This window comes from Pongo pygmaeus, chromosome 8, assembly GCF_028885625.2.
Source record: "Pongo pygmaeus isolate AG05252 chromosome 8, NHGRI_mPonPyg2-v2.0_pri, whole genome shotgun sequence".
NCBI classification, from domain to species: domain Eukaryota; kingdom Metazoa; phylum Chordata; class Mammalia; order Primates; family Hominidae; genus Pongo; species Pongo pygmaeus.
In genome coordinates this window covers 3,842,091-3,914,179 of record NC_072381.2, presented here as the reverse complement: position 1 = coordinate 3,914,179, position 72,089 = coordinate 3,842,091, and the positions used below count along the sequence as shown (strand labels likewise).

Below are 72,089 nucleotides of genomic sequence, written 5' to 3'. Positions count from 1 at the left end.
AGGGGGCGCTTGAGGAGCAGCCCTTCTCTGCACCAGGAGCTCATGGCCAAGTTCGTCTGAGACCACTCCTCCCAGGACTGCTCCCAGCCCATGGCTGAGTGGGCAGGGGTGCTAAGGCAGGCTTTCTCCCAGGATACCTGTGACATGGCTGAAGGATGGCTTCAGCTCACACACATCCCACCGCCTTATCCAACGTTCCTAAGAACCGCATTGAAGTCTCACATGATTTCTGCCTCCCTATCTCCCTCCTTGCTTTCCTTCCTTGTTCCCCTTCCCCTTCCCCCCTTTCCTCTCTCCTTCACTCTGAGTCACACCTGTCTTGCCACCTGCCTCTGCCCAGCCTCTCAGACTCCCTCCCTATGTCCTTCTCGGGTGTTTCCCCTTAATGCATGTCTTGGAGTCAGCTTTGTTGGGAACCCAGGCTAACACAGATATGCTCCACCAAACCGAGGGAGTTAACCGAGAAAAAGGACAGCTTGAATCCAGAAAATAGAGGCAAAACACAAAAGCAAGAAAAGGGTCTCTTCATGATGATGGTAAAATAAAATTCCAGAAAGAAGTTCTTCAGGAAGCCTGGAAAGTCACCCATGCAGAATGGTGCCAGCCGGTGAGGGGATCTGCTGGAACAGCGTCTCTGGGAAGAGGGCGCAGGAAGGACCATTAACAAGTATGAACATTTTGGGAGGAGACTCATCAACCAGAGGAGAGTTTGGGGATGAATTGGGATAAATACTTAAAAATCTAAGGAAAGTAGAAACAAACATGTAATTATTAACTGTAGAGAAAATGGTGAGCAGAACAGGAAGATCCCACTGAAGGTGTCGTTTCAGAGGGGAACAATTCCTCCTCTCCCAATGCGGGACTTCAGTAGATGATGCCTAGAACTGGAAACTCAAAAGATAGTAACGCCTGGGTGGCTTTTCAAGCTGTGTTAGAAATACCAGAAAAAAGATCGGGCGCAGTGGCTCATGCCTGTAATCCCAGCACTTTGGGAGGCTGAGGCGGGCGGATGTCCTGAGGCCAGAAGTTCAAGACCAGCTTGGCCAATGTGGTGAAACCCCATCTCTACTAAAAAACAATGCAAAAATTAGCCCATCATGGTGGTGCATGCCTGTAATTCCAGCTACTTAGGAGGCTGAGGCTAGAGAATTGTTTGAACCTGGGAGGCAGAGGTTGCTGTGAGCTGAGATCATGCCACTGCACTCCAGCCTGGGTGACAGAGCGAGACTCTGTTGAGACAGAGAGAGACAGACAGAGAGAGACAGAGAGAGACCAAGAGAGCTGTTAAGATTTGAAAATAGTTGCCCCTAGAAGGAGGAACTATTAGAGCAAGGCTAGAAGTGACCCTTTTTTCTTAATAGGCCAGGTAAAACAACTTTTTTCTTTTAAACTACATGCATGTAGGACTTTTATTAATACAATTAATTTTAAAAAGACCAAATAAAATCGAGTGAGTCTACATTATCTTAGAATGTCTTGCTTCAAATCCCATTTTCTTAACTAGATCCAGGATCACTAATTCTCTGAACTTCAATATCCTTATCTTTGAAGGGATCATAGCAGTGCCTGCTTCATGGAATTGCTGTAAGGATTTATTGAGAAAACATTGCTCAGCACGAGACATAGCATACACGAGAGATTATCTATCAATCCGAGAGCGCTGTTTCGTCTCCTGGTTCTGTTGATATTTGAGTTCCTATTTTGAAACAGCTCACAGAACTGTGTAGCACTCTATGATCAGAGCCTGACATGCAGTAAACATTGTGTATGCGCCATCATTTTTAGTTCTATTTTATTTATTTTATTTTATTTTATTTTATTTTTGAGATGGAGTCTCGCTCTGTCACCCAGACTGGAGTGCAGCGGCACGATCTCGGCTCAGTGCAAGCTCTGCCTCCCAGGTTCAAACGATTCTCCTGCCTCAGCCTCCCAAGTAGCTGGATCACAGGCGCCCACCACCATGCCCAGCTCACAGGCATGAGCTACAGCACCTGGCCTGCCATCATTTTATTATTTTGCTTTAGAACTGTAGGGTATATGTCTATTATTATTATTATTAATGGAGACAGGGTCTTGCTCTATCACCCAGGCTGGAGTGCAGTGGTGCAATCTTGGCTCACTGCACCTCTGCCTCACAGGTTCAAGCAATTCTTGTGCCTCAGCCTCCCAAGTAGCTGGGATTACAGGTGTCCACCATCACACCAGGCTAATTTTTTGTACTTTTAGTAGAGATGGGGTTTCACCATGTTGACCAGACTGGTCTTAAACTCCTGACCTCAAGTGATCCACCCACTTTGGCCTCCCAAAGTGCTGGGATTATGGGCGTGAGCCACTGTGCCCTGCCACTATGTCTTTAATCATTAAAAGAGCTTTCTGTTAATATATTGATCTAGGCTGGGAGCATTGGCTCACGCCTGTAATCCCAGCACTTTGGGAGGCTGAGACAGGTGGATCACCTGAGGTCAGGAGTTCGAGACAAGCCTGACCAACATGGAGAAACTCCATCTCTACTAAAAATACAAAATTAGCCGGCTGTGGTGGTGCATGCCTGTAATCCCAGCTACTCTGGAGGCTGAAGCAGGAGAATCGCTTGAACATGGGAGGCAGAGGTTGCGGTGAGCTGAGATCATACCATTGTACTCCAGCCTGGGCAACAAGAGCAAAACTCCATCTCTCTCTCTCTCTCTCTCTCTATATATATATATATATTTATATATATATATAAAAAAATTATAAGGTTGGTGCAAGAGTAATTACTGTTTTTGCCATTACTTTTAATGTTACTTTTAATCTGTTTGGTGTCACTTTTAATGGCACCAACTTAATATAATTTCCCTACCATACTATCAAATACTAGAATGTATTCCTTCTATCTCCCTGTACTTTTGTGTCCATTAACCAACATCTCCCCATCCTCCTTTCCCTGCTTCCCTTCCCAGCCTCTGCTAACCACCATTCTACTTTCTGCCTCTACGAGGTCCACTTTTTGAGCCCCCACAGATGAGTGAGAACATGCAATATCTACCTTTCTGTGTCTGGCTTAACTCACCAAATATCATGACCTCCAGTCCTATCCATACCCCTGCGAATGGCAGGATTTTGTTCTTTTTTGTGGCTGAATGATACTCCATTGTAGAATGTAATTTTTTCTTTCTTTTCTTTTCTTTTGTTTTTTTTTTTTTTGAGACCAAGTCTCACTCTGTTGCCCAGGCTAGAGTGCAGTGGCATGATCTCGATGTACTGCAACCTCCACCTCCCGAGTTCAGGCAATTCCCCTGCCTCAGCCTCCCTAGAAGCTGGGATTACAGACATGCCACCACACCTGGCTAATTTTTGTATATTTAGTAGAAACAGATGGAGTTTTGCCATGTTGGCCAGGCTGATCTCCAACTCCTGTCCTTAAGAGATGCTCCTGCCTTGGCCTCCCAAAGTGCTGGGATTATAGGTGTGAGCCCTTGCACCTGGCCGAGAATGTAATTTTCTTAAAGGAAAGCCCCAGAGACATGGCTCTAAACAGATTGTAGGTGCTAAGAAGGTAAGTGCTGACTTTTTCTCTAATTGACAAGCCCTTTTCCTGGGTCTAAATCGTGCAATGGGAAATAGCAATGACGGCAATAGTCTTTTTGAGCGCTTGCTCCATCCCAGGGATCTCACAGTCTTGCAGTTCCTCCTAGCAGCAACATGGAAAAGTGGGTAGGTGTTTCCGTTTTCTCCTGCTGCCCCAACGTTAGCAGCTTAAACCAACAATGCCTGGTTATTTTCCACACACCTGTGAGTTTTCTGCTTAGACCTGTGTGTGAAGCCTGAGCTCACACTGCAGCTGCAGTCAGTGTCCTGGCTGGCAGGACGACGGGCTCACTTGCACAGGGTACATCGGGCATAGTGAATGCTATTCCTCTTTTTGCAAGGCCTTTCTCTCCAAGCTTCTTTGCAGAATGGAGGCTCGCAGCTGTGTCCCAAGCGGCCAAGCTCTGGGGCCTTGTGCTCCCTCCCTTGAAGAATGCTGGCATCCTGCTGGCTGCGTTGTGTTTGCATCACGTGTTCTGAAGTCCCACTGGCCAAGTCCAGATTCAATGTGGATGAGAAATACACAGCAAACAAGAGTTGAGCAGGGCTATTCCTGGAGTGTCTTCATCTATTGGGGCTTCTATAACAGAATACTTCAGACTATTAGGCAATTTATGAACAACAGAAATGCATTGCTCTCCTGGAGGCTGGACAGATCAAAGAGGCAGCAGATTTTCGAGCAAGTCAGGGCCTATTTCTCATAGATGGTACCTTCTCTGTATCTTCTCATGGTGGGAGAGGAAAACACCCTCCCTCAAGCCCTTTTATCGAGGCACTAACCCCATTCATGGGCACTTCACCTTCACGACTTCATCACTTCCCAAAAACCCCACTCTTAATCTTCATGGGAGTTAGCTTCCAAAATATGAATTTTGGAGAGAAACATACCTTCAGATCATAGCACATAGTAATCTAACAAAGTGCAACCTTATATTTACAAATAAGGAGACTGTGGCTCATAGACATTAAGAACCTTGCCTGGCTGGGCATGGTGGCTCACACCTGGCAATTTGGGAGGCCAAGGTGGGAAGATTGCTTGAGCCCTGGAGTTCAAGACCAGCAGGAGCAACATAGTGAGTCCCTGTCTCTACAAAAAATAAAAAAAAATAGGCTGGGCATGGTGGCACATCCCTGAAACCTCAGCACTTCGGGAGGCCAAGGCAGGTGGATCAGGTGCTTGAAATGGCCCCTTCTTCAGCAGCTCAGGCTGCTGAAACAGAACACCGCAGCCTGGGTGCTTCGACAAAAAGAAAAATGCATTTCCTCTCAGCTCTGGAGACGGAAAGTCCAAGATTGAGGTGCCAGCAGGGTTGATGTCTGACAAGGCCTCTCCTCTTAAGTTCAAAGGGCCACCTTCTCGGTGTCCTCACGTGGCCTTCCCTTTGTGGGCATGAGAGAGAAAGAGATCTCTGATCTTCTTCCTGTTCTTGTAAGGACACCCGTCCTATTGGATTAGGGGCCCAACTTTATGACATCATTTAATCTGAATGACCTCCTTAAATGCCCTATCTCCAAATAAAGTCACATTTGGGGTTAGGACTTCAATATATGGATTTGAGGGGACGTGATTCAGTCCATAGCAGGCTGCATTGTCTAGAGGAAGCTTGGCAAGAGCTGGGCCGGTATCACTCGGGCTGTGTGAGGTCCAGGCCCTCGGAGGCCACTGCTCACGTCCAAGCATGAGCCTTGCAGGAGACCCTCAGAGGCTGACTTCCAGCTGCAGCACCCCTAAAATGTGTTCCCATGCACTCCATGCCTTTGCTTTGCATTCAAACAACTAAAAACAGCAAAAATAAATAAATAAACAAATAGGGGCTAAAATCTTCAAGACTTCACACACACGCACACACACACACACACACACACAATTTCAGAACACTGCTTGTTAGTCAAGAGCTACTAGAAATGACTTCTCCGTTATTGTTACTTATTTTAAAATTACTCTACATAAGGGGTCTCCTATATAGCTCGCATATACATTAAACTGAAATGGTTTCTTCCCCTCAGCTCCGCACTAAAATCCAAGCTCAAGAGAGCGGAGATTTTGTTTGTTTACTCATGTTGTAATCCCGGTACATAGAACATATTGCTCTGCACACAGTAGGCGCTCACTAACTGCTCTTTGGATGGAGAATGAATGAGGGCAGAAACGTGCATGTGTCTAAGTACTTTCTGATTCTTTGTCTCTTAGAGAGATCATATTTTGCTCTTGTATTGAAAATGACTTTGCATGTTTAATTAAAATGATGTGTTCAGGCAGACACATGCTCATGTTGCTTGGCAATGAAACACCGGTGCCTAAATGTGTTCCTAGACATTTGTTGAATAAAACGATAGGTGAAAGAGTCAATGAGGTTGGAATAGACTAAGATGAGTGGGAAGACTTTCCCTAAGTGACATTTTTGAAGCAGCATTTGAAGACTGACCGGGTCATTGTGTGCAGAAGTCTTGAGCACCAGAGAAGGGAGAGCATGGCTGGAGGGAGGAAAGGTTGGAGGCAGAGCCCAGACCAGCCTGAGACAGGGAGGGCAGAAGCAGGGCAGCGCCTGGGAACACCCAACAGAAGGGACATATCGGGGCATCACTGAGAGGGCGAAGGGGAAAGTCTTCTCGGTTTTTGAAAAGAAGAAGGTATTTAGGTCCAGAGGAAAAGAACAAACTTTTTTTTATTTTTTAGACGAGGTCTCGCTCTGTTACCCAGGCTGGAGTGCAGTGGTGCCATCATAGCTCACTGCAGCCTTGACCTCCTGGGGGCAAGAGATCCTCCCACCTCAACCTCCCCAGTAGCTGGGGCCACAGGTGAGCACCACTGTACCTAGCTAACTTTTTTAAAATTTTAATTTTGTGGAGACGGGGTCTTGCTACGTGGCCCATAGGCTGGTTGCAAACTCCTGGCCTCAAGTGACCCTCTTACCGTGACCTTCCCAAGTGCTAGGATTACAGGCGTGAGCTACCTCACCAGGCTGAGAACAAGCTCTTGAACCTCAAGTGTGAGCTCAAGGGAAAGTGAGTACCATCAATATGTTAACCAAAGGATGAGGCCTTGTTTGGGCAGTTACAGCTCACCTGCCTACCTCCATCCTCTCGCCTGGGGAAGCTGTGCTGGCCTCATGATGGTGTTTGTCAGATCACATTGAGATTTTTCTATTCTGAGCACGGCAGTGAATGTCTATGGTTAAGGCATGGATTGCAAATCCAAGTGCTATGGACTAAATGTCTGTCCCCAACCGCCCTGGGCCGAAGGCATATGCCGAAGCCCTAACTCCTGAGGTGATGTATTAGGAGGTTCAGCCTTTGGGAGGGGGCAGGTTTAGATGAGGTCAGGAAAATGGCGGCCTTGAGATGGGATTCTAAAAGAGCCGCAGGAGGCTTTGCTTCCTCTCTCTGTGCCACGTGAGAACACAGTGGGAAAGCAGCCATCCCCAAGCCAGGAGCAGAATCCTCACCCAAAACCCACCACACTGGTACCCTGTTCTCAGATTTCCAGTTCCAGAAGTGGGAGAAACAACTGTCTGTTGTTTAAGCTACCTGACTCAGGTATTTTGTTATAATAGCCCAAACCGATTAAGACACTAAGACCCAGGAGACTGGGTTCTGACTTGATAGTCTCCAGCTGTGTGAATCTGGTCAAATCACCCTAGTTCACCAGCTCATATTTCTTTTCTCATCTGTTAAAGAATAGACTCTCTTTATCAGAAGGTTGCTACGAGAACTCAAGGCAATGATGCTAGAAGTTGTGTAGCACACTGCTCAGCACGTCATAAATGGCAGCTGTAGTTATCAGCCTCTCCGACTTTAAATTTAGGTGGCTCTGGAGATAAAGAAGCCTCAGCATCAGCACCATACAGATCATCTGAGTCCTAGACCCCAACCAGCCTTGGAGGCCACATGGTACGGAACAGCAGCCAGACACCAAGGTACTTGGCATCAAGACAATACTCCTGATCTCCATCATGAACCAATCTATGCCTTATGGGCAAGCTCCCATGAACCTGAGGAGGAACCACGGATGTGACCTGGCTCGTGCACCTTGTCCATCCCCTGCCCGAGAGGCCTCTTCTGAGTGCCCGGGTGAGGCTGCACAAGCCTCTGGGGTACTTCCTTCACGTTCCCTTCCCTTTTCAATATCTACAGGCATTTATGCGCCAGCCATCTGTAATCCCAATGCTTTGGGTGGCTGAGGCAGGAGGATCACTTGAGGCTAGGAGTTTGAGACCACCCTGGGCAACATAGTGAGACCTTGTCTCTACTAACAATAAAAACAAAAAAATGTAGCTGGGAGTGGTGGTGTGAACCTTTAGTCCAGCTACTTGGGAGGCTAAGACAAGAGAATCGCTTAAGCCTGGGAGGTCGATGCTGCAGTAAGCCATGATCCACCACTGCACTCCAACCTAGGTGACAGAGTGAGATCCTATCTATCTCAAAACAAAGCCAAAAAGCCTTTATATATCTCTTGGTTTTCAAATGAACGCTTATATAAAAGCCTGCTGTATAAAGCAGATCTAAGTAGACCTGCCCAGTTTATGCACAGATCAGTGAGGGACAGAGCGGGGAACCGGGTGGCTGGGAGGAAAACATAGGCACGTGCACCTTCAGTCCTAGCTGCTGTCCCGGCTGGTGAAGGATAAGGCGAGGCTGAGACTCTCAGACTCCGAATACGAACAGTACCATCGGGTCTCTGATTTGTTAGGGTGAAAAGGGAGAAATACAATGTGACCAATCTATTCTGGGCCCACAATGTATTAGCAGTTACCCGCCAGCCACCACCCTGCAACACAGTATTCAGATTAAATTTCCCTGGGAGAATAGACTGCAAAGCACGGAAAGCACCTTTTACAAAATTAGAGACCTGTGGATTTCCAGAAGCTAAAAATGACAACGGGCTTTTATTAGGAACCCAACAGGGGGCCATAACCACTCCTAAAAAACCTTATTAGTTGCAGCCCACATAGGCATTCTGCAAGGAGATCTCCATCTCCAGGGCATATTCCTTTCCCAGGAGTGGAGTGGACGGTGCTAGGACCCAACAGCACACATTTGCAAAGTGTTTGGCCAATGTTCTGGAACGCAGCCTGTGGCTGTTCAATAAAACTTTCCTCAGAGCAAACAAGCAGGTTCTAGAGGTAATCACACATAGTCTCTTCTTCCCATTAGCAACCCCAAACAAGCAAGTAGCCTTATCCAAATAGTAGAGAAGCCTAGGTTATTTTTAAAGGTGCTCAGTTGAATGTGTTTCAAAGTTGTGATTTCCTAACAACAAAAAGCGTGGTACCACTGTGGAAATGACAGGAGAATTCTGAAGCAGGCGGAGCAAGGAGAGAGAGAGGCAACCTAGGGCAAGGCTCACATTACAGATGAAGGCAAAGAAGGAAGCCCTATGTAGACGAGGCTCTTTCTGTCTTTGGAAAGTCTGATGAAAATCGGGTCTAGAAAACCAGCCATGACTTTGGAGATGAGCAGAGGAATGCATTAGGCGGCTTCTCTCTCAACATATTTGGCTTCCTGTATGTTTAAAAATAAATGTCTCCCGAACTGCTTCGAGGAGTGCATCCACGAAAGCAGCCTAGCTGCAAAGCCCAGGAGGTCGCAGCAAGTCAGGGAGGTGGAGGCCTCTTGGTTTTCTGTCATATTTCTCTGGAGACTTCAGGTGCTCCAGGAGGGCACCACCTGCTGAGTCGGTTCAAGTCAACACGACCCAGCTGGAAACCCTGCAGCCTGGACAATTGGGCCGCAGTGTGGCGGGAACACTGCACCCCCTCTGAGCTCCCGCCACCCAGCCTTCTCAAGCCACACTGCCACCCTCCTGCAGATGTGGGTAAAGAGGGGCACGAGGCTGTCCTACAGAGATGCTGAGGGTGACAGCTGCAGAATCACCAAACCTTGCTGGCTGAAAACAAACGTGAATTTCACATCTTAATAAAACAGAAATTTTAATCTTCTGAACACCTGATGATAGAAGTCGAGCTATTTCTTCTGAATCACGTCTGAAATCAGCAGTTCTCACATATTTCAAGATAAAACCGGACCGGGCTTTAAATGTATGATATTATTTCATAATAAAATTTACTTTTTAATATACCTAATAACTGAAAACCTGATGCTACACTTCGCCATGCTTTAAAGAGACTCACGTAATGACCTGAAGGAAAATTTCCCTGGGAGATCATCATTTCTTGGACAACTCCTTTCATCTGTAAAGGAGGAAATGAGTCAGCTTTACTAAGCGTTATCTCATGATTGGTGTTTTGTTATTCAGTAGGCAGAGAACACATTCTGTTACCTATAAAGCCTGTTATTACCAAGGGTACAGGTCACTACTGAAACCTCCTCTTCAAACAACTACAGGTTCTGTTGTCAAAGATCTTAACAGGCTCTGATTGGAAAAGCGCCTGGCTGGTCACAGGACTGCATGACTCACCGCTCTGTTCAGCACTAGCTAAACACAAAGCTAAAAGAACAGAATCAGCTTCATGATGTCATTTCTTCTCTATGTGTCTTTAACATCGCTGAGATATGTTAGAGGTTGTTGAGTAATACACGAAGCTTTCAAATAAGAAGAATGTGTCTGAGATACTTAGAGTAAGAACACATTTCAGGGTTATGTTTGAATACAAACATAATACATGCTCCAGGAATTCAGGATTTGTGTTATTTGTTGATACAAAGTGTTCCGCAAGGTTTTAGAGCATATACACTAATCACCTAGGTTGGTTAAAGTTTAACTCAACTGAAATATTTTGGACTTAAAGAACCATTTAAGACTATCAAGTTCTCAGAACTGATTGAAAAGAAAGAGCTCTCATCTACAGTTACCTGAAACATACCAAAAATTTCCTTGCAAAGATCGTAAATGTTTCAGAATCAAGGAGAAATATAAATACTGTTTCTATATAGGTGGTGGGATACATTAGTACCTTTCTCTCTTCTTTCTATTCTTTATATATATTTAAGGAGCAGCCACTGCTTTTCTAGTTTAAAAAAAAGAAAAAAAAAGTTTTTCATTTTTCTTAATTAGCTCTTTATGGTGAAAAACTCAAAAGCCAAAATGACGGTCTGAGTAAGTTGACAGCCACCTTAAATCTGTGTTGACACCTTTCTTTGTAATGTCAGCAAAATTGTGTGACTGAAGATGAGATCACTGTTTACCTAGCTCCGCTATTGGTCTGAAACGAGCCAGTGTGAAAGAAATTCCCATATTTATCTGTTGGTGTAACCCTTGCAGCAATCTCTCCTAAGAAGTTGAATCACTCATTTTGGTAAGACCCAGCCAAAGATGAAGAAAGTATATTTAATCCAGCTGATGAGACAACTTACTTGGGCCAGATTTAGTTGGAAAGTTGCATGCTGGAGCAGGGCAGGGAGTGTTTCATTTGGGAAATGTTTGGTATCATGTGAAAAAGTTATGTTTCTTTCGAATTGAGCAAATCACTATTTAACTTCCTTTTTCCAACCTTGCCTGTTTGCTTCTGGGAGGCCTTAAGAAAATATAGAAGATGTGTCAGACTCAAAAGAGGAAGTTAAGAGTCTGAAATGAGATGCCACATTCCCCTTCCTTACTCCCAACTAATATAGCTTGTTTGTTAAGAAACTTGCTCTATACACATTGTCCAACTTGTTCTGTGAAAGTTGTAGCGTTCAAATAATGGGTAATTTGTCACTAAGTTGTACTTTCATGGAAATATCACTTGAGCAATAACTTTCTAATTTTTTTTTTTTTTGGAGACAGGATCTCACTCTGTCGCCCGGACTGGAGTACAGCGGCACTATCTTGGCTTACTGCAGCCTTGACCTTCTGGGTTCTGGCAATACTCCCACCTCAGCCTCCCTAGGAGCTGGGGCTACAGGCACATGCCATCATGCTCAGCTAATTTTTGTAGAGATGGGGTCTCACCATGTTTCCAGGCCTGATCTGGAACTTCTGAGCTCAAGTGATCCACCCGCCCTGGCCTCCCAAAGTGCTGGTATTAGAGGCATGAGCCACCACGCCCCGCCAAGCAAGAACTTTTGCCCTCTCAGTCCTCCACGATCAGACAGAGTTCTGAGTCACTTTTATGCCCTATTCACACAACTTCATGCCGACTGTTTTTCCTTGGGATACAGCCTCTGCTCCATGCCCTGACTCAATGCCAGCTCCTAACTTGCAGTTGTGTTCCTTGCTGTGACATCCTATATGCTGAATGTCCATGGAGAAGTGTGGCTCACTTTACCCCGACTAATTTCTAAAAAATAAGTCATCACAACCAAAGATGGGCATCATGTTAAAAGACAGCTTTCAACACAATCCATGTAGCCCTGAGGGTAATACAAGGTACACCAGGTACCAGGTATACCAGGTGTTTCCCATGTGTGCTTCCAGACAGATTCCAACAGTCAGTCATGACCAGACAAATATGTTTCCAATAAGGACATAGGCTTCGGATCACTCTGACAAGCAAGGAAAGTTGTACCACAGCATGTTTATATAAACTGATCTTGGACTTGGGACAGTTTAAAAGAGATGAAAACAACAGAGTATCTTCATTTTTTCTTGCAACTCATTCAAAATGTATGTATTTTGCAAATTTTTTTTTTATTTTTTTGAGACGGAGTCTCACTCTGTCGCCCAGTTTGGAGTGCAGTGACCTTATCTCGGCTCACTGCAAGCTCCGCCTCCCGGTTGACGTCATTCTCCTGCCTCAGCCTCCCGAGTAGCTGGGACTACAGGCACCTGCCACCACGCCCGGCTAATTTTTTTGTATTTTTAGTAGAGTTGGGGTTTCACCATGTTAGCCAGGATGGTCTGCAAAATTATTTTTATGTAGACTTTTATATAGGCTACAAAAGGCCTCTGCAGGATTAGAGGCATTCCTCCTCTCTAGCTGCCCAGTCAGTCTTGGTCACCGCAGCCCCTCTCTCTGCTGCCCGCCACTTCACCCCATCAATGGCGAGTCCCTTTCTTACTCCTCCAAGGTCCACTGTGTGCACAAAGCATCTTCCCATATTCAGATCTGTTTCCAGTCAAACAGGTGACAAATTCATTCCAATGAAATTATCTGTGACCGTTCACCTCTCCCACATGCACCAACATCTTAAGCCAGAGAAGCAATACTTGTTTGACTTGAGTGAGTAATAAATGATCATTATAAATGGAAGAGAGAGGGTCTTCCCACAGCCCTAGAAGTTTAAACACAGAATTTTCCGGCTGCTTCTGCCACTTGAATGCCACATATATATATTTTTCTGAATAAAAACCAGGCCAATTATTTTTTCAGATGAGTAATTTTACCTATATATGAAATGCCTTACAAATGTGTAACATTTGAATTGCAGGTACTATACATTCAATTTTCTTTCGTCAAGTGGTGTAAACTCACTAAAAATCAGTATTCTCATAGAAAACACGAAAGTCCTAGTAGGCATCCCAATCAGTAAAAGGGATGGCCACGAAAAGGGGATGTGGCCATAAAATCAGCTTTATTGTCCGTCAGTGAAGCTATGCTGCAAACCACCGTCACTGACGTACGCTCCCCTGTTTCAAAGCAAACTTCAATCTCCTCCATAACCATGCCCAGAAAAAACTTTTCTGTAATGAATGGTATACTTTTGTAATTTAATACAATTATATTTACATATTTTAAAATATTCAATATCTCATTTTTTGTTGATATTTTATGTCACATTCTCAAAGCATTTGGCACACCTACTATAAGAATGAGTGCAAATATTTTTTTAAAAAAGGAAGGAAAGGAGGGAGGAAGGAAGGGAAGGGAAGGGGAAGGGGAAGAGGAAGGGGAGGAGGAGGGGGAGGGGAAGGGAGGGGGAGAAGGAAGGCAACAATCTTCCAAAGAAGTAAAAAGAGATATTAACCCCTACTGGTAATGCTAGTTGACACATTCTCCAAAAACTGAATTAGCATAAAAGTCACTGCCAAAAAAGCTACTGATATGATTCAGTTCATTTTTACTTATTAGAAAATGGGTTGAATCAGAGTGAAATCACCTCAAATGTCCATGGCAACTCTGAGTCAGGCTGCTTCATGCTTTTATCATTGTCTCATTTAGTATGAAACAGAGAACAGTTATATATATCTATACATGTGTATAGATATATAAACTATATATAGCTACATATAGAGTTATATATATATAGTGTATGTGTGTATATATAGAGAGAAAGAAGTAGGCTTTTTATAAACTATCTTAAGCTAAAAATAGAAGTATAACACTATTCTATGTTTGAAGAAAGACCATTCTGTCATGCCGTGACACTAGTTAAATATTGTGCAATTATTTTTTCAGTGAATTTGAGACATCTGATGATTATGGATCTCCTTCCAAATATCTCAACATCAACATCCAACAAAGCTGCTGAGAGGCAGTGATCCAACTTCAGAGCCTCGTAGGAGGCTGACTTCTATCTGGTCATCCCATTCTTAAATCACAGCAGTGGATTCTGGACAAGACTGTAGGTTTCTTGTCTTTTGAAGCACATGGATCCCATATATCAAAGGCCCGTAAGTTTTCTATCAGTTACAGCCCAGGCTGAAATAATAAGCAAATTAAGGAACAATTAGTGTCTTCAGGTGTCTACACAGTAGTATATGTGTGTAATTTCATATTCCAAGGACACGATCAGAATCTGTGAATCACTCAGGAGTTACAAAAAGTCAAATCACAAAAGGTATGCTTTGCTCTGCGTTGCTTGCTTACGAAATCATAGTTTCTTAGAAGGATTAAAAATATTGATATTAACCCACACAGTATGTGAGGTAGACTTATCAGAGCACCAATGACATCTATGAAACAGACACACTTATCACAGGCATAAGACTGCCTTTAAACATTATTAGCTGATGTTGAAGATAACACTCTCACTGTGTCCCATTTCTAATTTATTTTTTGAAAAGGAAAATGTATTTGATATTTAATCATTCCTAATGACTACATCTGGTTAGGTTACCATCACATTGCTGAAGAATTTTAATATTTGCTGGTGTCTTAAAACAATTTAATATTCCATACTTAAGGTGTAGCTCTAAACTTCAGATTCTTTGTTGTCTGAGGAATTAACTCTTAAAAAGAAGAAAATAGGCCAGGTGCAGTGGCTCATGCCTCTATCCCAGCACTTTGGGAGGCCAAAGTAGGCAGATCATGAGGTCATAAGATCGAGACCATCCTGGCCAACATGGTGAAACCCCATCTCTAGTAAAAACACACATACACAAAATAACCGGGTATGGTGGCGTGTGCCTGTAATATCAGCTACTCGGGAGGCTGAGTCACGAGAATCGCTTGAACCCAGGAGGCGGAGGTTGCAGTGAGGCAAAATCACACCACTGCACTCCAACCTCCAACAGAGTGAGACTCTGTCTCAAAAAAAAAAAAAAAAAGAAGAAAATAAAGTTATAGTCTATTTGTGCAGCCCACTCAATCTAAGATGCAAATTTATGGTGAGATAAATATTCTTAAGCAAATTATAACACAATATTTAAATATACTTAATAATTAAGAGCTGGGATAAAATGATAAAGGGAAGAATCTGCTTCGATGTATTCTGTCCATGCATACAAGTTCTTTGGAAAATCGGTGTTTCTGATATAGGAGATAATAATTCTCCTCTGTGTGGATTTCCAGAAAGGATAAGCCCCAGTTCTTTCAAGTTATGTCATACTTGTTTGATCCAAATTAGGTTAAAAATCTTCTTTTGATAGAAAAAGTTAGATAAGTAGGTAAAGCATATCCCTTAAGCATTATTTGATGAGGAAATGGACTGAAAAGGATAAACACTAGCCACATAGCATTTACTGAATCCAAAAGCCACATCAATTAGCACAGGCTCATAGCACCAAAAAAATCATGTAACCTGGAGAGAAGAAGACATTTCGATAATGATGAAAATATGATTTAAAAATTTCTAGATGACTAACGTTTATAAGAACAACTGGAATCTCCATTGAAATATTACCAAAGGCAGATTGACAGGGATAAAAACTTGCATAATGATCATACACAGTGCTCAAGGCATCATCCCAAATACACTTCTTTCAGGGTTTAAGAGTTTCTAATTTCCAGTGAACAATGGCATTGATAATCCAACCCTTTGTCCACTAGCAATTACAGTCATTGGTTATGTGGCACATGTAAAATAAACTCAACAACCCCAGCAACTCAGCATCCATGGCTAGCTCAACAGGAGAACAAATGAATAGCCTAGAGAGCTGACTATTCTTCTGAGTGTTTCATTAACTCAGATATGTCTTAGGAGATAAAAGAAGAAAGAAAAGTCTACAACTAAGTAACTCTCAAAGGACTGATCAGTCAATAAAGTGCTTTAAAATTTCTGAGTAAAGCAGTTATTACACTATTACAATCTTAATAAATCTGCCTAATGTACTGAGTAATTCTGCCTTAAAAAGTCACCAAAGAAGCAATAAGAAAATGAATTATCTTTAAAATGCCATCAAACATATTTTCCGACATCCAGGAAGATCATGCAGCTTCAATCCAGTGGCCATTTTGGTTGAAAATATTGACAAATAATTCTGCATGAAAGCCACTCTAATGAGATAATGTTTGCAAACAAAAATTAAAATGCGGCTTCTGTATCATCTGTCACCCAGGCTGGAGTGCAGTGGTGCGATCTGAGCTCAATACAGCCTCAACTTCCCAGACTTATGTGATGCTTCCTCCTTAGCCTCCTGAGTAGCTGAGACCACAGGCTCAAACCACCACATCCAACTAAAAAGTAATTGTGGTTTTTGCCATTGAAAGTAATGGTGAGAACCACAGTTACGTTTGCACCAACCTACTAATTATTTTCTGTTTGTTTGTTTCCTTTTGTTTTGCTTTGTAGAGACAGGTTTTGCCATGTTGCCCAGGCTGGTCTCAAACTCCTGGGCTCAAGTGATCCATTTGCCGCAGCCTCCCAAAATGCTGGGATAACAGGCACGAGCCACTATGCCTGGCAGGTAATTTTAATCCTATCCAACTCTTAAATAACATATTATTATTATTATTATATATTCTTATTTAATTTAATTTAATTAATACAGTATTTTTTATATCATGATTACTGTACACACATACAAGTATAGATGTGTATATAAAGATAGAGACAAAGATAATTTTCAGAGTATAGACTTCCTGCAGACAAGCATCCTTTCTGGCTTACTCAACACTCTGTTCCCAACACCTAGAAAATGCCTGGCACGTGGGCAGTCCTTGAAAGTATTTGGGGTGAATAAGATATATTTAGGACTTGTGTCTATTTGAACAGTCCTAAAAGTAGAATTAAAGTTGTGTTGTAATCTCACTACTGCAGAACCTAGGAACCAATGTCTAATGTAACCCTGGAAGATCCACCATACCCTCTAGATCCCCATGGGTGAAAGCTTCATAAATTCTGCATGGGTTCTGTGGTTGGGGAGTGTTTAATTGAGGCTGTCTTTGGACAGTACAATTGATTGTGTGTCTTCATGTCTTTGTACCAAATTGCATTGCCATGGGGTCAATCTCTGTGGATTAGTGCCTGACTGGCGAGGAAGATGACTGAGAACAAATCTCCTTCCTCAGCCAAGGGAGCTTCCACAGGGAGCAGTTGGAGGCTGTGCCAATAATGATTGGGAAAAGAGGGTATTTTAAATTGGAGAATCAGTCGACAAGGGACACATTGTGAATTTGAGACTAAATTCCCAAGGACTGTGATTAAAGAGCTTTGTCCATATTTTATGGAAAAATAGAATACTTCAATTTTTTTTTCAAAGATCAACAGTATTTTCCATAGCAACTATTTGCACTTTTGATTAAGAATTATATATTTATCAGTCTTTTGCAGGCACACTAAGCATCGTGAATATAATCACCGCCAAGACACAGTTCCTACTTCATGGACTTTCTATGAGTGCAGGGCCTACAAACAATGGCCTTAGGACAATTCTAGCCTGCTGCCTGTTTTTGTGTGACTGTGATCAAAGAATGAGTTAAAAAAATCAAAAGAGGGATGCTATTTTATGGCATAAACTTACATAAAATTCAAATTTCTGTCTGCAGAAATAAGGTTTTGTTGAAAAATATCCCCATTTGGTTTACATATTGCCCATGGAACTTTCTGCTATAAAGGCAAGGTTGAGTACTTTCAATAGAGACTTTATGGTCCACAAAGCCAAAAATATTTACTATCTAGCACTTTACAGAAGAAGCATGGTGACCCCTGGAAAGGTTGAAGAGATAGTTACGTAAGTGATAAGTACAGTTGATAACTCTTCACTGTTTGTTACAGCAGCAAAGACCAGCTAGTAAGAATTCTACAAAATTTTACTTCAGCCTCACATAACTAAAAGATTATGGCATGCCTGTATATTTTCAGAAAATACCTGACTTTTACTAATTCAAACAGATGGTTTTCACTTTTCCTAAATAGCAAGGAGCCATCCCTCAAATCACATGATTGACTATAGATCCATCTCTATTAGGTCATCTTTGAGGTGACCCAATAGTGTTCTTCGTTTATGTTACCCAGTGGTTTGATGATTGACCAGCAAATATGCAAATGGAATCCACAAATAGATATATTAAAACTAAAATAAATATCATCATGGCTACATACCGTTGCATACAATTGACTGTAACAACATAGATATTAAATGATAAAAACATATAGAGTTCATTAAGAAGAATAAATTACTGATTATAGGGCCAGGCATGGTGGCTCACATCTGTAATCCCAGCACTTTAGGAGGCCAAGGCAGGTGGATCACCTGAGGTCAGGAGTTCGAGACCAGCCTGGTCAACATGGTGAAACCCCATCTCTATTAAAAATGTAAAAAATTATCCAGGAGAGGTGGCGAATGCCTGTAATCCCAGCTTTTCAGGAGGCTGAGGCAGAAGAATCACCTGAACCCGGGAGGCAGAGGTTGCAGTGAACCAAGATCATGCCACTGTACACCAGCCTAGGCAACAAGAGCAAAACTCCGTCTTTAAAAAATAAATATATAAATATAAAAAGAAATGACTTATTATAAGATGAAACAAACTTTGAATGTTGATCTAGGTAGGAGGGTTCAGAGGTTAGGGTTAGGCCAGCCAGAGCTGAGATCTCATGCTGTTATTTAGCATCTGTGTGACTTTGGATATGTTACTTAGCCATTGGCCTTTCATTTTTATGTCAGCAAACTGGGAATAACATTTTTTTAACCATCAAGTTTATTGTAGGAACCATATACAAAAATCAACTCAAAATGGATTAAAGACTCAAGTTCCAAAATTTTGAAATGACTAGATGAAAACATAGAGGAAATGCTTAAGAACATAGCTCTGGACAAAACATTTATAGCTAAGATCTCAAAAGCACAGACAACAAAAGCAAAAATAGACAAATGGGATTATATCAAAGTAAAAGGTCTGCAGAGCAAAGGAAACAATCAACAGAATAGAGAGACGACCTGCAGAATGGGAGAAAGTGTTTGAAAACCATTCATCTGACAAGGGATGAAATAGTCAAAAAACAAATGGTCCCATTAAAAAATCGGCAAATAAGCTAAATCCTTCAGAAGAAGACATACAAATGGCCAATAGACACATGAAAAAATGCTCAACATCACTGATCGTTAGAGAAATGCAATTCAAAACTGCAATGAGATATTGTCTTACCTCATTTAGAATGGCCGCTATTGAAAAGACAAAAAATATTAATAGCAAGTTGGCAAGAATGTGGAGTAAGGAGAACTCTTATACATGCATAAGAATGTAAATTAGTACAGCCATTATGGGAAACAGTATGGAGTCTCCTCAAAAAAAACTAAAAATAGAACTACCAGAGGATCCAGCAATTCCATTATTGAGTATATATTCAAAGGAAAGATGATTAGTGTGTGGAAATGCTATTTGCACTTTCATGACGATTGCAGCACTATTTACAGTAGCCAAGATATGGAACCAGCCTAAGTGGGTGGATAAAGAAAATGTGACATATTTACACAATGGACTCGTATTTAGCCATAAATGGGAATTAAATCCTGTCATTTGCGGCAACATGGATGAGCCAGGAGGACATGAAGTAAAATAAAGTAGGCACAGAAAGAGAAATACTACATGTTCTCACTCAGATGTGGGAGCCAGAAAAGTCATCTCATAGAAGTAGAGAGTAGAATAGTGGTTCCAAGAGGCTGGGAAGAATGCGGGGAGGGGGATAATGAGAGGTTGGTTAACGGACACAAAATTATACCTAGATTGGAGGAGTAAGTTCCAATGTTCTACAGTACTGTAAGGTGACTATAATGAACAACAATTTATCGTTTTGTTTGTTTGTTTTTGGTTTTGAGATGGAGTCTCGCTCTGTCGCCCAGGCTGGAGTGCAGTGGCACGATCTCGGCTCACTGCAAACTTCACTTCCCGGGTTCAAGTGATTTTCATGCCACAGCCTCCCAGGTAGCTGGGACTACAGACATGCACCACCACACCTGGCTAATCTTTGCATTTTTAGTAGAGGCAGGGTTTCACCATGTTGCCCAGGCTGGTCTTGAACTTCTGACCTCAGGTGATCCACCCACCTCGGCCTCCCAAATTGCTGGGATTACATGCTTGAGCCACTGCACCTGGCCTGTATATTTTGAAACAGCTAAAAAAGTAAATTTTGAATGTTCCCAACACAAAGAAATGATCAATGTTTGAGGTGATGGATATGCTAATTACCCTGAATTGATCATTATATATCGTATACGCGTATCGAGCTATCACACTGTACTTCATGAATCTGTACAATTATTATAGGTCAATTAAAAATAATAAAAATGTTAAAAAAAGAAAAGAAAAATGACTAAAAATAACTTCCATAAAACCTTTATTACCATGCTTAGCCCAGTGCAGGTCCCTGATAAATAGTCACAGTGATGGTGATGATGATGGTGAGTATGGTTGGCTCTATAAAATAATTCATGATAAAAGCTTGGGCATAAAAGGAGACAAGGAAAAAAAGAGAAGATAGCAAAGACTTTCCAAATGTGAAAATAACTATACCATGAAATATTTTTCATTGGAAGCAAAGAAGGGCTGTGCACTTAGGAAAAGAACCAGAAGACCTGCTGGAGAGCTTTAATGTCTAATTTTGGTAACTTTTATGGATAATCAAAAAACATCCCGACATTGCTATAGAAAGCACAATAAAAAACATTATTTTTCTCTGAAACTATCATACAACTCTAAGAAATCAATAGAAAAATTAGTAAGTCCTTCATTAACATTAAAAACTGAAAATTCTTTAGTTTTTCAGTCTGATAAAAACACTTTTGCTTGAGTCTAAGAAAAACTCTTGAAACTCTGTAATGAACTTGATCTCCCCACTTCTCCCTTTGATCCCTGTGCGTGAATTACAGCATTGATTTTTAGTTTTTTTGTCTCATGTTCCTGTATATTTAGCTCCATTCTATAAATTATTGTTAAATTAGATTTTTCTAAAACTCTATCTCATTATTATTAAATTGATATTATTTATTAATGATCAATAATTATTAATAGAATTAATAATAATTTTAAAATTATTGTTACTATTCTTGAGATGGAGTCTCACTCTGTCCCCCAGGCTGGAGTGCAGTGGCGTGATCTTGGCTTACTGCCGCCTCCACCTCCCAGGCTCAAATCACTCTCCTTCCTCAGCCTCCCGAGTAGCTAGGACTATAGGCGTGCACCACCATGTCCAGCCAATTTTTGTATTTTTAGTAGAGACAGTTTCACCATGTTGGACAGGCTAGTCTCAAACTCCTGACCCCAAGTGATCCACCTGCCTCGGCCTCCCAAAGTGCTGGGATTACAGGAGTGAGGCACCTCGCCTGACCTAAAACTCCATCTTATTGTGCAACTCTGCCATTCCAGAATTCCCACAGGCTTTTATGTTGGTTGCTACACTCAGTTAACTTCTTTATCACTTTCTATTGTAACTTAACTTACAATCTTTTCCATTATTCAGCTGTTGCTCCTAATAAACCTCTTTTATGTTAACTGTTTTTTCTACACATGATTATCACTCCCAGAACCGTGTTTTCTCTGCCATGTTCCTCTGGGTGGGCTCCAGCCCCACCCTTTTCTTCTCTACACTGGCATTTCCTGAGCCATGTCTTCCACAACACAACTCCTCCAATGTTGGTGCTTTTAGTATTCATTTTTCTCAGTCATTTCCCATCCTAGTGACACAGTTTCAACTAGGAATGATCTCAATAGAAAGTTATATCTTGCTATCTAGTGAGTATGAAAAGGGTGACTCAGTACAATTTACTCTGCATCATCAAAATTAGTTCTGGCAAACCACCTCCAACACTTTTCTTCAACAATGCCTTTAAAAAGTCCCACATTTAGTTGACAAAATAATAAATGTTGTGTCTGGTTCATCTTGGAGGGCTCTATGAGGCAGGTGTGTTGCCAACAATTTGACATTTTCTGGGTGCATGATTCAGGGATCTTGTTCTCATTTTTAGGAAAGCAGGAGAGAACTGGCAATACCTATTCTGAAAAATCTCCATATGAAGATTATTATAGATACACCTCCTAGCTTCACTGTTGGGGCCACGGCCACCCATTTTTGTTTGCTTGTTTGCAGTGGTTCTCCATTGGAACATTAAATAGCCTTCCAATCAGGCAATATTCTAGTCAGTTTCTTCATCTTCATAGGGAAACATAAATCTTGCCTTCTGTTTTGATTAACATAAAAGTAAATACAGTTCTTATTAGCAAAAGAGAATTTGTGCATGCTAATATTGCCAGATGATATAATCACTAGTTCTCTGCTGGTTGTTATTAAAAGGCAGATGCATTGGGAATTCTGGGAAGATATGGGGTAATTCTATCCCTCCAGATATTCTAAGCCATACTTTGAATACAGACGATCAGAAAGCTGTACATTTGAGCCATATTATTTTTCATTTGTTAACTAAATTATGCTTGATTTTATTTATTTGCCTACATCGGTGCACAAGAAACAGGCCATTGTTCATTAACAAGAGAATGGAAAATAAAATGTGCCATATTGGAACACCAAAATACCATACAGCAGTAATAATGAATGAACTACCACAGTCAGCAACATAGGTAAATATGAAAATCTTAATGTTGAAAAGAGAATTAACACAAGAGTACAAATAGACCAATTTCATTTATATGAAGTTCTAAACTTATAAAAGTAGATAATATATTGTTAAAAAATGCCTGTGAAATAGATAAAAATATTTTATAAGTAAAGCAAGTAATAAGCACAAAATTTTAGCAAGTATAAAGGTGCATGCTATCAGGGAAGGGAAAACTAAAGACTTCAAAATATTGGCAAAGTTCTAATTTTTATGATGCACAACGATATCGTTGATCAGTGTCTTTGTGGCTCTCATATGTGTGTATATATGTATATTATAAAATGTGTATATATATATGTGTGTGTGTAGTATAATAAACAAGAAAACCAAGACGTCTCATGCAATCTGCTCTGACGTCACCCATGGGGGTGTTTGGGGGCACTGTGCTGTTATCCCACATCTGCTGTCGGAGGCCCGTTGACATGCTACTCACAGGTCTTAGAGTCAAGAAAAGTTAGTGGCACTACTGAGCAACAGGTTTGTTTTGAACTCTTGAACTCTTACAATTACATTTATTTCTTCTTTGTTCTAGTCAAAAAAGGAAGTTCAGAATCAAATCTATGGTTCCTCATAATTAACTGAACAGGATTGTATTGTGTGGACTTGCCACACCGACCTAAGTGTGGTTGAGTAAACAAGAGCAACCCTTTGCCTTGCCTTTCGTGACAAGTCCAGGGTGTTTGGCCCTGTGGAATATTCAGGCTATTGTTTTATAATGTCAAAATTTTTTTGTAGAGACAGGGTCTCCCTAAAGCTGGTCTCAAACTCCCGGCTTCAAGCGATCCTCCCTTTTTGGCCTCCCAAAGCCCTGGGATTATGGGTGTGAGCCACTTGAACTTGAATGTGCCGGGCCATTGAACTTGAATGACCTTCATCCTCTCCTCTTTCCCAGAGAAAGAGCCTCTTCCCACTTTTTTTCTAAGGCAGGTTGTGTTAGGTTCTTTGGAAGTTCTGGGTTTGTCATTAGACACATGGGGGAAGAGGCTACAGATGGAGTCTACGTCTCACCCTGGCTGTGACCTTGCCTGAATCACCCAGCCTTGCTGCTGGGCATCAGTTTCCTCAACTGTAAAACAGGAGGGTTTCAGAGCCTCTTGCTCATACAGCTACGAAGATTTAAGTGAGGTGTGTCAGGTAAAGCACTCAGGACAGCGCCTGACCAGACTCTTCTGGTCTCCTGATGGCCCCGTTGCTTCTTGTGTGCATAAAGCAGTCAGTGCCCCAGTTCCTTAACACCCATTAAGCTGCTATCGCTGCAGCATTTCAGCTATTTCCATCTTTGTTGCACTTTTCTAAAACACAAGTTGGGTTACACTGCATCTTTGTGTATAATACTGCAAACGCTGCCCATCCTCAAGATCTAACCCAGTCCTTCCTGACCGTTGGTCAGCCACGTCCTGCCTCTCTAGTGTTAGTGTGGGCTGTCTTCCTTAGGCTGGTCTTGGGTTTGAGCCTATCAATAAAACACACAGAGCCCTGAGGGTGCCAAGCCTCTTCAGCCTCCCTCAGGACAGCTGCGCATTCCGCCTTCAGCAGCCTCGGCTACCCCCACCCACCCCCCAACCCCAGCAACACACTGTGAGCTCCTGCAGCCCACAGCCTCAGGACAGTGTTTCTATTCCATCCCCCCTCGTGTTATGTTGCACCAACTCTTCATATTTTATCTCTCCTGGACTAATCCTGCTTTGTTTGTATGTCAAGTGGCCAGGCCAGGCTCAGCCTGCACATCCATGCTGAATGAAGAAATACACTGAAAGGCACAAGATAGTTATACAAAATGTACATATTTGCAGCACTTTAATTCTCTCAGTCCATTAGGGTAAATGCTGACAAAATTATAATAATGCCATTTAAGCATTTTGAATACACTAGAAGCACAATGTATTCTTATTAGACTAATGTCACCATTATACTTCATCTAATGGGCATTATCTGCCCTTTCACTTCTCTGAGCCACCTAATAGGCAGCTTGGAGGATTTGTGATGCATTGCATTTAGAAGAAATAATGTTTAAAGTGGGGTGAAATGGCTCTGACCCAAGGGGACTAATTAATCATTCTAGAAAATCGTGTCATCTCGGAACTGGACCCTGAGTTTCTTTAGCCCAGCTTAAACCAAGAGAATGAATAGCTTTGGGGGCTCCCAAAATTATTTGTATGATTCTGCTGTCTGGGAGTTAGAAGCTAGATGAAAATTCCCAGAGAATCACTTAGGTTTGAGAAGTGTCAAGAAATTACTGCAGAGCACTATTAAACTAATATGAACGATTGAAACCACACACAGATGTCAGAAAGACATCATCAGTCACATACACATGAAACAGATATGTTACATAAACATCTTCAAAGGATGTGATTTAAATTTAATTTTTAAACCATTCTGAATAATTGTGAGATGGTGAGTTGCTTTTTTTAATTGAGGGGGATGAAAAATCAATACAAGTACAGCAATTACTATATGCCAGACATCGTTCTAATTGTTCTGAGTATATTAACTGATTCTATCCTTACAAGAAATCTAGACGTTTTTGTTTTTTTTTTAATTTGGGGAGATGAAAAACCAATACAAATACAGTAATTACTATACACCAGATATTGTTCTAATTGTTTCCAATATATTAACTGATTCCTTACAAGAAATACAGGAGGTAGGTGCCATATCTTGCATAAGTAAACTGAGGCACAGGGAACTGAAGTATGAACTGGTGAAGCGGAGATCCGAACCAAGCCCTTGACAGTCTTTCCCTTCTCCAAGGAAGTGTCGCCCTCAACAAATAACTAGAAATAGTTGGGTTGGCAACTCAGTGCTTCCATCAACTCCATGTGGCTGAAACGCAGTTGGCAAATTATCAAAAAAGGTAGAGAAATGTTCAATTACATGTGAGATTTGTGCATATGTGTGTGTCTTGTGAGCGTATTATTTTGCTGGGAGAAGAAAAGAGCACTAAATTACTTAGCTTGACAGTTAAAAATACAAATAATATTAACCAATAACATATGAGTGTGTATGTAAGATGGCTCTCAAATGAAAGCTTTATTTCAGTGTGAATATAAGTGTTATAGAAGTGTTGCATTATGAATGCCTTATTTCGTCAGGGTGAGACTGAGTTCTTTTAGAGTGGGATTTTCCCCTGGGTAATTGTAAACCACTAGTCCCAATTGTGAGCATGGTGAACTTGACAAGATGTGTGGTTCCAATTTTCAATTTAACACAGTTGGATCAAATCCAGGAAATGTAGAAATGCTATTTTCCATGAAGCTAAGATTGAAGACATTCCTACCCATGCAGTTTTAAAACAAAGTGAAAAGTATCAGACAGTTTCACGTTTACTCTAGCTCTAGATATGAATGCTTTACAATACAAGAGAGCTAGAGATACAAATGCATATGAACATAAGTACCTTTAAAATTAAGTATGAGTTTTCCAGAAAGTATTTAGGTATAGCAGGAATACAAGAAAAAAACTGAGGCCACACTATAATCTATACAAATTGGGGAGAAAAAAGGCAGTGCCATGCTGTTGTCGACTTGTATTGATGAGAGAGTAGCTGGCATGTTGGAATTCTGTGGCACAGATTTAAACATCTATGAGTCCCATAACTTTTAAAGATATATGGGGTCTGCCATATACACTGAACCAACCAGGATGCCCTAAGAGAGCATCAGTAGCAAGTCCAGCCACTGCTGTGTTGTTAGCAACAGTATCCATGCTTCGAGGGGAATACTAAGCTGCAAAGCAGGAACTTCCATGGGGAAGTCCTGGGAAACAAGCAGAGTGGGGCCTCTGTGTTTTCCTGCTTTTAATAGAGTAGCTTATCTCTGCCCCATTGTCCTCAGCCTATAATTTGTAAACTTGCTTTTGCTGATTGTCGTTGGCTATAAAATAGACTCCTGCTGGAAACGGTCGATAGAACTTCTGCCTGCCTTTGACAAGCAGCTAACTAATTAAGTGACTAGTTTCTTTTTAATTAAAAATCATAATTCAACAACTAAACAATCTCAAAAAATGACTTGAAAATTCAGAAAGTAGTTTGATTTTTTTAAAAACCTGTATATATTTTATGTACTGGAGGAAGGAGGAGGGAATTGTTTATTTAAATTTTGTTTTTCTAAGAAGGAAGTCACAGTAAAGTCGGTATAGTTTTCAAATCCCTCATAGAGGAAAAACTTAAACAAATGGTTTAACACTACTCAATCGGTCAGTCTATTTACATAGCTATTAACAGTTATCAGCAGACTTAATACATTTTTAAGATATTTAATAAACAATTGAAAATTATTAATTTGAGCAAGTTTAAAAATCAGTTTCACAGATGTATAACTGATGTTAGAATAACTAAGATTCAATTATATGTGTATAGAATACAATTTTCTTAAGTATATAAAACATTTATAAGAGGAATATATATAAGACATTTTATGCCCATATCATGGGCAATTTTCAGTTCAATATAACAGATATTTAAGATAGATTTAGCTCAAAGTTTTATTAATTAGAATAAAAAAGTTAAAATGTGTTTAATACTAAATGACATCATTAATTCAACCAATTTAGTACATATTGCTGAAAACCGTTGACTAAATATACTAATTGTTTTGTGATTCTGTAAACTTCACTGAGGCCTCTTAAAGTTTTGACCTTCTTCATTTTCTTCAAAGACTATAAATCACGATATTTTTTAGTAATTTTTAAATTTTTACTTAATCTTTTTAATTTTAAATTTAATCCAATAGCAAGAATGTTTTCTGAGGGTGCAAATGAAAAAGAACTGTGTGATATGCACGTTTACTGAAACAAAGATGAATAAACCCAATGGCTTCCCTACACAAGATAATAATCTAGCCTGCAGAAATTGGCAACCTAATATAAAATAGAGCTGATGATAATTTCACAATAGGGATTTCAATGTTTTGTGAATATCTATCTATAATTCTAAACATTTTTTGACCACGGTCAAAGGGACAATAAGACCTGGTTTTAGAAGTGGTTCTTACACATAATGAAAACTTGTTTGATATCCATTGAAGGAGCATTTATTAACCGCCTCTGGATGAGGTGGAGACTGGCCCTGGGATGTAGATATGACGGTGACAAGTGTGGTCCTATCACATGAAGGACAGTCATACAGAGGAAGGGTGAGATCCAGTGCCAGCATCTCAACACCACATGTAACACTTCCTCCTCTGCTCCAAACCAAGAAACAACCGTCCAGCTTCCTTCTCAGGAATCTCATCCACGTGTCTCAGACAGAGGGATCAGGTGTTGCTGAGGAGGAGGGATACACAGAATTCAAACACAGATGCATTTAATCCTTCTCAAAGCCTTTCCTATGAGTACCTATGGTATGACGGCTGGTTGTCCTCAAGAGCTACTCTAGAAACCATCTTTGGATCTCAGAAACTACCAGGGATCCAGCCGGCCCCATTCTCCCCTGCTACCCTCCTGCAGGTATACATCCTTGGATCAGACACTTAGTTTTCTCTGGACTGAGGGTGATGTAATACTTACCTCATTTCATTAAACTGATGACTTACTGATACAGCATCAAAAACACAAGCCACTACGTCAACCCTTCTTAGTCCTGGGAGGAGAGCCGTGCATTGTACGTGGGTTAGCTCCTTTTGTCCTCAGAATAATCTATGAAGTAGATAGTAGCATCATCCTCATTTTAGGTTGGCAGCTGGAGTTCACATGGCTTAAATAAATACTGTGCCCCAGACTGCACCGTGCGTGAGTGAGCAAGTGGAACCCCACCAGGGCAGCCTCTCTCCAGGTCTTGGAGTGTCGTCACTGTCACTCCCATTCAGAGGCTACAGGACAAGCCCTGGCAGCATCCTTGGGGCATAACAGCTGCTAAGAAGAATCCTTGTAATCCCATCCTCTGAATGAGGGATTACTGGAGCGGTTCAGGATGAGCAGGAGGCCTTCCGAACTGGTGTTGGTCTGAGCCAGGGAGCCTTGGGAGCACTTTAGGTAAACTCTGGAATATCATTTTTTTTTTGTTTGGTTGGTTTTTCTTTTTTTCTCTTTTCCTTTTCTTTCTTTTTTTTTTTTTTTTTTTTTGAGACATGGTCTTGCTGTGTTCCCATGGCTGGAGTTCAGTGGTGCAATCACAGCTCATTGCAACCTCAACCTCCAGGGCTCAAGTGATCCTCCAGCCTCAGCCTCCCAAGTGGCTGGGACTAGGGGTGGATGCCACGATGCCTGGCAAACTTTTAAATTTTTTTGTAGAGACAAGGTCACACTATGTTTCCCAGGCTGGTCTCAAACTCCTAGGCTCAAGCAATCCTTCCACCTCAGCCTCCCAAAATGCTGGGATTACAGGTGTGAGCCACCACACCCGGTTACTTCAAAATATTTGACAGCTCCTGTGCCCATGACATCTTAGGGCACCACCCCCCTGACAGACTCCCTGATACAGGCATGAGATGTCTAAGGGTTTATTTTCCACCTGCCAGCTGTGTGATAGTCTAGCTTTCCAGGAACGCGGCCTCCCGTCGGGATGTTGTGTGTCTTTTAAAAACTGTTCCATTCATGTCAGCTCTGGTTGTCTACAGACCTTTATTTTTCTGCCTCTATAAAGATTCTGTCTTTCCCAGTGGGATTCTCAGAAAATGTCTTCTCTCTTTTTCAAGACTAGCCAGACACTGTCTTCAGAAAAAAATCTCCTTTCAATTGATTTCAAATAATGCTTTATACTTTGATAAGCATCTTTAAAAGAAAGACATAAACTTGCCTCCAGGCTCTGCAGTATTAGCCAGTGTTTAGAGAATAAAGATACTGACAGACAGAGTTTTGTATTTCAGTGATGGTCTATTACATTTCCTTAAACATCATCTTCATCCATTTGATGAATGATAAGATATTTTCATCTCTTTCATTTCATAAGCTATTACCATTGAATAAAGTTAAAGCATTGAACAAAAAGACAGGATAAATGTCTGTGGTCTTCATCCTGAAGAAAGTGATTAACCAGAGGACACTTTTAAATTTAAATCTCTGTCTCTTCATTCGTAAAATGGAAGTTATAGTACATGAACTTCTTCACAGAGTAATTGTATGGAAAACGATTAGTTCACATAAAAGTTATGAAAATGGAGACACTATCACCAAACTGTTATATATGAAACTCCTTTCTTTCTCTTTTCTGTTTCTGTTTTATTTTTGCTGTTTTTGAGATAGGGTCTCACTCTGTTGCCCAGGCTGGAGTGCAGTGGCGTGATCTCAGCTCACTGCAAACTCTGTCTCCTGGGCTCAAACGCTCCTACCTCAGCCTCCTGAGTAGCTGAGACTGCAGGTATACATCATCTTGTCCAGCTAATTTTTTGTAAAGACAGGGATTCACATATTGCTAGGGCTGGTTTTGAACTGCTGGACTCAAGCGATCCACCCGCCTCAGCCTCTTAAGTGTTAGGATTAGAGGCATGAGCCACCACCCCTGGCTGTTCCTTAATTTTTGAGGAAATTGGCTGTCTGGTCATTTTACTGTAATTACAAATTCATTCTCATACTTCCATTGCCTTATACCTTTGCTGAGCAGACATTTAGTAAGTGCTTACTAAACAAAACGAAGCTGTTTTATTTCTATGGTATGTCATGACTTTTCAAATGCACCCAAGCAACCTAAAACTGCTCTGACTACAATTTTTCCCAAAGCATACATTTAATTCAGGTTAAATTGGATATAAGAACAAATATGAGACTTAATTTTTACCATCCAGAATTCTTCATGCTGTTACATAAGTTCATGGCAGTATCATTAAGGCACCAACAAGAGGGGTGCAAATTACAGATTCTAAAAGTCATCACAATGATATGATTGCCTGTGTCCCTATTATGTCATTCATCCAGAGAAGTGACTCTTTTGTAGCCTGTGTAATTTCTCCAAGTAGAAACAATACATTGAAGATATCGTGTTAATGTAATGCTCAGTGCTGTTTAGAAAATGTTGATGCAGATGTTCTTCCAACAGAAAATGGGAAACTCTCTCTCTTCTGTCCAAGCCTGATGCCAAATGAAGGCATGTTCCCTGCCTTCATTTTCTGTGTTTCCATGTTCCAGCTAAATCATGGCAGTTGAATGCAACAGAAGTAAAATTGATTTAACTTCTGAAAGAAAGCTAATCTCAAACAAAATAACCACTTTTGCAATATACAGCTGATCTTTCCAAATATTAAATAAATGGGAAAAAATAAAGCTGTACATTTCGGAATGTTGTTTTTTCCCCTTTCATCTCCTATTACAAAAGCCCAGGAGTGGTATTAAAATCAGTTGGCATTCTGTGTATGGAATGCTATAAATAGCTAATCTGCAAATCCCTATTTAGGATACAAATCAAATCTCTACAGATACTATTTGAAATAGGAATTGCTTATAATTTTTGGTGGCATTTTGCAGAAAACCCTCTCCTTTTCTGGGGAAGGGGTTACTTCTGTGTAGAAGTTCAAACATTTCTCCATCATTTCGAAAACAGATTAAAATCTAATCTCCCTAATGGAAAAAAATGGATGTCCTGATTTGCATGCTCCACCCTGTCTGTTTTTGTCTCACAAACTGTTATCAGACTCTTTAAAATTTCACTGCAGGACTCTTCTGAGCTCAGTGCAAAGCATGGCATTTCAGAAGAATGTATTGTTTACTTTTTGAGTGTGCTGGGGCCTGTTGTCTGGAACCCTTTCTTAATTGGCTCTGATGCTTGAGTCAATAATAGAAAAGCAAACAATGGGCATATTAATATTTTTAAATAGATGATATTAGAATCCTAATCTAGATGACAGGTATTTAGAGGTGCAGACAGCCAGTCTGAATGCCTTCATACAACTGGTTTAAAAAAAAAAGAAGCCTCTTTTATCAAATCAGTTTTAGCATTTTCTGCAGCTCTGTTCCCTGCTGGTATGTAGCATATGACATGATTACTGTGTTCTAGGCATTGTGCTAGAATTCCCACGTGTTGTTTCTGCCTCCTAATATTATCCACATGTTGCTGAGAAGGTACAGTACATGCCCATGGTCAGGAGGTGTGGGGAGCCTCAGAGGTGGGACGCAAACCAGGTCCAAATTCAACGTCCTTTTAGGTGAGATCATGACATCACTTCCTACTCTTCCATGGGAGCTGCTTCCAGGGTATAAGAGGTGTTTTTTTATTTTTATTTTTATTTTTATTTTTATTTTTTTGGAGACAGAGTCTTGCTCTGTCACCCAGTTTGGAGTGCAGTGGCATGATCTCTGCTCACTGCAATCTCCACCTCCCAGGTTCAAGCAATTCTCCTGCCTCAGCCTCCCGAGTAGCTGGGACTACAGGCATGCCCCACCATGCCTGGCTAATTTTTGTGTTTTTAGTAGAGATGAGGTCTTGCCACGTTGGCCAGGCTGGTCTTGAACTCCTGACCTCAGGTGATCTGCCAGCCTTGGCCTCCCAAAGTGCTGGGAGCCACCCGGTGTGAGTCACCGTGCCCAGCCAAGAGGTGTTATTTTTTTAAACAGTTCTATATGGTCAATTAATATGGGAAATACTAACTAAAATAATGTTTAGCAGACTTTCGTGAATTCTTAGAGCCCTAAAATATGCCAGGAGCATTTTGAGTTTCTGAGAGAGGGATGAGCTAGGTTCATTTTCTCCACCCCTGCCTCCCCCACCACACCCTCTGCAGAGGGCACTCAACTTTGACAATGGCCTTAGAAGGATATTCTCCCCAGAAGTGCAAGGGCTTCGATACGCAGCCCCCAAGGCACAGGAAAACACGGCCCAGTGGGCCACATAACTCCAGCACCAAACTCCTGTACTTGGTTCATAGGACAAGCATGAATTCATGGGCTCTTTCACATCAACACCAACTTGAGCCCCTTTTGTGCCTGGTCCTGCTTTAGGCATTGGGAACCCAGAGAGAAATCACAAGGTCCTCAGCCTGGGGCGGCACATTCCCCTCCTGGGCAGTTTTCACGTCCATATTAGGGATGAACGTGGAGTTCTGTGGTGGCACAAAGGAAGGTCGGGCACCCTGCCTGGGAGGATGGAAGCAAAGTCGGTCCCCCCATGCTCAAGCACCAGGTAGCAAGAGAATCTTTGAGCTACAAGCTCAGGAAGAGCCTCTCCTTGGAGACTGAGGCATCCTAAGCATTGTCAGGAAACAGCCTCCTCAGCCCAGCTCTCAGTCCACAGGAACACAGGCACAGAGACCCCAGACAGTGCCCAGGAAGTGCAGAGGGAGTGAGTGCAACAGGACAGGCCTTCCAGAAGCTTCCACATGTGCCTGGTCCTATCAAACACCAAGTTCAGGCACTGAAAGACACCCTCATGGGAAGCTCTTGTACTTTCTTGTTTTGTTTTTTGAGAAGAGAATACGGTTTTGTTTGTATAGGTCTTTTCTATTGAAGTTCCCAGCCAAATGCAGTAGAATTTAACTACTTTCTAAATATGATACTTAGGGGCTAGGAATATATAGAGGTGGGTGTCTCCTTCATATCTAAGTCATTTTGACATTCTTTCAAAATACATTCATGTTCCTTAGGCCTACAGTGTGAGTATTAAAAAGCCAACCCCCCTTTAAAAATCTCTATACATTTATTTTTTTGTATTTTATATTAATAGAAACTAAACTAAGATTTGATGTCTGGTTTTGCATATATAATCTTTTCTTCATCATAACACCATTGTGCTTTTTGACAACAGTCTTCAGAGTTTTATTATTTTTGTTAACAGCTTAAAAGACAAATACTGACGTCCTTGAGCTTTTCTTAATTTCAGTTTCAATTCTGATTGTAGTTTAAAGGGAAACAAAGAATTGCCCATAAACACTTCATGTGACTAAATGAAAGGTCAAAAGACTCACTAGTAATTTTTCAGAAAAGAGGGGGTGGGTGGTGAGAAGTTTCCTTACATACCAAGTTTCTTCAGCGATGTCTGTTATTTTAACATCAAGTTCTGGCATGAACAGCATTCTACAGATCTTTGCCTAGTCGTTGTTTTATAAGTTCCTTTAAAACAGGTTTTTGTTAATGTTTATGAATTCATTCACTACATTATACACAAAGTGATGTAGCTTTATGTCAAAGCAATCCCTCTCTCTGTATTTCCAGATGAGGACAGCTTCACTTGTCTGCTACAATGGACGTCAGAATCATTCCAAGAACTCAGAGAGCTCGTGCCCCACAGCAGGATGTTTGCATGTTTCCAGGGAAAATGCCTCCTTCTTCTACCTCCTCCCTCACCCCATGCACACACACAGTGACCCACCCAGTCACACACACACACAGAGACACAGGTACACACACAGAGTCTCACACAGACACATACCTACACATACAGGCACAAATATACACAGATACACATATGACCATGCACATGTATACAGACACACATGCACACACAGACACACAGACACATATGTGCACACACAGATACATAGTCACATAGATACACATATACACACCCTTATACATACACATGGACACACGTCTATACACCTACACACTCCCAAAGACACTCACACATACACACATGCACAGCCATACACACAGACACATGCACACATATATACATAAACATACACACAGAGACACACAGCAGTACATATACACACATACACACCCAGCACACACAAACACACATGTACTGTACACACAGACATGAATACACACATGCACATGAGCACATACATATCCCCAGAAGGATACGTGAACACAGGCACAGGCGCATGTGCACACAGACACACACAGTGTCACGCACACCTAAATACACACATGGAGACAGAGAAGCACACAGACACTCTCGGAGACCACAGACACACACACGTACATACAGAAACACACACATACGTACATACAGGAACACACACACGCATACATACAGGAACACACACACGCGTACATACGGGAACACACACATGCGTACATACAGGAACACACACACAGAGGTTTCTTTTGGGGGTTGGAGGTGGGGTGTTAAGTTCACCCTGCTCAACCCTCCAACCAGTGCTTCTCCCGATTACTCTTTCAGGGATCGCCACCAGATGTTACAGTCCAGTGGCTCTGAAACAAGGTCCCTGTTGCTGGAATTTCCCAACAGAAGATAAGCCTGGTCAGGAATGAAGAGCAAGGAATTCAAGAATCAGATGAAGAGTGTTCGTTGAGCCAGCATAACTCCAGATTCTCCCCTCTCTCAGACTCACCTTTCCTAAGGCAGGGAATCCTGTCATAATTATAGAAGCAGCTCTGTCGTAAGCAAATAACAGCAAAGATGAGGCCTGAAGGCAAGTTAGCGTAAGTTAACATGTGTCCATACGGCAGCACCTGCGGCCCTGACGCCTGCCTCTATGTGGACAGGCACGCAGACTCGGGCTTGAATTCCTGTGCCACCAGTCACTTCCCTGTGTCCCCAGGGAAGCCATTTGCCTTTCTGAGCCTGAGTTTGTTTCTTGATTCATAAAAGGGAGATGAGAGTGCCATGTAGCTACATCGCCTGAGTAGGTCAGCTCCTTCCCCTTCACCCCGGAAGAATGCTTCCAGGCCCCTTCCCTCTGCCCCCCGAGAATGCTTCCAGGCCCCTTCCCTCTGCCCCCCGAGAATGCTTCCAGTCCCCTTCTCTCTGCTCCCCGAGAATGTTTCCAGTTGTGTGGGTGCTGCTTCTTCTCAGGGCTGGCCCACTTTCCAGCCCACTGTCTTCTGGCCATCTCTTCTGTGACAGATTTCTCCCTTTTTTAGTGCAACCTCGTCCATGGAGGCCACAAAGTGAGTTTGTGTGTGTGTGTGTGTGTGTGTGTGTGTGTGTGTGTTGGGAGGAGTGAAGTGGGGAGGAGCCTCACATCGCTTGGAAATTAGCAAGCCCATCATCATGTTTCCTAAGGAACGGATAGAGTTTTCTCTAACAGAAAGCCTCACTCCCCCAGCAGTCAACTCACACCATGGCCAGCTTCAACATATTTTTAAAATAAAATATCCTCTTATGACATATGATGGCTGACAAACTCACCTTTCTCTCCTCCCTATTACTATCTCTTCCTATTTTTTAAGAAGGCGGCAGTGAGCTTGAAGTGTTCTTAAATCAATCGCGCAGGGCCCTGGTGGTACCGGAGGTGTTGTCACGACACCTAACAGTTTTAGTCTGATTTTTAACAGATTCTTGGACACTGGAGGTCCAGGGAAATGTTATCTGGAGGCAGGTCTGGGGTGAAGGCATGACCCTGGAGCCAATCTGCAGGATGGCTTGAAACCGTGAGCCTGTCTCACGTGGCTGGGACCCCATCGCAGAAAGCACTCACTACCCTCCCAAAGATTCTAGTTTCACAAGAACTCCCACTGAAAAATATCCACAAAAGTACCTCCTACCACCAAACTGCCGGGATGCCAGCAAAAGGCTCCATATTGTCCCCATCCGGGTCCACAGCCTGCGTCTCAGCTGTGAGACTGGAAGAAGCTGGGGTTGATAAGCAGCCCTGTGGGAACCAGCTATAAACGCACACATGGAGACAGAGGAGCACACAGGAAAATGGAAGAACTTCACGGCCAGTTTATTTGTAACTAGAGCCAAAGCCTTGAGCCAGCCATGCCAGTCAAGGGTCAGCTGAAGTCGGCCTCACTGCGCAGCAAGAGCTGTGGCCGCCACATCATGGAGGAGTGGGAGGGCACGGGATGAAGAAGGGGAAGATGAGAATCAGAGCCAAATCCCTGTGGCTCCCCCAGGCTGTGAGGGCGCATCCCTGTGGGTCAGTTCCAGGCCCGAGCATTCCCATGTGTGGGAACCACATGTTTATTAAAACGTCAAGTCACCCAGAACACGTGTGTTTCTGTGCTTAGGTAGCACATTATAGACCGTGTGTTATGAGCCACACGTGGACTCCAGACTCATCGCCAAAGTGGTCTTAAGCACCAGGGTGGTGTCTGGCAAAGGTTTGGGAGTTTAGCCTTCTCTGAAACTCCTAATAGCACAAAGCCATTTACACAGGCTGATCGGGTTCAGGGGTGGTGACTTGGTATAATTTTCCTATCATTGCATGATTCTATTTTATGCCTTTATGTTTTTTAACAGCCCCCGTTTCCCCACCTTACGGAGTTTCTTGATCCCATTCCAGAAGGCGCTGTGGTTTGTACCTTTTCTACCATATCCACTCTGCATTCTTCAAACACTTCATTTAAGGCAAATTGATTCTCCCACTGCCGCCTCAGGTTAAGTCTGCTGAAGTCAAATTGCTCAGTCCAAATTCCAAGGTTTCTCCTAATCCTTTGCCACACGCCCTGCAACTTTATCTCTCCCTGCGGCCAGAGGCTTCCTCATGACCTCACGGCTGGGGCATCTGCTCCTGGGCTTTGCTCAAATCCTTCCAGACATGGGGCAACTGTGCAAGCAGGGAGTGGCCCTGTTTAGAGGGCGTCAGAATCAAATTTGCTTTCTCTGGTGATTATCTGTCGGGTAGAGATCGAACATCAGCATGGTAATAGAATCCAGCCATAAAGGCATAAAATAATACAGCCTATTTAAATTATTTTATAGCTGGCCAATATCAATGTTACACACATATGCCAGTCATCAACTTTTTTTTAAACTAAAGCTTTTTACCTTAAATAAGCCTCATCCTCCATTTCCACTAGATTCTTGTCGTGCAGATAAGAATAAAATACTCAGCTTGTACCTAAACAGAAGTCATAAACGAAAATAACTGATGTTTTAACCAAACTGTCTTCTGAAAGATTGGAAATGTCTAGTGAAAATATTACTGGGGGAGAAGAATGAGGTCTGTGGAACTGCATTTCAAACTCTTTCTTAAAATATTTTCAGCCTAGGTGAACAATGACAGTTTCTGCAAGTGTCCAGAATTGTAAAATTTACAAAAAAACAAAAACCTAAATATAAAAACTTGCAAATATCTAAATACAAAAATATCTAAATATAAAAAAGGATGGCCATTTTGGATATTGTTCTTATATAAAATATTTAAATAATACAAAATTATAACCTGGATCCCAGGACCACAGGATAGATCTGTAGTTAATAAAGACTGCTGTGTGAGACATCGTTAGGCATACAGTTTAGAAAGTTCCTCCTTCGATATACAAAAGCAACAATGGAATCATCTTTTCTTCTATTCATACACAGCGACAAATAGAATCTGTTTTTAAAAATATTTGTTCTATGCACCACTTAGAGAAGGAGAATTAGCAGATCTAATTGATCCAACTTCAAATTCTGCACTTCACCAGCCAAGTAGCCCCAAGGAAGTCACTGAATTTCCCAGACTCACTGTATTCTCTGCTGTCTCACAGGTAAACTGCCTGCTTAGACATCCACACTGCTCTTGGAAGTCTTAGTGAGACAAAGAGGTTGAGAGCACCTTGAAAACATCACCCAGGAAACATAAGGACCCTGTCGCATCCCACATTCATTCCTAAAAGTCTTCATGTCTAACCTAGAAAAATGAAATCAATGTTGGAAAGATGAACCAAAGCTCTGTGCTTTGAGATTTCAATTGATGTTAAGACTTTCTTAATATACGTTGGTATTAAGAAGAACTCAAGTGGGTCACAGACAGAAGATTAATCTTTATGGCTGTTAGGAGCCTCCATTGGGATCTAATTTTGCCTCCAATTACATGGCAGTGTTTTATCAACAGAACACCTTTCTCTTCATCTAGACTGTTTCTCTTTGAAGATCATGGGGCTGTGACTTTAGCTTGATCTACAGGTTTGGCCAACTATCTAATCAGTGAGTCTGATAATGCTTACATCATCACTTTGATAAAGAGGAGAAAAGAATAGCTGAATTTCCCAGAAACCAAGTCTGATTAAAATAAAAATGTGTTACATTCCTCCTCTTTAAACAAAGGTCCAAGCAAAAGAAATGGTGTTGATACCAAGAGGAGTAACGCCATGTCTGGCTGCAGGAAAAAAATCCATATATGATGTTGTGATTCCTACAACATGGTATGATTCTTTATTGAAATGTCAGTGTTTTTCTGTTAAAGTCTCAGTAATGGCACGATGAAGGGTCTTGTAATTTTTAATTCACACCAAACATTGTGTTTATTTTAATTGGCCAAATGTAGATCAAGAAACAGAACTGCTAGTCAAATGGGAGATGAAGAAGTAATTCCAATTATGTCATGCCAGGCATGTGGATACACACAGAAGGGGTTCAGATGCCTACACATCAAAAGTGGTGATAACTTGATGTGTTCAGAGAAAGATGGCTTTTTTTTTTTTTTTTTTTTTTGGTGGGGTGGGGAGGAAAAGATGCCCATATATGTTCATGTAATTTTAGCAGTTTACATCTCCACCTTCTCTGACTGCAAATCCCAGAAAGAGGGAGTCAGAGAGGCCGGTCTCTGAAGCTGACAATTAAATGACGTCCAGGTATTCTTCAGGAAGAGATATCATCCTTGGATACTCTCCATGGAATTCATGAAAAATAACGCAAATTTGTATAAAATACAAAAGATACTGAAGGCATCGCAAAATCGCAGAGCTGATCATCTTCCTAAATATACGGGGTTATATCATGCTTTGAAAAGGAAGGCCCTGCAGTAGGTTATCTGCATGTCAGCACGCATTCTCCTGTCCTGTTACTAAATCTACCTCTGACTGCGTGTCTCCTGACTTGGGGTGTGCATGGACACTAACTTGTGACCCATCAAGAAGGAAGCTACTTACACAACCATTATGTTCACATCTGTCTAGCACAGGATTTGAATGTCACGTTGACGTCTACCTAAAGAATGGCCGTGAGAAAAAAATCTTCATCTTATTGATTTAATATATACTATAAATTTTTAATAAATTTCCCCATAGTGGCATTTAAGAGAATACATTTCAAAGGGAATTATTACACCATTTCATGGGAAAGGGATTCTCGTGTTGACCCCAGATCTATGGAGAACATGAACTCAAGTCAGCTTCCCACTGGGCTCTGTCCACGGTTAACCAGAATCAATTCCTTAGCTTGGAATTCGCTTTGTTATGGTTGTCTGGTTATCTGGTCTTTATCTTTAAAAGATCTTTTCCGCCATAAGATAAGTTTGCAGGCATGGAGTCTGGATTTGTGGTTATTGTGAGTGGGAATGCTAAAGGCCAACATCTATGAATAATATAAATTGAAATGGCCAATACTGGAAATCTGTGTTTCCAGAGATAAAGGTTATTAGAATTTATATGCCTAGCACACAAGGAGAGAAAGTAACTTTTTCATTTTGCTGAGAAACTAGAAGGTTTCAAAATAAGTGAAGTTTGTACTCAGTCATGGATTAATTCAGGGAGCGCAAACACAATCTACCGGGCACTCGTCTACACAGAGAGGAGACAGAGGTCGCCACAAGACCCCTGAAGGCACTGATCGATGACTTCCCATGATATCCCCCCATCTCTGACTGCATCAGAATGGATCTTGCACATGTGCATTTTCTTTTTCTTTTCTTCTTCTTCTTCTGTTTTTTTTTTTTTTTTTTTTTTTTTGGACAGAGTCTCCCTCTGTCACCCAGACTGGAATGCAGTGGTGCCATCTGGTTCACTGCAACCTCCACCTCCCGGGTTCAAGTGATTCTCTTGCCTCAGCCTCCCAAGTAGCCAGGATTGCAGGCATGCGCCACCATGCCCGACTAATTTTTGTATTTTTTAGTAGAGATGGGCTTTCTCCATGTTGGCCAGGATGGTCTCGAACCCCACCCCTCACGCCATCCACCCACCTCAGCCTCCCAGAGTGCTGAGATTACAGGCGTGAGCCACTGTGCCTGGCCAGATTTGCATTTTCAAAAGATGGGTTTGAACGATCTGAACCTTGGCAGCAGAAGTGAGATTGGGTTATGTGAGGCAGGACCTTCCATCTCCCTATCCAACACTCCTGGAGGATATGAAATTTCTCCCCGTAAACAGCCTCACTTGGGAAGCCTTCATAGCTACCCACGGCCTCCACGATTAGACCCCAGCTCTTCCACGGGACAGAACCCATGCCTTTAACATCTGCCTCCCTTTAGCTGAACTGGCCTGAGCATAGCCGGTTGAGAGCAAGAAGCGCCGCCGCAGAGAGGAGAGCACGTGCTGAGCACTCAGCACCGCCCAGCCACGCTGCACCTGCGCGTCCGGGGCATCTTCGCCTTTCGTCAGTCACCACCGTGCGCACATCAAGCCGGTATCATTTTTGCGATCAGTGCCGTGGAAGCGTAATTTGTGTACTCTCAAGTGCACTCACCTTCAGGGCACAGTGTAAGGAATTTTTTCTTTCTTTTTCTTTTTTTGTTTCTTTCTTTCTTTTTTTTCTTTTTCTTTTTTTTTTTTTTTAGACGGAGTTTTGCTCTTGTCGCCCAGGCTGCAGTGCAATGGTGGGATCCCGGCTCACGGCAACCTCCGCCTCTCGAGTTCAAGTGATTCCCGGGCCTCAGCCTGCCAAGTAGCTGGGATTACAGGCGCCTGCCACCATGCCTGGCTAATTTTGTATTTTTAGTAGACACAGGGTTTCATCATGTTGGTGAGGCTGGTCTCGAACTCCTGATCTCAGGTGATCAACTCACCTCGGCCTCCCAAAGTCAGTGTGATGAATTTTAAGAAATGCATACCCCTACCCCTGAATAGCCATCCCCAAATCTGCAACCAACACTTCTGCTAACACAGAGCCTCTGCCTGCAGACTCCCTTCCTGCTCTGCCTCCAGCAAGCCTTGATGGGGTTTCTATCTCAAAAGATGAGTTTGGCCTGCTCTGGCTGTTCACGCAGTGAAATCGGACCCCACCTCTCTTTGGTGTCTGGCTTTTTCTGCTCAGCATGAGACCAAGATTCAAGAGCCACTGGTATGCACTGGATCATTTTCCCACCAGATATTGCTGTTTTATCAAGTAGATACTGAACATTTTAATTACATTGAAATTCCATTCATGACTTAAGAAAACAAAACTATTTAACACAGTAGACACTGGGAGGGAACTTCCGGTTTAACTTACTAAATGGGTAATCATCTAGCAATCATTTTGCAAATGATGAAATATTAGAAATATAACATTTAACAGCAGAAATAACCATCTAAATCTTAACCATATAATATTTGCTGAAAGACTGAAGTTTCAGATCACACACAACTCTGCCCCCTTCTTATTCAGCGCAAAGAAAACCTAAGGTTAAAACATATAAAACATACCCTTTTTTTTTTTTAGAAATACAAGTATGTGGAATGAAATGACCTCTAACTCACAGGAAGTAAATAATGATGGCGGCCTTCTTCACGTCCTGACCGAGGGTGGAAGGAGGTTTGTGGGCCCACAGCAGGAAAGGTGCTGCTTTTATTTCCATTTGCTAGGAGAGACTGGAGCCTCACTCAAGAAAATAACCTGATTACAGTAGCAGAGCATCATGGTCAAATAAACGTCAGCAATAAAATACATTCTAATCTGGAAGCCCAGTGTACGCATATGTGTGTTTACGTACACACACACACAGGCCTGCATGTACACACACGCACACACCTGGGTGGAATAAAGCCAGGCTCCTCTCAACGAATTTACTAGTAACTATTCTGCTAGGAGACCTCCTTCATCAGCACTAGCTGGGATCCTGGATGGGGCATGTCACAGAAATCGTGGTCTCTGCCCATGAAGGCAGAGGACAGCAGGATCCCAGACCCCATGGGATCTGAGGAAGGGCCCTGCCTCCCTCTGGATGACTTCTCAGGCTCAGGCGCTGATCTCTCCTGGGGCTAGCATTGCTTTCTGCCCTTACATTCAGCATCTTCCAATATAAACTTGTCAGCGAGTTTGCTTGCTTGTTTTAACATGATTTGAGCAGGTTTTGTTTTGTTTTGTTTTGCCACCAAATATCCCAGACCAAACCACATGCTCAGTTGGTAAAATGGAATTTTTCAGCTAAAAAGCTATGTCAAGGTATAACTAGAACTCTGTCTGGCGTTTTTCTGCAAGGGAAGACTGTGTGGAAGCACTGTTGTTCTCATTGCGGTCACACTCTTTCCCCGACAGAAAGGTGCTGATGCTGTGGGGTTGGAGCTCTAGTTGAAGGTGTGGCCTCTGATGCCAGGCTGTCACCATCTGGAAGGCTTTTTTGAGTAATCCAGGAAGAATGCAGCTTTGCAGAGATTTTGTGGAAATTAACAAAGATCAGTGGCCCCCGCTCTAAAGATTAAAGGAGCATTCAAGTGTGCTTACATCATAAACTCACTTATTTAACTCCTATCACCTCTGAAAGCTCGAAATCATTTTTGTCCAACTCTCTACTTCTCCCATTGTGGGTTGGACCACTGGTCACCATGGTGTTGTCCTTACAGATTTTGCTCTTGCTGAGCCACGTTTTGAAGGTGACATCAGATAATGATCATTGTAATTGGAGCTGGGATCATCTCAGTGCAAAGATGGTTCTTAAACACACACGATGACAGAGATAAATGGTGTTCACCAATGGAGGTAGTTGTGATTAATAGTACTTCTTCGTGCACTGTCAACAAAGCTGCAAGTTCGATAGATTCCAGTCAATTAGGAAGTAATAGTGATAGATCCAGGCAGCCTTCCAATAAGCGTGCGGGCAGCGTGTTCACCAGTATGGAGTGAATTGAAGTGTTTGCCTTAAGTCTGATTGAAATCTTTCTTTGAACCCTTCCATTGGGCCTCCATGCGGTAGGCCTGCCAGAGACAACCAGCCCAGCCAGACCCTGTGACACTCCACAGATGTAGCTTCAAAATATGCAGTCAATATTGCTAAGGGGTCGTAATGAGCTCTAGACTATGTTTATCCTGGAGATAAATGTGCTGGAAAGCCCACTTCACTCCAAAAGGAGCATAGGCGCTCCCTGTGAAGATGTTAGGAAGCCATGATGTGAGATAAGGATGTGCAGGTATTCTAGAATGTTCCTAGGTGGGGCTATTTGGAATGAGATGGGGTATACCCCTGAGAGCACGAAAGTGTGATCCAAATTGATGGTTGATGGTTATTTTCCTAACCATTGTAATTTCCATTAATCTTCATTCTCTTGCTGAGCAGTGGAGTCTGTTGCTATTTTTTATTTTTTGAGATGGAGTCTTCCTCTGTTACCCAGGCTGGAGTGCAGTGGTGCGATCTTGGCTCACTGCAATCTGCACCTCCAGATTCACGTCATTCTCCTGCCTCAGCCTCCTGAGTAGCTGGGATTACAGACATGTGCCACCATGCCTGGCTAATTTTTGTACTTTTACTAGAGACGGGGTTTTACCATGTTGGCCAGGCTGGTCTCGAACTCCTGACCTCAGGTGACCCACCAGCCTCGGTCTCCCAAAGTGCTGGGATTACAGGCGTGAGCCACTGTGCCTGGCTGGAATCTGTTATTTTACAGTATGTTTACAGATGTCCCCAAATTTCTGTGGGGAGCTGTGACTTTCTATGTCTAGAAACTTTGTGACCACAGGCACGTGGGGATGGCGTATGATGGAATCCCTGAGTGTATTTTTCAGCATCAAGGTCTTCATGGATTACGGTGGAATCACACTGCTGGCTGTTTCTCCTCCTTGTCCTGTGGTGGAGGAGAGGTCTTCAGAAAGAGAAACAATGTCACAGAGGCCTGGACAGCTTGAGGATCTAATGATTAGAAACCTTAGAGTGGGAATGAACCTGTGCTTAATACAAAGAAAGAAGAAGAAAGAAGAAGAAGAAGAAGAAGAAGAAGGAGAGGAAGGAGAGGAAGGAGAGGAAGGAGAAGAAGAAGAAAGAAGAGGAAGAAGAAGAGGAAGAGGAAGAGAAGAGGAAGAGGAAGGGGAAGAAGAAGAAATGAATGAACACATTTTTTTTTTTTGAGACCGAGTCTTGCTCTGTCGCCCAAGCTGGAGTGCAGTGGCATGATCTCGGCTCACTGCAACCTCCACCTCCCAGGTTCAAGCAATTCTCCTGCCTCAGCCTCCCGAGTAGCTGGGACTATGGGCGCATGCTGCAGTGCCCGGCTAGTTTTTTGTATTTTAGTAGAGATGGGGTTTCACCATGTTGGCTAGCTAGGTCTCGAACTCTTGAGCTCAGGCAATCCGCCTGCCTCGGCCTCCCAAAATGCTAGGATTACAGGCGTGAGCCACCGCGGCCAGCCTGAATGAACACTCTCTATGTGTCAGAAGTCCACCCACCCCATTTCCCCTGATGTGATTAGTCCTCTTCACATTCCTGTATCAAATTTTCTCATGTAACCCATAATTATATAAGAGAATTGCTTGAACCCAGGAGTTAGAGGTTGCAGTGACCAGAGATCATGCCACTGCACTCCAGCCTGGGTGACAGAGTGAGACTCCATCTCAAAAAACAAAACAAAACAAAACAAAAAGCCAACAACAGCAAAGAAGATGTCAGGAAAGACAAGGAACAGGCGAACAGCTGCCTTATGTTTCAATCTTTCCTTAAAACTCAAGTCTATAGAGGGGATGGGGTGAAGCTGGATCTCTGTGCACTGTTGGTGGAAATGTAACACAGTAGAGCCACTGTAGAAAACAACGTGGAGTTCCCTGAAAATATTAAAAATAGATTTATCATATGATGCAGCAATTCCACTTCTGGGTGTACATCCAAAAAAATCGAAAGTAGGGTCTTGAAGAGATATTGGTGCACATAAGTCTACAGCAGAATTGTTCACAATAGCAGAGAGGTAGAAGCAAGCCAAATGCCCTTCAAGAGATGAATGGGTAAACAACATGTGGTACATACACACAGTGGAATATTACTTATCCATGAAAACAGGAAATGAAATTCTGACATATGCAATAATATGGATGAATGTTGGGAACATTCCACTAAGTAAAATAAACCCATCACAAGACGACAAACGCTGTATGATTCTGCTTATATGAGGTACCTAGAATGGTCAAGACATAGAGACAGAAAGCAGGATGGTGGTTGTCAGGGGAGAGGAAATGGGGAGTTACTGTTTAATGGGTATGGAATTTCAGTTTTACAAGGTGAAAAGAGTTATGCAGAGGGAGGGTGGTGGTGGTTACACAACACTGTGAATGTATTAAATACCCCTGAACTGTACACTTAAAAGCGATAAGACAGTACATTTTGTGTTAGGTGTTATGTTACCACAATAAAAGATAATAATTTTTATTTTAAAAAAAAAAGCTTTAAAAAAAACCCCCAGAAACTCAAGTCAAAAACTGGACAAGTAACTGAGACTTCAGGAATAAAATACTTGTGGATGTATGTGTAAAAAGGAGTGAGGCCAGTAAATTCTACTTCAATGTTCATCTCCCAGTAGAAAAGTGACTCTAGGGCTGTCACTGAAATGTTCTCTAAAGCTAATCCATGAGAAAAGTAATTTATGTTTACCGTCAAAAGCCTCCTACATAAAACTGAATTGTAATTAGCAAATATTGACCCCCCCCAACCCGACACGTGTGTCATATCAAGACACAGCACCTGCCAGTCCAACAGCCCCAAGTGGACAATTTCCATGGCTCATAACAACAGGCTCTGATTATTTCAGTTCCGGTATGCAGTGCTTACAGACAGTTTCTGTACAGCAAGCATTTGACAAAAGCTTAAGTCAAAAGTGTGCAAGGAATTCTGCTGAGTAGAAGTGGAAGTTGGTTCATAGACAAGAGAGACCAGGCATCATGGAGCACTAGGCAGGTCATTGCACTTTTTGAGCTTCAGTGTCTGTTCATTGGAAACAGAATAATCTGTACAATCCTGAGTTGGAATGAGAATCATAGAGATAACATAGTTTTCGAGTTCTTTGTAATCAATGAAGTGATATCAATGCCTCATTATTCTGTGAGCAGAATTTCTATGGGCAGGTTGACATAAGAACACATCTCCACACACTAATGTCAAGTTGGTCACTTAAAAAAACATGTAGTTTAATTGGGAAAGTGCATAACATAATATTCTTCACAACTGCTTAAAAAGTACCAAATTATTTGATAATTCTCCCACTGGGATGTAGGGGTCTATGATTTTTTTTTTTTTTTTTTTTTTTTTGCTTTGACCCTGGCTGAATGTGTGACTCCTTCAACCAACAGATTATGTTGGATGTGACACTATAGGACTTCCAATATGAGGTCAGAAAAAGCTGTGCAGCCCTTATCCTGTACATGATATGCTTGAGATGTTTGCTCTGGCAAAAGCTAGCAGCATGTAATAAGTCCAATGACCTTGAGACCACCTTTCTGGGAGGTTGCTGTAGGTGTTCCAGTCAACAGCCCCAGCTGAGCTCCAGCCAACAGGCTGCATCAGATGCCCAGCCTGTGTCTGAGCCACAGTCCAGCCTTCAGATGACAACAGCCCTGGCTGATACCTCACCGCAATTGCACGACAGACCACAGCTAAGAACCGTGCACTTGAGTCTTTCCCATGGTTCTGACCCACAAAATCATAAGAAAAAATAGAATTGTTGCTTTAAGTTACTTAATTTAAGGGATAACGTGTCATATGGTGTCTTTGGTCTGCTATAACAAAATATCATAAACCAGGTAGCTGATAGGCAGCAGAAACTTATTTATCTCAGTTCCAGAGGCTAAGGAGTCCAAGATGAAGACACTGGCAGGTTCTGTGTGGTGAGGGCTGAATTTCTGGCTCATAGATGGATGGCTCCTTCTCACTCTGTCCTTATATGGTGGAAGGGGTGAGGATATCCCCCTGACCAGTGTTTTAGGAGGGCACTTATTCCATTCATGAGCACTCCACCCGCAGGTCCTGCTCACCTTCCAAAGGCCCCACCTCCTAATACGATCACCTTGGGGGTTAGGATTTCAACATAAGAATTTTGAAGGGGACGTAGACACTCAGGCCATAACTCAAAGCAATAGTGACTAGCAGGGGTTAGCATCATAAACATAAAAAAACATGAGAGTGCAGCAAACATCTTTCCTTAACTTAGGTTCTTCCAGATGCCAGTGGGAAAAGGGTACAGATAACATCCAGCCTCTTGGGATTCCTTTTAAAGAAAATGTGGAAATATGGAAGAAAAAAAGTAAAGGTAACAGATTCAGTGCTATTCCTAGAACATGCTGCTATAAACCCGGCTTTAATTCCACACCCACATGTCTTAGAGCATCACCTTGGATGATGATGCTCTAAAAAAAAATAGAATTTTATATATATATATATATATATATATATATATATATATATCCTATGGATTGAACTACTTCTGGATCACCTTGGAGATCACCTGTCAAGGTGATCTGTTGTGGAGTTGGGTTTTCCTTCTTGTCCCTCTGTTAGTTTTGGGTTGCACCCTGATGAAGGTGGAATAACACTAAGTCCTTTAAACTGTCTGAGTGTGTAGGAGCAGATGCCATGTCACTTACACAGGTGTGCCTTTCACCATGCATCTCGCACTGCACTGACGTGAAGAAGCAAGAATTCAAAAAACAGAGTAGTTGGTTTCAGGGAGTTGAGATTACACCACTGCACTCCAGCCTGGGCAACAGAAATAGTCTCCATCTCAAAAAATAAAAAATAAAATAAATAAAAAAAAAAACACAGACTAGTAGATTCTTTTCAAATAGCTTTTTTTTTTTTTTTTTGCTCTGTGTATTTGCACAGCCAAAAAAAGAAAGCAAAAGAAACACTTCTATTCACTCGTTGCACGTGTGACTATCTTGCAGCAATAGAAAAGACCTATAAGGGACTTCTCAGAGCACATCCTAGTATGCTAAAATATTCTACACCAAAAACCACATCAAAAAATATCCTATGGGCTGGGCGCAGTGACTCACACCTGTAATCTCAGCACTTTGGGAGGCAGAGGCTGGTGGATCTCTTGAGGTCAGAAGTTTGAGACCAGCCTGGCCAACATGGTGAAACCCCATCTCTACTAAAAATACAAAAATTATCCAGGCATGGTGGCAGATGCCTATAATCCCAGCTAGCTACTTGGGAGGCTGAGGGAGGAGAATCACTTCAATCTGGGAGGTGGAGGTTGCAGTGAGCTGAGATAGCTCTGCTGCACTCCAGCCTGGGCAACAGAGTGAGACTCCGTCTCAAAAATAAATAAATAAATAAAAAATAAATAAAATAAATAAATAAATAATAAATAAATAGACTATATTTATCCTATGGATTGAACTACTTCTGGATCATCCAAGAGTGTTTGCATTCAGGATCCTCGAATGTTCTGTGCATGAAAAATGAATCTAGTCATTATGTTTTAAGTGCTTCGGTGAATCTGGCCAACGAGACAAAGTCAAGTGGCCAGAGCTTGTGTCATTTAAGAAAAAGCAGGTGATCAAGGCTCCCCTTCAGGGAGTGCCCCATATGTCCTGGCAGGGCTGGATGGGAGGGGAGGAAACCATCAGCGACAGAGACGACGAGCTATGGAAATCAGGCCGCTGGCCTTGGGAGTCAGCTCCCTTGAGCTTGAATTCTGATTTTGGACTTTACCAGCTGTGTGATTTGGGGAAGATTTCCTAACTTCTCTAAGTGTTGGTTTCCCTCACATATAAATCAGAAATAATAACAGATTCAAGAGGAACATATTTTAATTTCAACAGCAGCAATTTCTCTCCAACCTCATGAGTCACCAGAGGACTTGTGTGGCTTGATCATTGTAGTGTGCGTTCTTGTAGTGGCTTAAGCCTTAGAACAAACACTCCTCAAATGCAGCAGATTTGTAAAATCAACGCCCTGTGTCCACTCCAAAATGCAGTTGATGTGAGTGCAAACTGATGTCACTTTAAGCAAATTTGAGAAAATATATAGAAAGCCTTAAAAACGTATGTGTCCTGTCTTCCAGCACTTCTAATCCCAGCCTTCCCCATCAGCAACGGGGATAGTCACTGTAAGCCGAGTATGCATTCATACATTGTTTTCATACAATTATGTAGACCTTACAATTAAAGAAATAGATATTAATTCATTGATATAGATAATATACAGGCTACATTCTTAGAAGAATTAAAACAGTATGGTAGACACTATTCCACCTTGATAAATTAAAGATGTGTGTGACTGTGAAAATAGACAGCTAGATGCCCCGTGAGCACCCCAGGTGCCCCAGCAGGGACTGGAGGGGAGGAAAACATCAGAGATAGAGATGACGAGCTATGGAAACCAGGTCCCTGGACTTGGGATTCAACTCCCTGAAGCTTGAATTCTGATTTTGGAATTTACCAGCTGTGTGATTTGGGGAAGATTTCCTAAGTTCTCTACATGTTGGTTTCCCTCACATATAAATCTGAAATAATAACAGATTAGAGAGGAAGATATTTTAATTTCAATAGCAGCGATTCAACCTCATTTCTCTCCAACCTTCAGTGTTAATAATGAAGGTATGAGGCATGAGTAAATAAACTGGACACAAAACCACTGATCTAGAAGCCTCTGTTGAAAACTCTCCTGATAGTGACCTACACAACGGCCATGTGATGACACAAGAGAACCAGAGTGTTAACAAGCAGAACTCAGAACCCAGTGTCCTTTGGGATCTAGGGTTATGCTGTTACCTTAACCTGCAATTTCCCTTAGAAGAGGAGTCAATGTACCTTCATTTGTATTAATAGAATTTTTCAAGATACTTTGCACATTGTAAATACTTATGTATTTATTACATAAAAAAAAAAATCAGTTGCCTGCATTTTGAAGTTGCTTCAGAATTGTTCATGTCCTTTCTTGGTCTCCTTCACTTTCCACCACTGGTACTTACTCAAAAATGCTCCGTACATATTTCTGATACATCAATATGATTGACTTTTTCTTTCCTCTCCAGCTAGGAAGAAACTGATAGGCTTATACAGGCTGAATATCGCTTATCTGAAACGCTGGGGACCAAAGGGTTTCGAATTTCAGGTTTTATTGAATTTTGGAATACGTGCATTATAAAAAGGCCACGTGAGCATCCCAAGCCTGAAAATCCACAGCCTGAAATAGAGAATGGACACCTGCAAGCTGCGTGCTCTGAGTGCTCACAGTGGTCATTGCATCCACAGGTTCTGCAGATAACGTCGTCTATTAGGGAAAAGCATAATGTTTGTCCCCCCTGCCCCCGCCCCCCACCCCCCAGGAGCCTCTGCTTCACAGGAGTTAGTTCTGGCTCTCATCCCCTCGGCCAGGTGCTTTTCCCAGTGACCAGTTACGTTCAGGTTGTGAGTAGAAGTTAATTTGTAGGATCTCCTCTTTGTTTAGCTGTATTTTCTAATTTTTCTATGCCAAATAAATATCACTATCTAGCTTTTTTTAAATTGGGCCCTGAAATGCTCTTGTGTTACTTGTCAACCCCCATCAGCACTGCCTTACTATCCCACAGAATCAGAGTCGTGATGTTAAGTTTGGGGTTGAGAGAGCTTGGCTAGGTGCCCCTATGTAATCGCAGCCATCTGTTGCTACTGTGGGACCTGTCTGGCAAGTTGGTTGCTGTCTGTTAACGTGACCTGAACAGCACAGAATCGCGAGCTGGATGGAAATCACCAATGGGCGGCTGGAAGCAAAGAGAAAAGCAAGTCAGGAACGTACAGGACATGTCCATTTCTTATCGACCAGGAGCATGGGCTGATTTGTATCTAAAGTAAGTGGCTCTGTCTTCCTCCAAATTCTTTCAAGCAAAAATAATACAATTTTGGTTTTTTGCCTGGGTGTATGGCTAACAAGATATTAATAAATTGTCTTTTTGTCCTGAGCTACACAGGAAACAGTGTCTGGGGAAATTACCTAGACCAAAAATATGCCTCTCCTGCTGGAAATGTAAACATACAAAGTGACATGACAAGACTGCATAGACAGAGAAGAGGTGGAAGAGCAGTGTCATGATGGTGACACTCTCAGGTTTCCACAAACTGCTAACGTTAATTAATATAAGATAAACTCATGTGCAAAAATTCACTATCAAATCAATGAGACAGCAAATTCCTAGGATTTCCATCTATGGTTCCGTATTTTGATGGCATCAGCCCTTTTCATCTGGCATAGCTACGAGTGCATAACAAATTATCCCTTAATTAACTTAATGGCTTAAAACAGCAAATATTTATTATCTTGCAGTTTCTGTGGTTCAGGAATTGATATGCAAGTATGTTTTTCTCCTACTTAAATGGAGAGAGTACAACCTTTTCCTGGAGTCTTTGACAACTTAAGCCTACTAATTTGAACTGTTTGGACCTCAGATATTTTTTGGAAAGCAAGTGAATTTCAATCTGCTCCAGAAAACACACAAAGAAAGAAAGTTGGGTCGCAGAGCCAAACCATGGTCGCAGCGCCAAACCATGGTCGCAGCTGAGTCTATGCTTCCTGCTGTCAATTATCTGTGACAATCTGTGACCACCATCCCAGATGTTTGCCCTCTAACAAGAATCACACCAGGAAGAGTTAAAGCCAGCTGAGAAAGACGGACTACGTAAGAACTTGTGAGAAGATGTGGTAGCTACGTTCGAAAGCAACATAAACTCATTGCATCACTCTGATATCATCCTCCTTTTCTCTCTTACATGGGCTTCGAGGGCTGGGGAGGCTATAAACACAGGTGAATGGATTGTGTAGAGCAGGCCTGTCGTGCTCAGTGACAGCAGACCCCTGAAAGAGAGGCCAGAACCAACGACCAAAAAGAAGCTTCCCATGTGCAGTGATGGACTCCTCTCAGGCAGAGCTTGTTCTCTTTAGCCATCTAGAGACATCATGATTACCAGCACAGTTGAAACTTAGGAATTACAAAAGGCAGCAACAGGAGATAGATGGGTCGGGGGGGCACTATTCTGACGGCAGCATGATATGGTTTGGTTCTGTTTCCCCCCCCAAATCTCACTTCAAACTGTAATCCCTACGTGTCAGGGGAAGGACCTGGAGGGAGGTGATGGGATCATGGTTTTCTCCGATGCTGTTCTCCTGATAGTGAGCGAGTTCTCACGCAATCTGATGCTTTAAATGTGTGGCATATCAATAAAACTTCTCTTTATAAATGACCCAGTCTCAGATAGTTCTTTACAGCTGTGTGAAAATGGACTAATACACAGCCCCAATCCAAGAATAAGGGTGAAGAGCTGCAGAATGAAAACCAACCCAGCACATGGGGTCCTGAGTGCTTATGAAACTGCTATCATTGTCATCTACAACAATGAACCAATTGGCTTTCTGTAGTGCTCAGCGTAACTGCGACGAGGGGGCAAATTAATTCAGGAGCCCAGATGACAGGTCAGCACACAAAACGTCTCTGGGCAAGATGTATCAACACAGGGCCCCTTCTGTAAATGAAGAGGTCCAGTCCTTAGGACTTGTATAAAATGGAAAGAAATGTTAGTTCTTATGTATCTACAAGTTTTAGATTTATGGGCAAAGGCTTTTAAAAATTAATTTGCACAAGTATTTTATCATTATGTGCAGCAGTACTTTGTGTTTGAGGAGTCTGAAGTAACCTACGTTGCAAGGCAGTGTCCCAACGAGGTCAGAACTCGGGGAGGGTTGATTCCTCAGAGTGACTCTTTCTTTCCTCTCCAGCGAGGAAAAAGTTGATGTCGTTCTGCCCCATGAAGTGGTCCGTGGCCTTGGTGAAGAATTATTGCAGGAATGAGAAGTGTTACTAATGAAGATATAAGGCATGAGTGGATAAAATGAACACAGAACCACTGATCTGGAAGATTCTGTTGATAACTTTCCTGGTATTAACACAACGGCTATGTGACCACACAAGAGAATCAGAGCATTTACAAGAGGAATCGAGTGTCTTTTGGGAGCTAAGATTATGCCATTACCTTAATCTGCAATTTCCCTGAGAAGAGGAGCCAATGTACCCTCATTTATATTAACAGCATTTATCAAGATACTGTGCACATCATAAATACTTACATATTTACCATCTTTAAACAATCAGTTACCAGGCCAGGTGTGGTAGCTCATGCCTATAATCCTAGCACTTCGGGAAGCCAAGACAGGAGAATCACTTGAGCCCAGGGGTTCAAGCCCAGCCTGGGCAACATGGCAAGAACCAGTCTTGGAAAAAAAAAAAAATCAGTTATCTGCATTTTGAAGTTGCTTCAGGATTGTTCATGTCCTTTCTTGGTATCCCTGACTTTCTACAACTTGTACTTACTCAGAAATGCTTGGTACATATTTGCTGGTATATCAGTGTGGTTGACTTTTTCTTTCCTCTCCAGCTGGGAACAAATAGATAGGTGTATATAGGTTGAGTATTGCTTATCCAAAATGTTTGACACCCAAGTGTTTCAGATTTCAGATTTTTTTGGATTTTGGAATGCTTACATCATAAATGTACCATTTGAGCATCCCAAATCTGAAAATCCAAAACCCGAAATGCTCCAGTGAGCATTTCTTTGGAGCATCATGTCGGCACTCAAAACGTTTCAGATTTTGGAGCATTTTTTATTTCATAGTTTTGGATTTGAGATGCCTAACCTGTACTATCTTCTAATTATTATCATAAACAGGCGAATGAGGCTCTCAAAAGTCTGCCATACGTATTGACTAAGAAGGCCCGCGCCAATGGCCTTTGTGACTGGAATTTCAGCACGGTTTATTTCTACATTAAGGAGAAGAACTTGAATTAACAGGAAATTTTTTTTTAAGTCCTGCCTCCTTCTAGAATTTGAAGAATACAACGAGAGTTTCTTTCTTTCTTTTTCTTTTTTTTTCTTTTTTTTTTTTTTACAAAGAAGCGTGCGGTCTGTAAGCTGCACTCTTTTAACAAGGGCTGAGCTCCAAGGAGCCCTTGGATGCATCCCACGTGATTTAGAAGAGGAAATTCGTGGTGGTCTCCGGAGCAGCCATGCCTGTGAGGCCCGGAGATGGGGGAGGATCACCTTTAGAGGGAGCAGCTCCCTGGCGGGCATGACCACCACAACTAGGGGAAATGTCAGCAGAGAAGATAAGTTGAGGACTCCGTGGACAACGGCTTGGGGAGCCAAGAAAGCTGTCAGTGGATGGTGGAGGGAGGGTTGTGGTCTTTGGGGGGCTGGTTAAAGACTTAAATCCCCGAGATTTCCATGGGAACTGTGGCCGAGGCATTTCCTCCAGTGCCCACACTGCACTTGGAAGCTTCTCCCCACTAGGCAAGCAGAAGTTGTCCTGAGTGAGAGGGTGATGAGCTGAGTTAGGAAACTGACTCCTAAATACTCAGCGTCCCCTCCTCTGTTCTACATAGGCATCTCTGAATAGATGATTTTTGACATTTGACAAAATTGATGGCAGAGAGACAGGAGCTGAGTATTGAAAGGTGCAGCGTTTCTCTGCACCCAAAATGTCATAGTACATGTGTCCTGAAATGTGTGGGCATCTCATCCACAGGGAAACGTCCGACGTCACAGCTGCACCTATGCCTTTTATAGCATGACTTTCTACCCCAGCCCCTGCAGGTTAGCAAGCCTTCTGGAAACTAACTCTGACACAGCACCATTTTAGAGAATGTTTTTCACTTCTTAATAATAATAACTCTCTCATGGGCCAGCCATTCCCCGCACAGTTCTGCATGCTGAGTTCACTGAAATTGTCTGGCTCTGTCACTGCTGGTCATGGTATTTTCCTGCTAGGAGTTTCGGTTTCTGTTACAGACTGTGTGTGCCTGAGGTTTGCTTCTCTTGGCTGCTCTTCCACAGTGGAATGTTCTTTTTGAAATCGATGACTTTCAAGGTGATCATTAAGTGCCAGAGACCCCTGTGAGCTCCTTCAAAACACCAAATTTGGACTCTCCCCAGCTCCTGAGCTGGCTGTCAAGGGTGTGAGCTGACAGTTTAGATGATTAAGCCAACTGACATCATGCCAGGAAATGCCACAATTTAGAAATTCATTTCAATGCCCACTCCTCATTCTATGAGGAAGGTCATGTGCAGTTTGCCAGAAATACTATTGAGAGGCACTAAATAACTAGCATTGATGAGTCTCTATTAAAATAAGATAACTTGCTATACATTTCTTAACATATTTATGTTTACACAGGAAAAGCAAAATCATTTGACATTAGTAAGACTTTAATTTTACTCTTTGAGCAAAGCAAGTTATATAACTAAGCTAAAAGGAAAGCAAAGACAATTTGCAAATATAAAATTGCTTTAAGGAGTCAACGTAGAGAATGATGCTATTAAGATTATCATCAGAATTCAATTACAATTTCACCAGTTTTTAGTTATGAAGAAGGAACACATCCAGAAGTGCTGTGCTCGCCAACTGTTTAATATTAATTAGTGAAAGCAGTGTTTCCTGATTTAGCCATGAAAGTTAGTAAAGCGTTTCATTTCAAATAAATTTTTATTGAAAGCAAATTTTAAAACTACCTGGGGTTGTGTTTAGCAAGGCTTGGGAATTTGAACTTTTTCACATGTGAAAGTTTAAACCTTTTTCTTTTCCCTGTTGTGTGCAAAAATCTCCTTTTGTTTGTTCTCCTGTGGAAATCGTTACTTTCACCCATATATGGCTCCAAAAATATAAACCATCTTAGAGCGGCTGTTGAAATTATTCACTCTTGGCCTAGAGCTAATTGTGGCTTTTCACTCCTAACAGTATCTTATGAGAAAGTTGTAAGTGAAAATAGGGTCAAAATGCACATATGAAAGCTGTGTAGCATTCTCAGAAAAACCACACATGGGCTGTTTTTTCTGTTGTTGTTGCTGCTTTTTTTTTTTTTGGAATATCTGTTTATCAAAAAGCTGCCCATGGTGATTCAGAGTCACATTTTTCATCTGTGTGTATATACTGGAGAACTTTGACCACGCTTGCTGATTTCAAAGCAAGGCAATATCTTTTCAATGACATCAGCTTCCACTCCCTGTACCGGGAACTCACCGTTCTCTGAACTGAAAGTTGGGAGCTGGTGCCAAAGGTTGTCTCACCTGTGAGTGCATTTCCTGTAAGCCCAGTTCACCCTGGCATGGGCCTGGCCGATTCTGATAGTGACACACACCTCTACAGTTCTCACAAGCAACAGCCCCAAGACTAACGCTTCAGTCATCTCCAGACTATGACCCAGGCCATGGAGAGCAGCCATACCTGGAGAGGAGCCTGCCCTTGCTCTCCTGGGCTGTCCTGTCACTGGCAGTGAGAGTAGAACTGTCTTCCCTTCAGAATCACTGAATGATCAATAAAAAACACTCGGCAGGGCATGGTGGCTTACGCCTGTAATCCCAGCACTTTGGGAGGCTGAGGAGGGCAGATGACGAGGTCAGGAGATTGAGACCATCCTGGCTAACACAGTGAAACCCCGTCGCTACTAAAAATACAAAAAAATTAGCTGGGCGTGGTGGCGGATGCCTGTAGTCCCAGCTACTCGGGAGGCTGACGCAGGAGAATGGTGTGAACCCGGGAGGCGGAGCTTGCGGTGAGCCCAAATCGCACCACTGGACTCCAGCCTGGGTGACAGAGGGAGACTCCGTCTCAAAAAAAAGAAAAAAACACTCTGCCCCTGTGGGCAGGAAGTGAGCCCTGTAGGTTAACACGTGTGTGTGCCGCAGCCAGAAGCCCCCGTGCCAGCCCCTCTTCATGACATGGTTGGGGCTGCAGTTCCTAGGGACACAAACACATGAGATTCGGGGCCACAGGAGACCCCTACAGTGAAATGACAAAATGCCTCCCTGTGCAGCTCAGGCAGCGGAAACAGTGTGATAACGAAGAAATGGAAATAAAACCACCGTTTTTTTTTTTTTTTTGTCCTGTAGCAGGAACGTAGGTGCCTGCAAGGCAGTGCATTTCACAAAGGGTGAATGATAGTGGATTAAAATTATCTCAAAGTGTTAATCCCCACATTTACATTGTGCTTCTACTGTATTGACAGACTTCTTTAGTAAGTATAAGGGAAAATTCTCTCCTGGGATTCAAACGACCAGCCTGCTCAGAAAACAGAGTAGATAAAGAATTACAGACAGACACAGACACACATACAAACACACACAGACCATACACACATACACACACGCAGATATGCAGGCAGACACACAGAGAGACTCACAGACACACATGTGTACACACACACAGACATACATACAAACACACACAGACCATACATGCATACACACATGCAGATACGCAGGCAAACACACAGAGAGATTCACAGACACACATGCGTACACATAGACACACAGACACACATGCAAACACACACAGACCATACACACATGCATACATGCAGATATGCAGGCAGACACACAGAGAGACACCTACAGAGAGACTCACAGACACACAGACATGTACAAACGCACACAGAGCATACACACACACGCAGATATACAGGCAGACACACAAAGAGATTAGCAGACATACATGTATACATACAGACACACATATACACATACATGCACACACACAGATACACACGGACATACACATATATACACATGTACATACACAGATATACATACACACGTACACACATGCAGACATATAGGCAGACACACGGAGAGACACACACAGACACACATACATACACAGACCTACACACATGTACACACAGACACTGGGATATATAAGTACCTATAGACCCTGTAGAATGATCTTAACCATTCCTCTCTTCCTCCAATAATTCACATTTCTAAGTGACTCTGATTTTCTTTAGCTTTAAACGAAAAAGCAAAATGCTTTCTATAAGACCTCTTTGTTTGAAAGTATATTTTTAAAAAGATTCTGAATGGAAGATATTTTTTTCAAGTCCTCTCATCTTTTACTTTTCTGCTGGTGATATCCTCCCTGAGTCCATTTGGACAAAGACCGTGGAGAAGCCACGAGCGTGACACCCGGCATGGAGCCTGCCCTTTCAGAGCAGGTCAGAGCCAAAATAGACAGCAAAGGAGAACTAAATCCAGGTTGAACAATGCTGGCCCAAAAATAGCAACAGCGTTTATGAGCACAGCAGCAGGAAAGGCTGCTAATCATTTGCCAGGATCTTTTATTTGGGTTTGTCACTACTGAGAGACACTGGGGACTTGAGGCCCCTGTTGAGCACACAAGTCCAGAATTCCAAATATGAGACTCTAATAATAATATCTGGTGCAGAACCGTCCTTCCATAGAGAACTAAGGAGCCAGCGCCTCCCGTGCTCCCCAGGAGCTGGCAGGAGGGTTTCCTGGGCATCTGCTCTGCAGGGGCATCCCACCAGGCTCTGGCATGAATCCTCCATTCACCCTCACAGCTCCTGTTCGTAGCTTTCAGTGCTCCATGTTACCAATGAGGAAACTGAGGCCCAGAGAGTAAGACGGCCCAAGGCCACACAGCTGGAAAGCTCTTCCTGTCACACCACGGATCTCAAGTGTTCTGTGCGGTAGGGAAACAGTCACCTTAGACACTCTTAACTACAGAGCGTGGTGCAGCCGAAAGTGTAGATCGCAGGGTAACTCTCCAAGAGCACACCCACAGAGTGCAGGAGGCATGCAGAAGGGACAGAGCTGCATCCCCTCAGGGATGGGTGGACAGAAGTGGCTCTCCCAGGTGGTCTGAGCTCTGTGGAAGGCATCACCCTCATCGGCAAAGGCAGCCAGCAGGACAGTCAGTCCATATAAAAAACAAGCCAGAAGGAGAGAAGTGAGTTTACAGCTCTTGACCACACTGTGGGCTGGGATGCAGACGGATATGGCTGGAGCTATGGGATGTTGTAGGGAGGCAGAGCTAAGTAAGCCTGGAGGGGGCTTGAGGTTTGGCAATTCACAGCCAAGATTCCAAACCAAGTGATGCTGCCTGGAGGGATGAGATCTTAAAATGGGAAGTGAAAGCAGTGTGCAGGCATCGATCAATCTATGGCAGGAGGATTATTCTCCTGAAGCACAGAGCAGACTGGCAGAGAGAGGGCCTGGAAGGGAGGACCAGCTGGAGACAACTGCAGAACTCAATTATCAGTCTGATTTGAAGTGAAGCAGGAAATGGCAACCCTAGTTGATATCTAGCCACAGACATTTGATGAAACAAAGCAATTCAGGAGTAGACTCTGCATTTCTCGTGGTCTTCATCGCACCCAGAGACCCTAATTGGTTCTAACTGGTAGGGAAGGATCAAGTCATTCTGAACTGATGGAAACCTCAGCATCAGCCTGGGTCCTCTTCGGCATGCTCGCATTGGGACTGACCCATGGCCACAGAGAAGCAGATTGCAAGCTCATTCCCTGAGGGTGGTGCTTCCTACAATACTTGCAAGTCTCTCCTTGGGAACATCAGGTTGAGCAGCAAACAGGGCATTTGGAAAGTTGTTAGTGGTCACATAGCAGCATTTTCTTCAACAGGTTTATGTAACTGAGTTTCAGGTAAAGCAGGCTGACCACATGGGAGTGTTGGAACTACTCACAGGTCCACAGGACCGTGATGCATGAGACCAGTGGTGACGGCTTCACTGATTCAGCTGCAGTCACACGTAGTTTATAGAGAAGGCAACCCTGGGCTACGACAACAGGAAAACAGGGCCGTGCCCATCTTATTCATTCTTTATAACCAACGGCAAATATTTACTTAGCAATCATACAACGCCCATCACCAGATTAGACACTTATGTACAACTTAGAATTGTACTGAATGCAAATAAGATGTTAATTATTACAACTGAATGATGCCTTTATAGTTAGACTCTAGATGCATTTTTAAGATACACTTGAGGGAGAAACGTGGCCATAATGTCATTCATTATGAGGATTTTGAAAGAGAAATTGTTAGGACCCATATGCTTCCATATAAGCAACAGGATTTTAAAATTCGGGCAAAACCATGACTCGGTTTTGCTCTAAGATTCCTTTTCATGGCAGGAAATTCCCCTTCCTTCTGATAGGATGTTGTTTCCTTCTGGCTCTAAAAGGAATGTGACACCCAATTATTTGCCCAGTGGCTTCCTTCAGGACCTGGAAGGTCCCTGAAATGCCTCTCATTCTAATGAGAATCTGACCCAAACCACATGAACCTCAGAGACAGCCTGGGATGGTGTTTCAGAGGTGGTCAGACCGGAGGCCTCAGCCCCTTTCCTCCCAAACCCTCCCTCCAGGTGTGTCTGCAGAGAGCCAGCTGATGTCTTCCGGCCGATGTCACCAGGTGCTGGGTCTCGAGTCTGCAGCTGTTGAGCTGGAGTTATTTGTAAAAATGGTAGCAGCAAGACAATAGATAGACATCTCATCCTGAAGGCAGCAGGGCAATGACTCACGCGGATGAATCATTTTAAATTAGTCCAGTGGGTCTCGGGGGAACCAAATTCTAAATTCAGGAAACATCAGGCTCTGACCAAGCAAAGACTGCCAACTTAATTTCATGATTCTAGAAAAAGAATTAAGAGAGTTTTTCGCTAGAAGAAAGCATAGAGAACATGTTATTCAATGGCATAATTCTGTAGATGTGAAAACGAAGTCCAAGATCCAAAAGTCACTTAGCAAAGCCAGACAAAACTGCAGGTCTTCTGATTCTCGGCTTGGGAGTTCTCTCTGCCATGCCATTGGGGAGCACTGCTCACTCTTTGGAAAACTATCGCACAAGCGTGTGAGAGCTTTGGGGTGACATGAGCAAATTATGAATTCCTCAGAGAAAACTGAGGCATTATTTTATGTAGCTAGGCAAGCATTACCCTTCCATTAGGGAAGCATTGGTTACAGCATAAGTAATAAACAAGGCCACAGCCAGAGCCAGAACTGCTCACCAAAAGTTTCTTTTTTGGTATGAAAACTATGAGTGTATTTTCCCTAAGAACTTTCTGGCAACATGTACAAATAAAGCCACATCCACAGTGACAAATTGTGCTGGTTAGAGTTTAGCAGATGACACTCTTGTTATTGAAACAGGAACTGACTCAGCCTCAGCAGCTACAGATCACATATTTTATTCCGTTGTGTTGTCTCATTTGAAAAAAAACCTATCACATGGCAACACTGTTTGTTTTCTAAATAATACATTTTCTTCAGAGTAACATGTAAAATAGAGATAAAGCCTTTGAGATTTTAATTAATGTTTTCTAGGAACCAGGAGATAATTTCTCATTTAATACGTCAATATTTAAATACCGCAAAATATGTTTTCACAAATAAAATCAAATGAGTATTTTTCAATGAAAGTAAATACATGTTTAATGTTTTCGAAGGGCATAGATTCTAGTGTTTGAATCTGGTTGTAAAACCTTTTATAACACTGAATAGTAGCATTACTGCTATTAACTAAAAATGGATTTTTTTAAACACATTATAATGTACTTTTTAAGGATTTTATTAACTTCAGAAATTTTGTTCATTATGACCAGGGCTGGGCTGAAGTTTGTCTTTGTCTATTAAGCTTTGACATCTACACAGTGCAAATTGATAATCTAAAAAATGTATCTCAGGACAAGGGCTTAAAACACTTAAATTTTCAGGTATACACCCAAGGCGATTTGCCTGTTGCATACTGAGAATCTGTTTACAGTTCACGGGCTACTCCAGAACAATGCCTGTGCTGCTGAAAAGTGCTGAAAATAAATAGAAAAAGATTCTTTAAGTTCTATGATTAGATGTTCACTAGTACACCCACCCAGACTTAAATGATTCAAATAGCAAGGCTTTCCTGTCTCCGTAGTTAGACGTGTGACATTTCTTGCAAATCATGGGCTTCCCTAGTGAGATAAGTCTCTGCCTGACGTACCATTTATTTTGTAGCGGGGTCTCCCACTGCTGGAAACTATTGCAAGACCACGAAAGATCAGAGACCCAGGGAGGTGATGGCTGTGGTGTCTACGCACAGAAGCCACAGAGGCCTCCCTGAGGCTGAGACTGTGTCAGAATCAGGCCCAAACCCACAGCACATCTTCCTTGCCTGCTGGCTTCTCTCTGTAAACACCAGCTCCCTTTGTGTGGTTCAGTTATCTGCAGTGTACGCAGCCATTAGAAAGACATGGACTTTTTTGTTGTTTTTCTGCTTTTCCCTCCATAAATCTCAGAATGAATAGTTTCCATCTGTAATTGTTGGTTTTATATTTTTAAATAGTGAACTAAGAAACATAATGTCTCATTATCTCTGAAATGATTCGAGCATTTGCTGCGTGCAACTCTGTCGATAACAGCACAATACAGTCATTTTACTTTGTCTGGGGGAGGGGAGATGCTTCAAGAAAGTTCCTTTTTTTTCCTCTACTAACTCTGTATTGCTAGTTATCTGCTGTTTCCACACTCTGCATAGATCTAATTTAGGTATTTAAAAAAAAAAAGATACTCCAGACATTATCCTGGATTGGCAGTTTAGAAAACACATGTGGCTTCAAGCCTTCGTTGCAGATCTGAAGCAAATTATTTCTGTAAATGTGTGAAAATTTGACTTTCCTAAAAAATGGCTTGTGGTGCATATGTGCTCAAATCTATTCAGAAAAACCACAGCGCCTGACATTTCTTCTCCATTATTTTCCTTGAGACATGAAGAGTCTTGTATAATTTTAGTTTTTTTAAATGACAGGTTCCGTCAGTTTGCTTTTTAGAGTAACATGTTTTCTTGTGCTCTGTCATGTAAGATTTTACCTGAAAGCACTAAGGAAGCAACTACCTGCCCTGCCATCTGGTGAGGGCTTCTCGACTCGTGAGAGTGACTCGGGATTTCTCACCACAGAGGCTGCAGTCACTGTGGGAATGTGTTCATTTCATATAGGGCCAGTCACACCTTAACATTTTCACGCTACTATGACAACATGCTACTTTAAAGCACCTTTTTTTTTTTTTCTTGGTCAGGCGGTTCTGGGATTTAACTCCCAAGCACATGCTGCATTTGAACAAGATAACCTTTTAAAATAGTGTTATAAATAGCACATCACCAAGCGGATTTTCTTTCAATCGCACGGTATCTGAGGACAGGAAATTCTAGCCAAATGTTTACTGTCTACTCAGTCCCCAAAGTTAATCATTAAAACTAAGACCTGGCATGTTTTTATTAATCTGTTAATCACAACAATACTTTATTTGAAAATAAATCTAAAGCTTTTAGGTTGGCGCAAAAGTTTTGAGGATTTTGCATTAAAAGTAATGGCAAAAACCGCAGTTACTTTTGTACCAACCTGATAACTCATGCAGGGTATAATTTGCCTTCAGCCAGCTGACAGACTCCAGCATCTCATGAACTAGTGGCCACAGTAGCCACAAGGCCCTCTTGGGTGTGAACGAGTGTGCTTGTGTTTGTGCCTGTGTGTCTGTGTCTGTGTGTGTTTGTGTCTGTGTGTGTGTCTGTGTATGAGTCTCTGTGTGTTTGTATATATTAGTGTGTTTGTGTGTGTCTCTGTGTGTGAATGTGTGTATCTGTGTGTGTCTATGTATATGTGCAAACATGTGTATGTGTGCCTCTGTGTGTATGTGTTAGTGTGTGTATGTGTCTGTGTGTCTCTGTGTGGGTAAGTTTGTGTGTGTTGTGTCTTTTGTGTGTGTTGTGTCTGTGTATGTGTGTGAATATATATGTGTGTGCCTGTGTGTATGTGTCAGTGTGTGTATGTGTCTGTGTGTCTCTGTGTAAGTCTGTGTATGTTGTGTGTGTTGTGTCTGTTGTGTATGTTGTGCCTATGTATGTGTATGAACATGTGTATGTGTGCCTGTGTATGTGTTAGTGTGTGTATGTATCTGTGTGTCTCTAAGTTTGTGTGTGTTGTGTCTGTGTATGTGTGTGAACACGTATATGTGTGCCTCTGTGTCAGTGTGTGTTTGTGTGTGTTGTGTCGGTTGTGGGTCTGTGTGAGTACGTGTCTCCATTCCCAACCAGGATGTTTTCTAGGGGAGGGGGGAATCAAGCACAGAAGTCTATGAAGATAGTCTATGTTTGAGACCAGGTGGGAAGAACAAGTGCCGAGTCAGAAGGAGGGGTTGAGTGGAACTTCGGGGACACAATCCTGCTAACTGTCTCCCCCTAAGACCAGGAAGTCACTGCTGTTGAGAGGGACATTTTGGTAGATCCCTGGGGCTTGTGGGCATCTCAAGGACAATATGTGACCCAGTGGATCGATAACCCAGTAGAGATGGAAATGTAGAAAACGGAACCAAACCAAGTGCCTGTCCTCCAAGTATTTGCCCCGGCTCTTCACCCTCATGGCACCCAAGGGAAGAAAAACCCACCGCTGTCAGCAGGTGACACCACCACCCAGTTTCACACGTGCAGGATCTTCCAGAGAAGCAATTTGTCACCATGCTGTGAAAAAACAACAAAAAAGAGCATTTACATTTAGTAGAGCTTCTATTATGAGCTGACCATACATCATTTCACTTAATCCTAAACCAATCCTGTCAGGTCAGCACGTCTTTAGAAGAAATTAAGAGTTGGGGAACATGTCTGCTCTCGGGTGGCTGGTCAAATGGCAAAGGTCAGCCTCAAGTCCAGGCTGGCCTTCAAAAGCAGGTCCTGTTTTGATGGCACCGAATGACATTGAATAATGACATCAGTTTAATGTCTGTTATGAGAGGTGATGGATCCCAGGCTCCACAGGCGAGCTTCCAAGTTCTATAACAGTCAATAGGGAATAGCAAAAACTCCTCAAGCCCTTTGCTGTCAATTCTGTTTCTGGAGCATGATGCCTGTAACTCTCATCTCAGGCCATCTTTCCCCCAGAGCCCTTCAAACGTGTCAAGGGACCCTCGAGCTGGGAAGGAGACACACGATTCCCCGTCAGTTTCAACTTTGCAACTCAGATGTCGCTTTGAGGTTTGGAAATGACCATGTGGACATCAGGGTGTTCTGGGCTTTTGTGAGACCCACTGGACTCCGAACTGTGAGGATTTCCTTGTTTGTGTCCAGCCACAGTGAGACAAGGAGGGATCACCAAGTGAATCAGAAAAGACCTGAGCATACACTTCCACCAAACCTGCACCAGGCCAGCTTGTGTCTGGTCCACGCACCAGAGCTTTCGCACCACAGAGACAAATACTGGGGGACATTCCGGGAGGAGGTGCTGGCCTCTCTGGAATTCTGTTTCTAGGAGAGCTTCCAGCAGGACTTGGGGTGTTCTAGGCTCTTTATCTGATCAACAAAACTGTAAAACGGGGATGTTGTAGTGGCCGTAGGATTGTAAAATATACGAGAGCTGAAGGGGCTTTTGAAGTGGTAGAAACTGCTCTAAGCAGTGGCTGACCGGCTCTCCTCGTCAGAGTCAAGTAATCTTCCAAGGCACTGGAATAGAAGGCCCTCCCCATGCACGCATGAATGCTGTGTTTTAAAAAACTTATTTCTTCCAAGAAGTTCTACATAGGTCCTCATGACCTCCCTGCAGTTTATATTTGAGGTTACCTACAAACAAATGTTATCTAATAAAAAAATTGCAATGTGTACATAAAGAAATACCTCAATGGATATAAAATCCCTAAATATCTTTTAAAATTAAGACTAAAAGAGAAACTGTTTATCACTTTGATAACTACATCCTGCCCACACTTCCTGGCAGATAACGCTACACCTCACTTTCAGCCATCGCCTCACTTTTCATTTTTAACTCAAAAAAAATCTGATCGACACATAATAATTGCACATATTTGTGGGGCACATAGTGATGTTTTCATACATACGATGTAAAGTGAGAGTATCAGAGTAGTTCGCATATCCATCATCTCAAACCTTTATCATGTATTTGTGTTGAGAATATTCAGTATCCTCCTCCTAGCTATTTGAAACTGTAGAATATATAGCTGTATAGTTTCAAGTCCTCCTTCTAGCTATTTGAAGCTATGTAATATGTACTTATATAGTTAACTATATATGTATAGTTATTATACAACAATAACTATATAATATGTGATTAACTATAGTCATCTAGTACAGAACACTAAAACTTATCTAGCTGTAATTTCGTATCTTTTAACAAACCCTTCCTTGTCCTTCCCCTCCCCATCCCTTCTCAGCTTCTAGCATCCTCTTTTCTTCTTCTTACTTCAATGAGACCAACTTTTATTTAGCTTCGACATATGAATGAGACTATGAGGTGTTTAACTTTCTGTTTCTGGCTTATTTCACTTAACATAATGTCTTCTAGTTCCATCCATGTTGCCATGAATGACAGGATTTAATTCTTTCTTATGGCTACATAATATTCCTTGGTGCATATGTCCTACATTTTCTTTATCCACTCATCTGTTGTCAGATACCCCGGTTGATTCCATATCTTGGCTGTTATGAATATTGCTGCAATAAACATGGAAGATGCAGGTGTCTCTTGGACATACTGATTTTCTTTCCTTTAGATAAATGTCCAGTATTGGGTCATATTTCTATGTGTGTTTCTGAAGAACCTTCATATTGTTCTCCACAGTGGCTGTACTAGTTTACATTCTCATCAACAGTGTACGAGAGTTCCCTTTTCTCTGCATCCTAGCCAGAATTTGTGATTTTTGTCTTTTTGATAATAGCCATCCTAACCAGGGTGAGATGATATCTCACTGTGATTTTGATTCACCTTTTCCTGATTATTAGTGATGATGAGCATTTTTTCATACGTTTCTTTTTCATATATGTGTTTTCCTTTGAGAAATGTCTGTTCAGGTCATTTGCTCATTTTTTAACTGGATTGCTTATTCCTTTGCTGTTGAGTTGAGTTCCTTGTATATGCTGGATATTATGCCTCTGTCAGATGAATAGTTTGCAATTATTTTCTCACTTTCTTCAGGTTGCCTTTTCACTCTGTTGATTGTGTTCTTTGCTGTGTGGAAGCTTTGTGGTTTGGTGTAATCCCAGTTGTTTATTTTTGCTTTTGTTGTCTGTGCTTTTGAGATTCATAAAAATCTTGCAATCATAAAAATTTATAAGATCTTTCCCTAGACCAATGTATTCAAGCATTTCCTCTGTTTTCTTCTATTAGTTTTATAGTTTGGGGTCTTGCATTTAGATCTTTGATTCACTTTGAGCTGATTTTTGTACAGGGTGAGAAGTGGGGATATAGTTTCATTCTCTGGCACCTCTTCATAATAAAAACTCTCAATAAATTAATTGAAGGAAAGTACCTCAACAAAATAAAAGCCATATATGTCAGACCCACAGCTAACATCATACTGAATGAGGAAGAGATAAAAGCTTTTCCTCTAAGAACTGGGGAACGACAAGGATACCCACTCTCCCCACTCTTATTGACCATAGTCCTGAAAGTCCTAGCCAGAGCAATCAGGCAAGAGAAATTAGTGAAGCACATTCAAATTGGAAAGGAGAAAGTTAAATTGTTTCTGTTTGCAGACGACGTAATCTTACATAGAGAAAAACCTAAAGGTGTCACAAAAATAAAACCGTTATAACTGACAAATAATGTTGCAAGATATAAAATTAATACACAAAAATCTGCGGCATTTCTATATAGGAACAATAGACTAGCTGAGAAAGAAATTAAAAAGGCAGTACCATTTGCAATCGCTACCAAAAAAATACCTATGAATAAATTTAACCAAGGAGGTGAAAGTCCTCTACAAGGAGATTTATAAAACACTGCTGAAAGAAACTGAAGAGAATACAAACAAACGGAAAAACGTCTCATGCTCATGGATTAGAAGAATTAATATTGTTAAAATACCCATACTACTCAAGCAATCAGATTCAGTGTGCTCCCTATCAAAAAATACCAATGACATTCTTCACAGAAGTAGGAAAAAAATTCTAAAATCTGTATGGAACCATGAAAGATGCCATATAACCAAAACCATCTTGAGGAACAAAAACAAACAAGTGAACAAAAGAACACAAAGCAGGAGGCATCACACTACCAGACTTCAAAATAGACTACAAAGCTATAGTAATCAAATCAGCATGATACCGGCATAAAAACAGACACAGGCCAATGGAAGAAAATAGAGAATCCAGAAATTAATCCAAGTAGCTACAGCTAACTGAGTTTTTACAAAACTGTCAAGAACACTCATTGGGGAAAGCGCAGTCTCTTCAATAAATGGTGCTGAGAAAACTGGATATTCACTCTTCTTTCTAGACAAATGTCACCTCATCAGGGAGGCCCTCCATAAACATCCTGAATATTCGCTAAGTCCCCTTGCCCACCATTTCCCATCCTATCCCATTCATAGCATTTGTCTTCACCTGAGACATTATGTGTTTACCTGCTCCTTATTTTTCCCTCCACCAGAACATGAGCTGTGTGTGAGGAGGGACTTTGTTTTGATCACTGCTGCTTCCTGAAGACACAGACAATGGCCAACGCATAGTAAGTGCTCAAAACAAAATATGCATTTATTTAAACTCTTTGAAGTCTTTGCAGAAGAAGAGCGGTGTATTGACTGGTGGAAAGGTGCTACCAGATGGCAGATAATTTCTGACTCATCTGGATGTGCTAATGGAAATGAGAAAGTTGCATGGAAGAAGATAAGATCTTCTGAATTGATCTAAGTGGGATATCTCTTTATTCAGGAGGGGATTTTGGTTTTCAAGAGAAGCACCACAAAAATTGGATTTGTCAGAATCTCAATGCGGGCCTTCTGGTGAAAGGAATCTCATTTTGGGTTCCTTTTGAAATACTAAGAAAGGTTAGAACTTTGCCTTTTCATTTCATCCTTTCTTTCTCTCATTCTTTCTCTCCCCACTCTGTTTTAAAATGTCTTAGGCTTAGCAGGGTTTGTAAAACCTAGTACATTAAAATGGAAATACAATAGATATCTATCTATTTTATATGCTAAGATAAAAGCATAACCATGAACACATGTTTAACTCGATCATTTTGGAGTTCTTGAACTTATTTGTTGATGACCTTCAGGGTCTCTGGTTTAAGTTAAAGAACCAGGACTATAATTGTGTCCCCATTCTCTCCAGATCCCACTGAAATAAAAATATAGCATTACAAGAAGAACCATATAACAGGAATTGAATAGGGAGTCACTACCATACACAAGACTTCAATAAGGTTCTAGAAAACAGAAGGTGGGTGGCAGAGGGTTACACAAGGTTAGCAGGCCAAGAAGTTTGCAGTCTGGGGGACACAGAAAGCAGGTTTCAGAAGAGGTGGGCCTCAGTCCACCCAGGAAGCCCTGAGATGTCTGTGCTCAGATCAGCACACAGACTGTAGTATAGGAGTTGGAAAGGGCTGAAGACAGAGGAGCAACTGAAGTTCTATCTGTGGGGCAACTGTTTCAGTCAAAACCTCACCCTCTTTCCCCTTTTCTACCCATCAGCCATGAAGCTCAGGCATTTATGTTCCAGCAAAACACTCCTCCCAAAAACACTCTCCCCCAAAGAAACTAGAGAAAATGTTGGAGACAATATCTTTCATTGGTTAAATCTGCAGCCCGTGGCCAGCTCCCTGCACACATACTCTGAATGATTTGCCCTTTACAGAGTCCTGGATAGAATTCCTACCGTGAAGAAGTCAGTCAGGACGAAGCCTAGGAAACCATAGACACCAAAGTATTGCCAGCATAAAAGAACCAGAAATGAGAAAAACTAACCAGAAAAGCCAAGTGAAACACAGAACTGAATCTGAAACACAGTGGAATTATCTTCAAAGGCCCAAGAGAAATTTATGCCAAGATTTCTATATTCAGTGAAATTATTAATGAAGTGTATGAGAAGATTTTAAAAAATTGAGAGAGTCAAAGACACAAAAAGGCAACCTTCCACACATTCCTCAGGAAGTTACTACAGGATGTACTCCAGAGAAACTAAGAAATAAATCTAGAAAATATGAGAATGAAATTCACAAAAAGTGGGGCACCCAGGGTCAACCTTAACACATGAGCTAAGCAAGCTTTGACTGGTTATTTGTAGTCTAGAGGTCTCCGTTCAACAGTCCAGTAGATTTTCTTTCAACTTCTTCACATGCAATGAAATACAAAATATTTGACATTTCTGAGTTGGCATATAATTTATCCCATGGATATGTACTTACTCAGGACCACATCATACATGCTGAATTTCCTAAGTGCAGACATTTAGAATGTGAAATTAAATCTGCTGTGACTTATGAAGGATAAAAGAGACAATGTTTACTTACATTTTTATATAGGCATAAAAAGGAAGGAAAATGAAGCAAAATCATTAAGGAATTAAAAAACTTGTGTCCCAATTGACAACAATCAGACAATACTTCGAAGTTTCATCTTTAACCCATGGATAAATTCTGTATTCATGCATATAGTCATTCAAGAATTCATTCACTCAGTAAGTATTTATTGAATAGCTGGGAGAGTCTAGACATTTATAAACACTGGTTTTAAAAAGGAATACGTACCCTCTTGTGTTCAGGCTGTCAGAGGAGACAAGGACATAAAGCAATAACTAAAGCCAGAACTGCAAGAAGAACGTAGAGACACCATGGAAATATGAGTAAGGTTCATTTGTTTATTTAAATAGTGTATTACATACTTGCAGGTGCTTCCAACCTAAAGACCATCTACCAGTTTCCCCTCCTTGTGAAATTTCCTTGGAAAATTTTTAGTGATTGCTAAGTTTTTAGAAGGCATTACTGGTAGCTCATTTTATTTAGAATATAGTCGACCAAAATAAGATTAAAAGTATTCAGGAGCAAATATAACCATAACTTATTTAATTTACAGGGGCAAACTGTATTCTTACTTGCAATTGTCAGCTTCAATTCTTTTACTCAACTGTAATTTTTTTTCATGTTCTCTACTTTTTTTTTTAACAACTTAATACTCAGTGACGGGTTTTAGATTTATACCAATGCATCAATCACTAATCTTTGGCAATCTTCCCTTTTCTTTTTGCCTTCTTATAAAGTCTAATAGTTCTGAATCTTAATTTCTAGAGGCTGTTTTATAGACTAATAGATAACACTAATACTTTAGGAGGGAAGAGAAACATTCACAAACAGCTGTAATACAAGACATACAAGACAACAATACCCCTATAGACAGGCAAAAACTCAGGGAGTTTACCTCCCAAGCACCGTTCTGCAGGAAGTTAAATGAGTTGCATTTCTGACTCAAGCTATCAACTCTGTCCACTTCTGCATGTCCCATAGTGGCAACGGGATGTGGAGATGGAAGTCAGTCCCTTCCCTTAGAAGCTCACAGACCTAAGAGGAAGGCACAACAATCCACCAAGACTGCAGGATCCATAGCGCCCAGGGAGACCAGTGTGGAATCCTCAGGATCCACAATGAGAGCACCAGGTGGTTGCTGCAGAAAGTGAGGGAGGACAGCGAGGGGGGAAGCTGCTCAGGGCACTGGGGAAGTCCAAGGGACAGGTGCACGGGCTCTCAGTGAATGCAAGGGAGGACACACTCCTGGCTAACTCAGAAGGGCACGGAGGAAGCAGCGGCATTTGGATGAGTGACCATCCCTGTGGGGGTCCCACAGCACTTCCTAGTGCCAAGGGCATCTGGCCCGAGAGCACAGTGAAGCAGTAAAAGATCCTCTGCAGGCCTCGCAGCCCACAGTGGCCTCCTTGGAGATGGGACTATGGCTCACCTCATCTCCCTGGTACCAAGTTCTAATGATAATCATTGGAAACAAGTCTGCAACCTTCTCCTTCAATTCTCTTTGTTACTATTACACAGTGGTGGCTGTGCCTCAGCCTCTGGGCTCAGAGCCCTGGGTTCAGATCCCGGCCCCTTATTCTGTTCAAGGCTGCAGAGCTGCCCTGTGAGCTCCTGGACTCCCTCCTCCTCTACCGGCCACCTGACAGTCAGTGACCTCAGGCATGTTAGTTCCTCTCCCCCACTTCAGTTTCCAGGTCTATATAGCAGAGATCATGCTGGCATTT

General features: G+C 42.0%; 1 long non-coding RNA gene across 1 annotated transcript; it reads right to left on the bottom strand.

Moving 5' to 3' along the window:
* Positions 1-27,664: 27,664 nt before the first annotated feature.
* Positions 27,665-41,883, bottom strand: LOC129006517 (uncharacterized). Its single transcript, XR_008492017.1, has 2 exons — positions 41,819-41,883; positions 27,665-27,922 (listed from the first exon to the last, which is right to left on the bottom strand). It is a non-coding gene; the product is annotated as an uncharacterized LOC129006517 (long non-coding RNA).
* Between the last annotated feature and the right edge of the window lie 30,206 nt (positions 41,884-72,089).